At 28.6% G+C, this 72,089-nt stretch overlaps 7 protein-coding genes and 1 long non-coding RNA gene across 16 annotated transcripts; 5 read left to right on the top strand and 3 right to left on the bottom strand.

Moving 5' to 3' along the window:
* The first annotated feature begins 12,362 nt into the window (after positions 1-12,362).
* Positions 12,363-15,210, top strand: LOC108330154 (uncharacterized). Its single transcript, XM_017564665.2, has 4 exons — positions 12,363-13,955; positions 14,074-14,297; positions 14,387-14,644; positions 14,733-15,210. Exons 1-4 carry the CDS (start codon positions 12,363-12,365, stop codon positions 15,208-15,210), a joined length of 2,553 nt encoding a protein of 850 aa, XP_017420154.2.
* Positions 15,211-22,760: 7,550 nt separating this feature from the next.
* Positions 22,761-23,820, top strand: LOC108331083 (ethylene-responsive transcription factor ERF017). The gene has a single exon (XM_017565702.2). It carries the CDS (start codon positions 22,937-22,939, stop codon positions 23,561-23,563), a length of 627 nt encoding a protein of 208 aa, XP_017421191.1. The 5' UTR covers positions 22,761-22,936; the 3' UTR covers positions 23,564-23,820.
* A 6,073-nt stretch (positions 23,821-29,893) lies between these two features.
* On the bottom strand, positions 29,894-34,158 carry LOC108329902 (beta-galactosidase 15). The gene is made up of 17 exons (XM_017564281.2): positions 33,997-34,158; positions 33,690-33,898; positions 33,549-33,615; positions 33,363-33,455; positions 33,062-33,205; positions 32,866-32,954; positions 32,664-32,769; positions 32,281-32,368; positions 32,067-32,188; positions 31,821-31,982; positions 31,529-31,722; positions 31,339-31,442; positions 31,124-31,233; positions 30,806-31,039; positions 30,495-30,709; positions 30,123-30,399; positions 29,894-30,037 (listed from the first exon to the last, which is right to left on the bottom strand). The coding sequence occupies exons 1-17, from the start codon at positions 34,156-34,158 to the stop codon at positions 29,930-29,932; spliced, it is 2,484 nt and encodes an 827-aa protein (XP_017419770.2). The 3' UTR covers positions 29,894-29,929.
* LOC108329903 (methylthioribose-1-phosphate isomerase) lies at positions 32,658-42,556 on the bottom strand. 4 transcript variants are annotated; one of them, XM_052875718.1, is made up of 10 exons: positions 42,041-42,510; positions 41,778-41,833; positions 41,470-41,628; positions 41,191-41,290; positions 40,946-41,085; positions 40,704-40,809; positions 39,975-40,113; positions 39,618-39,886; positions 39,454-39,523; positions 32,658-32,769 (listed from the first exon to the last, which is right to left on the bottom strand). In XM_052875718.1, the coding sequence occupies exons 1-9, from the start codon at positions 42,119-42,121 to the stop codon at positions 39,455-39,457; spliced, it is 1,119 nt and encodes a 372-aa protein (XP_052731678.1). In that variant the 5' UTR covers positions 42,122-42,510; the 3' UTR covers positions 32,658-32,769; position 39,454. The 4 variants fall into 4 exon arrangements, with proteins under 4 accessions (XP_052731678.1, XP_052731677.1, XP_052731676.1 ...); XM_052875717.1 differs by lacking the exon at positions 32,658-32,769 and adding an exon at positions 32,866-32,954; XM_052875716.1 differs by lacking the exon at positions 32,658-32,769 and having other exon boundaries at positions 39,120-39,523; positions 42,041-42,556.
* Positions 42,557-43,431: 875 nt separating this feature from the next.
* Positions 43,432-45,892, top strand: LOC108331315 (protein trichome birefringence-like 14). 6 transcript variants are annotated; one of them, XR_001832360.2, is made up of 3 exons: positions 43,432-43,640; positions 44,617-44,697; positions 45,336-45,884. XR_001832360.2 is itself a non-coding variant. In XM_052875714.1 (3 exons), exons 1-3 carry the CDS (start codon positions 44,289-44,291, stop codon positions 45,518-45,520), a joined length of 342 nt encoding a protein of 113 aa, XP_052731674.1. In that variant the 5' UTR covers positions 44,225-44,288; the 3' UTR covers positions 45,521-45,892. The 6 variants fall into 6 exon arrangements, 2 of the variants coding, with proteins under 2 accessions (XP_052731674.1, XP_052731675.1); XR_001832361.2 differs by having other exon boundaries at positions 43,435-43,640; positions 45,426-45,880; XR_008248201.1 differs by lacking the exon at positions 43,432-43,640 and adding an exon at positions 44,225-44,418 and having other exon boundaries at positions 45,336-45,891.
* Positions 45,893-56,007: 10,115 nt separating this feature from the next.
* Positions 56,008-56,925, bottom strand: LOC108330976 (uncharacterized). The gene has a single exon (XM_017565579.2). It carries the CDS (start codon positions 56,863-56,865, stop codon positions 56,329-56,331), a length of 537 nt encoding a protein of 178 aa, XP_017421068.1. The 5' UTR covers positions 56,866-56,925; the 3' UTR covers positions 56,008-56,328.
* Positions 56,926-62,675: 5,750 nt separating this feature from the next.
* Positions 62,676-63,802, top strand: LOC128196090 (uncharacterized). The gene is made up of 3 exons (XR_008248200.1): positions 62,676-62,985; positions 63,321-63,443; positions 63,527-63,802. It is a non-coding gene; the product is annotated as an uncharacterized LOC128196090 (long non-coding RNA).
* A 2,960-nt stretch (positions 63,803-66,762) lies between these two features.
* On the top strand, positions 66,763-68,005 carry LOC108330735 (FCS-Like Zinc finger 14). Its single transcript, XM_017565256.2, has 2 exons — positions 66,763-67,506; positions 67,607-68,005. The coding sequence occupies exons 1-2, from the start codon at positions 66,917-66,919 to the stop codon at positions 67,764-67,766; spliced, it is 750 nt and encodes a 249-aa protein (XP_017420745.1). The 5' UTR covers positions 66,763-66,916; the 3' UTR covers positions 67,767-68,005.
* Positions 68,006-72,089: the final 4,084 nt, after the last annotated feature.

Here is a 72,089-nt window from a genome sequence, read left to right as displayed (position 1 = left end):
AAGCAGCAGAAAAATGAAGAATATTTTAAGAAGAAAAAAAAATAAAATTAAGAGTGTTTTATTTATGTGTGAAAATATAATGTATTTCTAGTGTGAACTATGTTACTCCTAAATGGAGGATTGTAATATTGTACGATGTTTTCTTTATTAATGAAATAAATTTGGGTGTGAGATGTTTTATATTTTGGGGTGTTACACATGAGAGTGAAGTGGATTAACTCTAGTCTTAACAAATTGTAAATACTCTATGATACAATTCCTTGCACAACAACTGTTTGATGAAAATACCAAAAATGAGTTTATTGTGTTTTTATGAACTTTGTGATCAAATTGAGTTAGAAAACAAGAGTTTTTAAGTGTTGCACAAGTCTCTTGGGAGACAATGATATTTATCACTTGTGACGTTGCGACCAGTGCACTTGTTATTGGTTTTGCAGCCAATAATATAGAGTATTATAGGCTTATTTGTGTCTAATGTTAAAGGATGAGTTGAATGATTAATATTTGATTGCAACTTGATCGATATGATACAAATTGTTTAAATTAAGTTGGTGATAATAAATTTATATGTATTATCCTTGCATTTTGTGGTTGTGGTTTTCACCTGTGACGATCATATATGAATGTTTATATATACGAGAGTAGACATTTCGCAGGTAGTAGTGAGGATTGATAACGATCTTGTGATGTTGTAAATAGGAATGGACACATGTATACATTTATGTGCTCGTGTATTCAACAATGCCTCCTTGTTAATAAAAAAATGTTTGTATTAAAAAAAATATTTGAAAATTTTGGAAGACGGTGAGTACTTAGTATATAGACTTACACTTTTATATTGAATATTATTATTTAATAATGATTTGATTTGGGTCATTACATCTTCCATAGATCATGACATGATAAATTCTATATTTGCAAGTTTGCTAAAACACCAAATTTTGAAATATAGAACCTCCTTCAACTCTGACAATTAAATATCTTCCTCTATATGAGTAGGAAACTAATAGAGTCAGAATAATCCTTTTATACGATCAATGTCTCAATAACACACAACTAATGTAGTATTTTCTCTTTGGAAATTTCTGCATTATCCCCCAAATCATACAACCAAACATATCAATATGCTCAATTCATTTACATTATATGCAATTCATACATTACATTTATATTTCCAACAACAATTAACTCAAATTAAGCATTTTTTTTCAACAAGAAAATAAATATTATACTTGAAATTTCTCTCTCTTATTGAGTGCTAACGTGAAATAACAAATGTATCGGTCACAATGTAACAAGTACTAAATAAATTATCATTCTCTCCTATGGCACTTGTGTAACACATGACAACTCTTGCAATTTATAACTAATTTAGACAAGCAAATTCACAAAAACAAAAAAAAACTCTTTTTGATATTTTAATCAAATAGTTGGTATGCAACAAAAAATTAACATAGATTATTTACAATTGTCAATATTAGACTTCAATCACTTGAGTCTTATGCATTCTTAATCATCTTAATTCTAATTTCAAGTTAAAATCAACTCACAAACTTACTAAAATCCTATCCCTAATGGCTTTGAGCCTATGATTAGACATTAAGTTTCAATTCCTTACACCCTTAACAAGTAAAACATGCCTTAAGGTTAAGAGTCTTAAGATTACTAATGAATCATGTTCTACCCCTAGACACAAGTTCCATTAGGTACTTAGTTTTAGTTTTAGGATAAAAAAACATTTTCCAACATCTCAAGAGCCAACATCAAGTCATGGGTTATCAAGCCACAACAAACATTGATCATAAAACCAAATACTAACATTAAAATGGAAAAACACATGTATTAAGATCATAAATGCACAAGAACTTAGTTTATTACATTTAATCTCAACATATAGGTTTAGCTTTCCATGGTCGAGGAAAAGCTTCCCAACACCATTAATCGCCTCTAAGGACCTCTCCCAATAACACAAGGTGGAGAGAAAATGTAAGAGTGAGATAATGAGCCAAAACCTCACAAAATCCATGAATAAATACCTTAAATTTGTGTTTTAACGTTGTTGTTTGATGACATCTTAGAGTCGTCAGGTGCAATTACTTAAAACGTGTGAATGAGGCTGCTTCCATCATATTATCGCCCAATGTTGTCATTGTGTAGCCCGATGTTGCTTACTGGAAATGTGGTGCCCAACATCCTTCTTGTACCATCCAACGTTAGGTTCCTTGCAACATTATTTGCTCTCTATGTTCGTAGTGTTGAAACGTGGGTATATGTCTTAAATTCATATTTTAGTTGTGTAATCATTCTTCCTTAAAGTTTAACTTGTTTTTCTCTATCAAAATTGTTTCCTATTAATTTATTCCACACACTAAAATAGAGATTAAAGCTAAAACAAAGATAAAATAACTAAAACATAGAAATATACAAAAACAAGATAAATTTGAGGATTAAACAAGATAAAAATATAGAAGATCTCATTTTATTAACAAAACTTACCATAAATACAAGGTAAAAATTAATGTTATCACTGAGCAACACTAAGTGAAACACTCGTTGAACAATAATTTGGACCAACATATATTAAATCACAAATTTGGTCTATCCAACCCTCTAGGTAGAAGTTTAAGCTTAAAACAACATCAATCAAAGTGCACAATGCTATTTAAGAAACCAAATTTGTGAATGATACCTCTACAAAATCTCTCAAGTCAACTACACATATACGGATTTGCTTTTGGTACCACTCCAAAAGGCCTCTTATTTTATCCGATGTGGGACTTTGTTTGTACCCAACATCCTCCCCTCAAACAAAGGACCACCTCCCCTACAGCGAAAGTCTTTTCTTATCCTCGCTAGCCACCTGCCAAGGCTTCACCTGATCATGGAGGGACGTACTCAACTGATCCCGGTCACCAGACCTAAATCATGGGCTCTGATACCATTTGTAGGGAGGTTCAACACACACACATACACATAGATATCTCCACAGTGATAAGTTATTGTCCGCTTTGGGCCAAGCCCTCACGGATTTGCTTTTGGTACCACTCCAAAAGGCCTCTCTTAACAATGGAGATATGTTATGTGTATATAAACTCATGTTCATCTCTTATTTTATCTGATGTGGGACTTTGTTTGTACCCAACATATACATCATCAAATTCACTTATTAGCATTAATCCATCACATACATATTGAACTCAAACGTATCAAAATCAAAATCACATATTACTAGTTGGAAGTTACTATAATACAAGAGTTTCTCTTACTTGGTGTAGAAAACACCCTTGACTTAAAGTCTCTTATATAACTTTAGTTCTCACAAGATGCTCTAAATACCTACACACTCTAAATACCTACATTAGATCACAAATTTATGCATATTATAACAATCGCAACTAAACAAATATTTAATTTGACCTATTTTGACTCATATGCATAGATGTTAGAACTATGTATGTTTCAAAATACTAAACTAAGTCAAATATAAAGCAAAAAGTAAATAATATTCTGATAAATAAAAAGTGTATAAATCTTTCTCATGAATCCATTGGTTGTTTCTATCATATAATAAATAAGAAATGAGCTAAGAAAATTAGAGAAAAGAAAGAAAAAAAATATAAAAATAAACGTATAATATTATTATCGATGAAATTAATACAATTTTTTGTAAATAATTTTTTTTAAATCATAGTTGTTTTTTTTTTCAGAAAATATTTCTTAAAAAAATCATAAATATGTTTATTGAAATTATTTTACAATAAAAATTACAAATATTTTTACAAATAATTTTTTTATTGAAAATTTTGTAAATAATAAATAATTTTCTAATAGTATCCGGTGTCTTATGCTTAGAAATAAATAACTTAGTTACTTAGTTGCATTTTCTTTGTCTTAGAATTATTTAAATACATTTTTTCATAATATGTATCTATAAATATTTGTAAAGATAAATAAAATAAAATATCTTATAAGTTAAAATTATTTTTTTCATGAAAAAAAAGCATTTATAAAAACTAAGATAATTTTACAAATTCGTTTATGTATAAAATTAATTTTATTTTACGAAAAAAAAAATCCATAAAAAACTAGAAGTTTTTTTAATAGAGAAACTCCAAAAGCTTCTCTAACATTGTATGCCAATAGGTTTTATAAATTTCAACTGAAAAACTCACGAAGCTTTTGTTTTTTTTGTCTATCCAAAATAGGTTTGTTATACTTGTGGTCTATTCAATAAAATTATGAGGGTGATCGCTTTCAAATTGTATATTTATACCAATTCATGAACAAAAGTACAAAACATCATTTTAGTTCTAGAATTATACATACCAAGTAGAAGAGAGACAAACTAATATTCAAAGAATGCATACTTTGATAATAACTGAACAAGCCTTTCCATTATATAGATTATAACATAATAATAAAATGTTCAGTTAACATTAGTTATACAACAATTTAAAATGTTCAAAGTATATTTAAATTCTACTAATAACAATTATGTTTTTAAAAGTAATGAAAAAAAATGAAATTAATGAAAATTTATTATGATAAATATAATCCACCATCATAAAAAAAGTTAACTGATAATATTGTTGTAATAAAAATAATGATTATTATAACTAATAAAAGAAATATGTCATAACAAATTGATTAATGACATTTTCATTATAAAAATTATAATTATTATGACCGGTAAGAAACAATATATTATAATAAATTAAAAGAAAAAATTTATTATAACAAATATAATATACCTATTTTATCTATCATAAAATATCATGTGTATAACAGTGTATCTAATTCTATTATATGATTGACACTAAAAAATATCTATAATAATGGGTTTAGATTGACCAACAAAACAAGTCTATATTATATTTTAATAAGAAGAAAAAACATTAGTTTTTATTCATAATTCAATTTAAGTCAGAGCAGATTTTCCAACGACAAATTTTCCACCCACTGAAATTTAGAATGGATTCCAGTCACAATAGAAACCAAACGTGTTTTATTCCCATAAATTATGCGGTTAATTTTGATAATGGATAATTACTGTCAATTTATTGATTACAAATTTGTTTTAAATATAATTTTATATTTTTACAACTAATCACCTTCAAACAAAGTAGGTAATTGATTAGATGTAATCTATAAAGAATAAATTAATTTTTACACTTAATTAAATTTATATTAAAAAATTTAAATCAAGAAGTGATTCATATTTCTTTTCAAGTCTAGATATTTACTTTCTAAAAATCTCATAATTATTGGAGTGCATATTGAAGTTTCATATTGCACCAGAATAAATAAAATGTTTAATGTATAATGAAAAGTATTATATGCAAAGACATAGTCACTACAAAAATAATTATATTTACTCTATTTTAAAAAGGAAGATTTATATGTGTATATATATAAATGTTGAATTTTATTCCATATTTTCTTTACGATATTTGTCTCACTTTCCTATTTTATGATTGTGGATGGAAAATAAAATTTTATAATTTTATCATAAACGACTCTCCTAACACCCATGATCCTTTCTTCGTTGACATCATTTAGTGTAAGAAATGTAATATGTATTAAATGACATAAATTATAAGATGCATACAATATTATAAAATATATAAATATATATTAGATAATTATTAGTTATGTTATGTATTATGTAGAAATATATGTCAAACTATAATAAATGCTTATATATAAAAAACATATTTCAACTATAATGTAAAATGAATAAAATAGTTTAGTTTCAAAGTCGTCACATATTAACAAAAAATAAATAAAAAATAAATTACCAAATTACATTGTATTTTTTAAAATAAGAATTTAATTGAGACAAATAAAAATCTAATAACTTAATCGAGATTTAAAACAAAAACAACTTAAGTATAAAGCTAAAATATATTGAGATGATTTATTTAAAAAAAATTCATTAAAAAAGAAATCTCCAATGTATAAATATAAATGTAACTAAAATTATCCAACTCAAAGGTCGTCATTTAAAAAATTAAATATAGAAAACCAATTAACAGTCACTACAATGATTATTGATAACCATCAATAAATTATAATTATAATTATGATTAATGGGGGTGAAGCCATCCAGAGTCGCTCTCACCACCTACTGCCTGAAAACGAAAAGCGCGTTTGAATATAAGCCAAGCCATCAGATTGCAACCATTTTACTAAAGTCAACTTATTAAACCAACAACAAATGTTATAATAAAACAATTGAATAGCAGCTCAAAATCTAAAACAATAAATTTATTAGTCTTTTTCATTTATATCATATAACTTATCATTTTTAATTTAAGCCCTAAGAACTATTGGAAGAATGTCTGTGTAATTAAATATTGTTGATTAATGAGAGTCAGAGCCACCTTCTTTGTTGCCATTTCTATGTATCAGAGTTCAGAATTTCAACAAAGCCTTGCCACCTTTTTCATTTTTCTTCCACACGTGCTCTTTTTTTCTCGTATATATCTTCTTCAACCTTTCTTCATCACTGTTTATCGTGTTGATTTTCGGCTAAACCATCGTAACCTTGTTTTTCACAAACCTTGTCCTCCTTATACTCTCGAAGCTTTTACAAACCTTATTCTGATTGAAAAATCAGTTGTCTATCGTGTTGATTTTCAGCTAAACTATTGTTTTTCAAAATCCTTATACTCTCTATGCTTTTACAAATCATAACCTTATTCTGATTGAAAAATTAGAAACGCATCAAGAATCTAAGAAGGACAACGTTTGTGAAAAATAAGATTATGATGGTTTAGCTGAAAATCAACAATGGACAATGATGAAGAAAGGTTGAAAAAGTTATACGAGAAAAAAAGAGCACGTGCGGAAGAAAAATGAAAAAGGAGCAAGGCTGGTTGAAACTCGGAACTCTGATACATAGAAATGGCAACAAAGAAGGTGGAGGTGTCTGACTAGACAGGGACAAAGAGAACATTCGCGGTGGCTCTGACTCTCATTAATAAAAAAAAATCATTTTAATATTTTCTTTTATCTCAACCTTTATATTTAAACTTCCTAACATCATTTTAATCCTTAAATATATGTTAATTTTTTTTTATTATTATGTTATTATTAAGGACAATTTTTTAAATTTTATTCTGGTGCAATTGAGGAGAGGTTTTAAATAGATTCGAAAACATAAGAAACTTCCGTTAGGGCATCCTAATTTAAAGGATGAGAAAAACAAAGTAATACAGGGGATATTTGTAATGAATCTTTAACCGAATATCTTCCATGTATATTTTTAGATAACGGGTGCATTTATTTTAATTATTTTTTTTACTAATACAAGGATAATGAATATCATGTTATTCAATGACTATTTGGTAGAAATTGATATTTAAAATCATACTATTATAGTAAAATTTTTTAATAAGAAAAATATTGCTGACCGAAGAATTATTTATAGATTAATTTTATAAACTTATGAATTTTTTAAAACTTATAAAGTTAAAATCATTTTTAGAGATTTATTTATTTAAATATATATTTTGCAGTGTAACTTATTTGAATTTTAATTTTTAGAAAAAATATTTTTTTATACAATTTAAATGAAAATAAATCTATTTGAATTATAATTTAAAATAATTATTTCATTTTATTTTGTTAAAAATATTATCTTTATTTTATATTTATCTTTTATCTTTTTAGTTAGTTTGTTATTATTTTTTATTTTTATTTTGGGCTTACCCCATATTTCTTCTATTATAAATAGAGAACCCTATATTTAACAAAAGGGAGATTAATCTCAAATATAATTTTTCACTATATTCAACATATTTTATAATTAAATAACCTTTTCTAAACTTTTTAAAAAATAAAAATAAATGTCCATGAGTAATCACATATACCTATCAATATACCAAACAAGAAACAAACAAATTTTTAGATGGATCATATAACAGATATTAGTAATATTTAAATAATTAAATTACTTAAAAGTTGAAGTAAAAAATATAAAAGAGTGAATTGTTGGTGTAAAACTAGTGAAAAAGGGGGATTGAGGAGAGGTCTTATTATTATAATGTAAATTATAAAAATATTATGTGAATTGCTTAAAGGTCACATAGTACTATAGTAAAATTTACTATAATCTCACATTGTAGCTGTGGAATATTTAAGAGATTATGCTAACAAAACAATTTAGGATATTTATTTAAAATTTTCTTAGTTTCAAAACGCCAATCTGATATCATCACACATGCTTTTTAATGAAAGCAATGGTATTTTACTTTGAAACAACTTTTGAACTGAGCATAATTTTAATCCATTATTTGTGTTGATATACCACTTTAAAATATCAAAAGCAAAATTTGTGAAGGAATAAGGTTAGATCAACATGGATAATTTATTTAAGGTTATATTAATTCGCATGTAAATTAATATTTGGAAATAGTATCCAAATTTTTTAAGTGGATGTTTAAATTAATATTGTTTTAATTAGATTTTTCTATTTAATTGTTTTTATAAAAAAAATATTTGACTCAATTTTACGAATTTGTGTAAGACCCATAAAAAATATTTATCTTAATAGTAACAATTTTATTACTAGATTTCTTTGTGAATGGAAAATATAATAAGTTTATGTAAAAAATAAAATGTGGAAAACTAAAATAAGAAATTTTGGTAGCTTAATTGGTAGAAAATTTTGGTGATTTCAAGAACATGAGTTCAAACTCTCTTCTACCTTTTTCTAAAAAAAAAATATTGATAGTGGATAAAACACGGATATTATTGAGAAATCCAATATGTCAAGTGGTGATTAAAATATTAATATAATAAAATAATATTAAAAAATTGATGAATAGTAAAATTTTTGGACTATAAATAGCCATGAGAGGGGAGGCTTTCTGCACAAAGAGAGGAAGAATCAAGTGAGAAAGCTTGAGAAATAGAGAAGAAAGAGTTAGGAAGAAATTTTTAGTTGCAAGAAGAGTAGAGGTTTTGGAGGGTTTTCAGGGAAACAAATTCTGAGCAAGAGATTAAGTTTGGAATAGAGGTAGGGGAACTAACATTTCTAAGCTTTTATATTATGATTTAGTATTGTTTTATTACTATTCATGTCTTGAAATTCTGTGTGAATACTGTTAAGGAAAAACATAGGTGCTTATTGTATATCTACCTATAGAGAATTTCTGTGCTAATATTATATGTTGTTGTTTTGAATATGTAAATAAGAAATTTGTTAAAACTAGTTGAGGAACATTTTGGCTAAGGAAAGACTTGGTACTTAAGTTGTTCATTGTGACGCACCTCTCTTTCCTGGAAGTCTACTCGACAAGTTTTTAACTTAAATCTTTTTGAACAGATTATGTACTGTTAAATTATTGTGCAATATATCTCGTTGGAATGAAAATTTCTGATGAATTCATGTTATTGTGGTAGATATGGAATTATGAATCATAATTGTGATGGTAGGATAGAGGAATCTTAAAAACCAGAGTTGGTATATCCCTGATCATAGAGCAGCCCTGGTTATATGTACTGGTCATATGTACTGGCGTTTATGGTGAGTTTGATTCGTCAAACATTTGATTCTTCTCCGGTGACCATTTATGGTGATATTTTAGTATTGTTAATTTATTTTGTGATCTATTCATTTTGTATGATTTCTGCGATGATTGGATTTTATTGGATTTGAATTTATGCATCTGAACATGATATGAGTATTATGGGGAGATTTTGTAAGGGTATAATGTGAGTTGAGGAATATGAGCATGGTATGAATCTCGTGGAGAGATTCAGTAATGATATGGTATTTGTGTATATGTTGATGTTGAGGGTCCTTTGGAGGTTTTCCTGATACTCTAATAATCATCCAGTCTCAAGTAGAGAAGGATGAATTATGTGGTGAGAGGGGCAGGAGGTCCTGGTCTATGTGCCGGTTTTGGACATAGTGTTGAGGACTAACCTTGTGGATGGTATGGAGTATTTTGGAAGTGTATTTGTAAGAGGAAATAGAAGTCATCACAAGTGCATAACCTCCCGTGACCGCTCATCAACATATCATCGGAATGAGCGTCTATTGGGTATTGTGGAATGAGTGTCCATTGGGTATTGTGGAATGAGTGTCTATTGAGTATTGTGGAACGAGTGTCTATTAAGTATTGTGGGATGAGTGTCTATTAGTAATTGTGGTATTGTGGGATGAGTATCTATGATGCGATTGTTGTATGATGGTATGAGGGTGTCTGACATAATTATTATATGAGGTTTGTTGAGTGTATCAAAGTAATGGATGAGTATCTATGATGCGATTGTTGTATGATGGTATGAGGGTGTCTGATATAATTATTATATGAGGTTTGTTGAGTGTATAAAAGTAATTATGTATGTTTTATAAATGATTGGTTCAATGTTATCTCACCCTACTTGTTTGTGTTTGTGTATGTGCGATGATCGTATAATTTGTTATACGGGAGCAGATGGAGGAATGTCGTCTGATTCAGTGCCAATGAAGAAAGAGATAGAAGAATAAATTAGAAGAATTCGAGTACACACATGTATATATATATATATATATATATATATATATATATATATATATATATATATATATATATATATATATATATATATATATATCAACTATGAATTATCAAGTGTAAGATTAAGGGATGTTATCTTAAATGTGTGAGATTACGAGATGTTACAATTTGAAACAAAATTATCAGTTGACGTAGAACTTTCAAAATATTCAGTTGACGTATATATCTACTTATATACTATAAATTAATTTTACTTTTAGTTAACTTTCAATTTTTTTTTTGGAATAATTAGATTTATTGAAAAATGATAATATTAATTATATAATTTGCTTTGAAAACCTAATGAATACCTAATGAATACTAGAAATAAAAATATTAACTTGAAGCAGTTAATAATACATTAAGAACCAATTAAAAATATTAACTTAAAAATATTAATGTTCAGATAATAATACATTAAGAACCAATTAAAAGCAGTTGAAAGTCTTTATGCTTGGCTCAAATTTTTTACTTAGAAAGGTTAAAAAACATAAGAACTTAAAAAAGATAAGTTAAAGTTGTTTTAATTTTTTTTTCTTTTAGCTTAAAAGTTTTTCTGAACTAAAAGTTGACTGAAAATTTTTTAAATTTCTTTTTTTATTAAAAAGTAGTTATCTCATCAAATAAAAAAAATGTATTTATAAAATAAAATATTTTTAAAAACTAATTTAATTTATAGGATTTTTTCACAATGAAAAAGAAACTGAAGTGCAAATACCCATTTTTCTAATCTCAAAATTTAATTTTAATGTTTATTCTTTAAAAAAAATATTTATAATATCAATTATAAAGAAATTTTAAATTTTAATTAAAAGTTATACGATACTTAAGTTATTATATATTCGTCAATAACTTTTTAAAATAACTAAAAACATTCATGGAAACTTAATAATATTAAATTACATTAAAACCATTCAATAGATAATTTACAACTAATATATAAATTATGAGTAAGCAACAAGTAGCAAATTTTACATAACATGTTGTATTATCTTCTTGTTTGATTACGTATGTCAAAATACTAAACAAATTAATAAAATTTGGCATTTATATATACATATACATTTATACATATATGTATATATATTATCTCCACTCGTTTTTCTTACTATAATTGCTTTCAGCAATAGGGCTAGAAAAATTTTGAAAAAAAAAATCATGCGAGGAAAATATATATACAAGGTGTTTAGGCAATAAAGAAATAGCATTAAATACACGTAAATAGGTAAAAACAGACAGAAGTTGAGAAGGTTAAAAAAAATAGGTTTAATGTCTCAATAGGGAAAATTTGGAAAAAGTGAATGTTTTTTTTGGTGAAACATCTCTGGAAGGGAGAAATCAAAATCAACTTGGGGATTTTTCTATTCTAGGGCTCGTGTGGTGTCAGAGTTGGGAAAGAGTGGATGCGCGAGTGGGATAGGAATCAGAAAGACGTTATTGTTCGAGTGGATGCGCGAGTGTTGGTGGGTGAATTACCGGTGCATGTGCGTGTGGAAAAGGTTGAAGCACGAGGTGAAGTGTGGGACCTTGTGTCCTTGGAAGCGCGACGCTGAAGCAGGTGTTGACTGGAGTGGAGGTTAATCCGAAGGAAGGTAAGTTTTTATGGTTTATTGTCTTGCTTTTTATAGTTGGGAAAGTATAATATTGGATTGTGGTCCCCTATGGTTTGGTCTGCGTTCTTCATTGCGTTTTGGTGGTCCCCCATGTATGTTTAAAGTTATATGAGTCTTTGTGAGTGCGTTTTAATATATTATTTTTTTTCGTCATACTGTGTTGTGCGTGTAGATATATTGATACTGTGTTGTGCGTATAATGGGCGACGTTTTTGACTGTGTTTTCCACCATGGGGGGAAGTTGATTACTGATGGTACGTTGAAGTATGAAGGAGAGACACCAACTTTGTCCTTTAACCCTGATGTCTGGAGTTATTTTGTGGTTGTTAGTGTAGTGAAAAGTTTTGGATATGATAACTTTAAAGAATTATGGTACTGTGTAGGAGGGGGTTCAGTTTTGGAAAATAGGTTGGAAGAATTGAGGGATGACACTGGTGCCATGCATATGGCTAACTTAGGTAGGCTTAATGACGAGGTTCATTTATACGTTATACATGTTGTTTCGGAGCCTGAAGTGATAAATATGGTTGAGTATGTTACTAATGATGAAGGACAAGTTCATGATGATGGTGAAGTACAAGAAGACGATGAAGTTGAGGGTGAAGAACACGGTGATGGTGAAGTTGATGGTGAAGTTGAGGGTGAAGTTGAGGATGAAGATGTTAATTGTGTTGAAGGAGTTGTGGAGGACCAAGGTCATGTTTCTAGTTGGAGTACATCTACTAATGAACGTGATGAACATGAAAATAATGAGTGCTTAGAGGGACTTGTGGATGTGAGTGTTCAATGTGATGTAGATGGTGATATAGATGGTAATGTGGAAGTGGAAGTAGAAGTAGAAAGTCTTCAAGACAATGATGATGTGAGTGTTGAAAGTGATGATCATGATGAGAGAGATTTGTCGGATGAGGAGTGGAAATCTGAGGAATTACTTACTGCAACAAATAGTGATGATGAGGTTAATGACATTGAAGGTTATGGGAGGTTTAGTACTTTTTGTATGCCAAAAAGTATGGTGGACTTTACATGGGAAGTAGGGACTTTTTTTACAAAAAAGCAAGATATTGTAGATGCTTTAAAAGGGTATGCGTTGGAAAATGGTAGGAATATAAAGTTTGTCAAAAATGACAAAAATAGATTGAGGATGAAGTGCTTTGGTGCAAAAGGAGAATGCCCCTGGACCATATATTGTGCTTATATGGAGGCTGAGAAATCATGGCAACTGAGAACTATAAATGACATTCACACATGTAGCAGGGAGTTCAATCTCAAGTTGCTTGATGCCAAGTGGTTGAGCTCAAAGTTGGAGAAAACAATAAGGGAAAATCCCAAAATGAAGGGTGGAGATATTCGGGAAAAAGTTCAAAGGAAGTGGAACATAGGTATATCTAGGGATATGGCTTATAGAGCCAAAGCTATTGCTTCTGAGCACATTGATGGGTCCTTTAAAGAACAATATAAGAGGATATATGATTATGCACATGAGTTGTTGGCAAGAAATCCCGGATCTACAATTAAAGTGGTTGTTGACAATAATGATGATAAGATAATTTTCAAAAGATTTTACTGTTGTCTGAAGGCATGCAAAGACAGTTTTCTTTCTTGTAGGCCAATAATTGGACTAGATGAGGCCTTTTTGAAAGGGAAGTATGGGGGTGAGTTGTTAACGGTTGTTGGGAGAGATGGAAATGATCAAATGTTGCCCATTGTATATGCGGTGGTAGAAGGGGAAAACAAAGATTCATGGTTGTGGTTTTTGAATCTTTTGATTGATGATCTTGGTGGTCAAGAAGTATGTTCAGCAATAACATTTGTTTCAGACCAACAAAAGGTAACAATGATACTTACTCTTGGTTCTTTGTAACATTAATACATTACTTATATTTAATCATATTTAATGTTGCCCACAGGGTCTACTACCAGCAATACAAGAGCTACTCCCTGGTGTTGATCAGAGGTTCTGCGTGAGACACTTATATTCAAACTTTAGGAAGAAATTTCCAGGTAAAAATCTAAAAAAACTGATGTGGAGGGTAGCTACTGCCACTCATCCACAAAATTGGGAGAGGGAAATGAGAAACATTAAAGATGTCAATGAAGACGCATTCAAGCATTTGATGGCCATCCCTCCAAGGTTTATTCTTGAACTATAACTTTTTTATTACAACTATAACTTACTGTTGCATATATAGCCACTGTAAAAGTCTATATTTTATGGTGTAGGTACTGGTCAAAGTCCAGATTCAATCCAAGACCAAAATGTGACACATTGGTGAACAATATGAGTGAGGCATTTAACAGTGTATTGCTTCATACCCGGACTAAACCAATCGTTACAATGCTGGAAGAAATCAGGGTGTACATCATGCAAAGATGGGCAACAAACAGGACTAAGATACAGTCCTTTAGAGGACCAATTTGTCCAAAAATCCTGAACAGATTTGAAAAGGAATCCCAATCAACCAAGAACTGGATTCCTAGGTAAACTATCTTCTCTATTTCTGAATTGTATTGTACTTTTTTCAGTTGTATGTAAACTTTGTTCATTATTGTTAAAATTTGTTCACAGCTGGTCAGGAAATAAATTGTTTGAAGTTAGACACGTCTCCCACATTGGAGACAAATATGTTGTGAACATAGACGACTTGTCATGCTCCTGCAGGAGATGGAGCATCACGGGAATCCCATGTTGCCACTCCTTAGCCGCAATGAAGTTTCTGAATATTGATGGACAACAATTCATTCCAACTTGCTTTATGAAGTCCACCTATGAAGAAACATATGCATCAATCGTATTTCCCATCAACGACAACAACATGTGGGAGATACAACCATATCCGGATGTTATGCCTCCTTACAAAAAAGTTATGCCTGGAAGACCTAAAAGGAAAAGAAGAATGGAACAGTGGGAGCTCAAAAAAGATGAATCTCGAATGACGAAGGCTGGTTTGCGTAAGAGATGTGGCCTATGTAGGGAGCTTGGGCATAACAGGAGTCGTTGCCCCAAAGTTACTCCTTCATCACAACCTGTAATGCCATCATCCTAATTATCTGACGTCTGTAATGACCAAGTAGCTGCACCGTAGAAGCTTTTGGATGTACTGTTTTAATGTACTCTTTTAATGTAATACTACACTTATGAAATACTACTCTTTTAATGTACTCTTTTAATGCTATTAAGCTTGCTGCTGTGACTTCTGCATATTCCAGATACTGATACACTTAAGTTTTATGCACTAGAAAAAAAGCGTATAAACCGAACGACCTCGGTTATAAAGAAACCGATACCTAAAGACCGAACGACCTCAGTTTTTTAAGTGACCGAAGCAGTAGCTTACCGAACGGTCTCGATGAACGCCTAACCGAGGCATTTAGTCCTGTTTAAGAGACCGAACGACCTCGACTTGAGTGCCTAACCGAAGCATTTAGTCTTGTACATACTGTACAAACTGAACGACATCGCTTGTTTATAGAACCGAGGCCTTTAGTCCTGTCATCCCTGCCACTAACGTACAAACTGAACAGACTGAACGACCTCTTTGCCACTAACGTACACACTGAACAGATCGAACGACCTCGTTTGTTTGCAGAACTGAGGCAGTAGTTGACCGAACGACCTACTAATCCCTCTGCTGCCACTGTGACTAAAGAGACTGAACGGCCTCTCTGACACTAACGTTCGGTTTCACTTCTGCTATTAACCGAGGCAGTAACCGAACGTTCGAAGTTATTTTGTCCACTAATATGCCTCGGTCGTCTGGGACAGAGGCAATAAGACCGTTCGGTTTCGCTTCTGCTATGAACCGAGGCAATAACCGAACGTTCCTCTTGTTCTCTCCATTCTAATTCGCGGCAAAGGAGGTTTGATTCTATTTCCAATATCTTCTCTCTGCCATTTATCTTCTTCCCCCTTTCTCACTGGTTCTAGGTTGGTATTGCAATAACAAGAAAAACGAAAATAGAACATGATTTCATTCATTTTTGCTAGTTCAATACATTGTTCATCCCGTTTTCATCACCTACTGCATCCTATGACAAAGAAAATGCAGAATACATTATGGATTTGTCATCCATATTGAAATTACAATAATATTAACCACACAAATACAACAAACAGCCCCTATCAACAACTTCATCCATTTTTCCACAACCTTAACAGAATTTTTCAAATCAATCACCATATTCGCTACCCCACCCATTTCTTCTGTCTTTGACAAACACTCATGATTTCCTTCCCACTTCAGATTCGTATAACATCTTTCATTACCATCATCACAGCACCATTTGAAGAAATTGCAACCACCGTTTTCATGCCCGTTCTGTAAAAAAAAATTAAAACCCAATGAATACGACTTTGAAGTAAAACAAACAACTCATCCACGTTTCGGTTACCTTATACTTAGGGCACCCCCAAAATTGTTTCCCTCTGTTCTTAGCCGTTCCAGCTGTTCTCGCCACTGTTTTCTCTCCACACAGACAAAGGGGTGACGCACCACGAAAAACGACCTTCGCCTCTCCATTCCGCCAGCCATTGGAAGTCGAAGAACATGTTGAACGTGAATTCTGCATTTGATTCTCCCTCGGGCATCCACTCTTTCCCAACTCTGACACCACACGAGCCCTAGAATAGAAAAATCCCCAAGTTGATTTTGATTTCTCCCTGCCAGAGATGTTTCACAAAAAAAACATTCACTTTTTCCAAATTTGCCCTCTGTTTAATTACTTTCAGCATGAATTATACTATATTTAATTCAATCAAAATTTCTGAGTATTAAAAAATTGATTTCACACACGCTACGTCACGCACTCCTTAACGCCGTTTTGTGAAATTGACGGAAAGAATTTATTTGCATCAAATTAACAAAAATAAGGATCTAATTAAGACTTCAAATATAACAGGACCTATTTCAAATTTGGGACAAAAATAGAGACCTATTGAGACATTAAACCAAAAAAATATCTTAAATTGTTTTAGATAAGTTACTATTTTGGTGAATGGCTGTTTTAGATAGGCAAATAAATATTTATGTTGTTTTAGATAATTTTTCCAATTGTTTTTTAATTATCTTTACGCAAATGTAAACTACTTATTTTTTAAGTATTTTTATATGGTTTATTAGTTAGAAACCGTTAAATAAATTAACCTATATTTGAGTTATGAATGTGTATACGGAGCATTATATATATATATATATATATATATATATATATATATATATATATATATATATATATATATATATATATATATATATATATATATTAAGTTTTGATATTCACGTGCGGTTAACTTGCGATGATGAAATAAGGTTTATTCAATTCAAAGCCAACGCGTTGAGATTTCTTCATAGTTGGGTCAATTAGGGTTACCTTTTTAATTCTTTCCAAAGTCAGCATACAACAGAGGAACCAAATTGAGACTCTTTGTTTTCAGGTACACTCTTCTATTTCAATGACATATAATTAAATTAATCAAATTTTATTTTTCTTTAAAATTTAGTTATTTTAATTAAGTTATTGTTAGATATTTATATTTTATTAACTGTTAAAATTTATAGTTTTTAATTAAATTTTCTTTCTTTCTGATATGACAACTTTTAATTTGTATTTGTTTCTATGTTTTCATATGATGAAAAACATTACTATAATTAAGTTTTAAATATCCAACAAATTTTGATATATTGGATTCAGTTTTACTCATTAATAAAAAAACATATTTTTTTGGATATTCAGTAAAATAAATTTTGTAACTAGAAATCTAATTAAAATACTTAATTTTGTTAATAACTTAAATTTTGAATTATGTTTTTATTTTTTTATTCTTTTTACGTGAAAAGAATGAAATAACAAAATAGAAAAGTACGATTTTTTTTAGCATTTAATAAAAAGAATTAATAATAATTTTGTAACATCCAAATTTAATAGATTTACATTATTAACCGATCTAGATATTAAGAAAAACAACTAAATATTATATCACCTAGGTTTTACCTAGGTTTTACCGTATTCCTCATAAACTACTTTCAAAAACAAACTTTTAAGACTACTCCTAGTTTAGCTATTTTATAATTTCTTATAGATTTAATTAAAAATATTTAAATATATAAGAAATTTAAAATTTAGTTTATATTGAGATACATATAAGTAATGATAAGATAAGATGATCACTATATCATCTTAGTCGATAAGCAAAATTAATTATTATAAATTTAATTAAAAATATATAAAAATTTTAAGCATTCATTAGGATAATTCTTTATAAAAAAATTAAAATTTAATTGAAACTATATAATTTTTTTTATGAAAGATATAAGAACAAGAGAAGAGATTTCCAATTATTTTTATGGCTGCCTAGGTTGACAATGGATCATAAGAGGATATGTTTGAAATACTAATAATATAAGTCACTCTATGTGACATTCCTTTTTCTTTCTTTTTTTTTTATTGGCTTGCAAAGCCAACACACATATTACAAAACTGTCGCGATCTTGTACATTAAGAAGAAACAATCAATGGTTATTAGATGTTTATCAATATTATGATTCTCATTTCGACATCACTTTCTATGTTAATTATTGTTCTAATTATCATTGTTTGTACAATTATTTTTAAAAATATTATTTATATTTTAAAGTTATATCTTAAACATGATTAGTAAGTTCTATAAAACAGTGTGCCCGAGAAAAAAAAGAAGGTTAAATGATACGTTGACCAATTTCTTTTCCCGTCATATTCTTGTATTTTGTCATCACATCTTAACATGTGTGAGGGAGATATTCTCCTTACTTTTTATTTCTATTTTTTATAACTGAATTTATTATATTTGTAATTACTAACTGGTGCTAAATACCAACCACCATACTCCAATAATTTCTCCATGTTGATTTCACACGAGAATGTGATTGAGAATCCTACCCCACCTCGATATTTAACATCTAATAAATTAAAAACATATTTTATTAACTTGTAATTCACATATTAAAATAAAACATTTCATCTTATTATTATTTTTATTTAATTATTTGAATTAGTGAGATGTACATTATATCTTAAGCTATATTAACACTCCAAAAACCATCAATCATTTCTCATCGCATTAAATTTTATTAAAAAATAAAAAAATAAAATAAAAAATACAAAAAAATAGGGGAATCACACCATGATAAAAATTACACTTTAAGAAACATGGACAACTATACATATTATGAAAAAAATATATAAATAAATACATGAAGACAAAAAATTAAATCACTTTTATTGTTTTTATGAATCAAAGTTAAATTAGTTAATTATGAGCAAAATGATTTCTTTCACGAAAAATATGAGAAACTTTGAACTGTATATGTTTAATGCAAGTAGTGACACCTCACTCTAAGACTCCAAAAAACCAATCGATAATGCAAAAAATTATAACACACTAAAGAAGAATCACTCTCCAACCAAAACCTGTAAAAATTCTCCCTCCAAGCAAGCTTCAATGCATAAATAACCCCACAAATTTGACTTAAATAGAAGTTTAAAAAAAGCTGAAAAACTACTCACATATTTATGCTCACTTTCTTTAAAAATTCTAGCACATGAAGCTAAATCAGGACAACTTCTAGTTTCACAATCAATATTTACCTTAAGCTAATGACAAATGGAAATTGCCACCCCTATCTTCCATAGTTTGTGTTAAACAATAAATTTGAAGTCTAACTCAACCCTACAAAACTGGCTTATAAGGTGAGATTTACATCCACTTATATACTCTAAAATTGTATCATTAGTTGAAATGAGACTTCCAACATACGCTGAAGTATATACATCCTTGCATAGAACTAAACATACAATATGGGCAACAAACAACAAATTTTGTTAGGATTGACTTAAACAATCACTAGTTAGAGATGACAAAAATACATGTGCTTGCGGGTATCTACATATAAAATCTACGACAAATAGTTAGTATTCACGGATATTTATTACTCACAAGTAACGGGCAACATATATATTAATACCCGTTTATAAACAGATCGGGTGCATATTTATATTATCCGTTACCTGCGAGTATTTTTTTACCCACAAAAAAAAATTAAAATTAAAATTAAAATTAAAATTATATTTTATTATGTAAATTTAATTAAAATTATTTTATATTTTATTAGATTAAATTTAATTAAAATTAAATGTTAATTTATATTATATATATATATATATATATATATATTGTAATATTATTTTAAAAATTTATTAAATATCTTGTTTTTTCAATATCCACGGGTATCCTTGAGCACCCACAAATTTTAAAATATTCACAGATATTTTTTAAATAGGTATCTGCACATGTAACAAACGGTAATGGGTGAATGTTTTTGTGGCGGGTCAAGTAAGCACTGTCCATGTCCAATCCGACCCGTTGTCATCCTTAGTTAAAGTATTATGTTTAAAAATGGACTTTAAATTTAATTTAATCTCACAAAATTGGCTTATAAAGTCAAGTTGCACCCAACATAATAACGAAAGAAAGATTTAATATTATTACCACAAAAAATACATAAAACACAAAACCACCATTTTTTAAAATATATTAACCAATAAGTGAACAATCATATAACAACTTTAAAAAAAAATCAAAGTTTTAACTATTTACATCTCATTTAACCAAAGTCAAAATTTTCCAATTCACACGTATTCAATATCATTTTAAAACCGTATCATTAGTTAAAAATTACTTCTTATCTATAAATAAATACGCATAACTTCTTAATCTTTTGTTTTGAAACCTCTTAATTTTGTTATAATTCTTTTTTATCTGTTATTGCAATTTATCCTTAAAGTCAATTCATTCTCTCTCTTCGTAGGTGTCATATCCTTATAATAATAAATAGCATGCACACTATACATGAAGACACAAAATAATGATATGGTTAAGTGTGCCTATAATGATAACGATACGTACATTTCGAAAAAAATAAAATAAGAATATGAAAAAGGAAAAAGAAAGGGTAGCCCTAGTTGACACGACAATGAAAAGTCATAATTTTGACCTGGGTTTAGAACAAGGATTATCATGGACATACAATGAACAAATTTTTCAGGAAAAAAAAATAGAAGATAAAAATTATAAAAAAGTAGTAACTTTTGGTTAATTTAAATAATTAATATATAAAATATTAAACAAAATTTGTAAATTAATTTTTGCAAGAGTTAATTTTATACTTAATTTTTTTTTGGAAAGGAACTCGTGTGGAGATCTTGCGTATTTAATGTGCACTTTATCTGCATTTAGTAACAGCGACCACTCCCAACGCGTTGGCAATGAAAGGAGTAATCGTTGTTTGATTGAAGTTTACTCCTGTACTGATGTAAGGGATGATGCTGTAATATAACAAAAATAATATATTGTTTTTATTGTCAAAACTATTTTCCTCAACATATTATTATATGTCGCATATCTTATGAAGGTGTAAATATATGACTTAACAAATCAAATGAATCTAAGCATAATTAATAAAATCAAGGATATATAACACTCATATAAATATATTAGCCACAGTTTAATGTTATAAAATATAACACTCATATAAATATTAGCACTCATGTAAACCAACACTCATATATGCATAAATATAAATATTTTAGTGTTATAAATATTAGCCTCTTAAACTTATATTACATCGTGAGACACTAAGTTTGACTTACATAATATATACAAAATTATTCTTTCGAAATATAAATAATAAAAATTACATTAAAAATAAGAAGGTGACGATTAATCTAATTATATTCTAGTATATAAACATAGACTCGAAGGTAGTTTAGAGATATTATGAAACTAACTCAAAAGGAAAAAAAAAATTAAGTTCTTCATATTATCTTAAAAAACAGGTAATTTTGATACAACATAATCCACTTGAAGTTTATTTGATCTCCACGGTTGACTTGTTGATTATCTATTAAGGAATAACAATATCTGTTTACCATATTATTAATATTTTACCATATTATATATATTAATTTCTTAATCCTTATTGTGAGATAAGAATAAATAAAATAATATTTAATAGGTTGGGTCCATGCATAATTATGTGTGTTTTTTCACGTTCCATTACAACCGCAGTCAAGTATTATTAATTTTTTCATGGTTTCACTGTTAATTTTGACTTGTTAAAAAGCAAAGTAATTGGAAGTTTCCCTCGTACAATGATTTGGAGGTGGGACTTGGGGGAGTGGTATTCACTAGTTTCTATTCACCACCACATTTTTCAGTTGAAAATTTAGAAGTTCAACATCCCAATCTAAACAGAGTATTATTAAATTCATGGTGCTGCTAATCTACCTGCAAATGTGTAGTTTATTAAGCTAATGAAGTGAGATTATGGTACGGTACCCACTATTATACAAGACACAGACACTATGGTTCTAGATTCACGTGGAACAAAAAACGAACGTGGTGGTGGTCCACGATGTTTCCTCCAGGGACTGTCTCGACGCGTAGATGCAAACCATCACTGCTCTCGTCACAAATGTCCATGTGTACAACAGCATGCACTTTCTAAGCCCCACACGCGCCTTTGAAGTCTTACATCACAGTGAGTCAAACAACTTCACTCGCTTCTGCACATATATAAAGAGCCGCAAACAAACTCCACCCTCAGAAAACGCATACGACACAGATTCTCAGCACAAGCCAAAGACAAAGCTTCCATTTCTAAAATCGCAAAAAAAAAAAAAAAAGAATCATCAGAGTAAAACATTTTTGGTTACTTATTTAAAGAGTGACTGTAAGGAATGGTGAAGCCTGGTAGCGTGGAAAAAACTACGGAGGAGCGAACCAATACGTCGTACAGGGGAGTACGGAAGAGGAAGTGGGGCAAGTACGTGTCGGAAATTAGGCTTCCCAACAGCCGCCAAAGGATTTGGTTGGGTTCCTACGACAGCGCCGAGAAGGCGGCGCGCGCTTTCGACGCGGCCATGTTCTGCTTACGTGGCAGCGGCGCCAAATTTAACTTCCCGAATGACCCGCCCAACATCGCCGGGGGGAGGACCATGACCCCCCCTCAGATTCAGATAGCCGCGGCTAGTTTCGCCAATTCGGAGCCCCAAAAAGAGTGTTCCGGTCAGCAACACGTGGAGTCTTTAGCTTCGGACGAGGAAACGGCGTCGTTCAGGTTGGAGTCGTCGTCTCCTCCTCTCTCCGACGTGTCGGTTCAGAACGACCCCATATTCCAAAACGGGTCATTTCGCGACCCGTTTTCGGATCTCGGTTCGGGCAGTTTCGCCCCCGAGTTCTCCGATTTTCCGAGTTTCGACGATTTCAGCCGCGATTTCTTCTTGCCGGGGCTTCCTAGTTTCGATGACGGAGAAGAGAACGTGGACGGGATGATAGTCCAGGACCCGTTCTTGTGGAACTTCTAAGAGGGTCAGGGTTTGGATAATTTTATTATATCCAATTCCGGGACCAGAATCGGGTTTGGGTTGGTCAATTTTTGTTAGGCCAAGCCCTATGTGTTGGTAGTTACCGATGAAATTTATTTACCAAGTAGTCAAGGTTTCGAATTTTTTAGATGGGAACATAATTCATTTAATTGTCACGAATTAATTGTAAAGTTGTCTGCTGATAATGTAACTTCTGGGGCATATATTGAATTTTTAAGGATAATATCTTTTGTCTAGATACAATCACTTGCGTGTATGATCAGGTGGTAGGGGACCCATTATATTAATTATGAGTAATTAGGAATGTTTTTATCGTAATGTGGAGGGTTGCTACTCCAATTATGAAAATGAAGATTTTCTTTTTTAGATTTGATTTATCAGAGGATAAATTCTAATGATAATAAGTTAATAGTAACATAAAACAATAAGTGAAAATAATTAAATAAAGCATTTATTCATAATGTTTTGAGTAACTGTTAAGTACTAGATGGAGGGAAATGGAGTTTTCTGTCATAAGCATTGGAAGAGAATAAGTAGAGCTAAGAGGGAACATGAGACGTTATGAAGAAAGATAAAGAAAACTCAAAAATTGTGTACTGGCAGAGTTTGGAAAATTATTAAACAAATAAAAAAATATATATAGATGTGACGCGCTATAAAAGAAAAGGGATAAAACGTTTTGTATTGAGGCACACTCCGCGGGGACTTTTAAAAAGCAGATTGTTCTTGAAAAAGTGAGAATTACGTGTAAGGAAAAGGCTTCTATAAAAGAAATTATTTCTTTTTAATAACTTAAAACAAAAATTCTTTAATTGGACTCACCACTTTTAGTTCACTTTTTTAGGAAAATCTACATGGCATTGTTTTCACTATTCGTTGATTGTGAGAAGAGAGGGAGTAACGTACATATCCACCCAAGTGTATATATATGAAAACATGATAAACATGGCATTGGGGACTATCGTGCCGTCACTCGTTTGTTGAAATAGAGATTTGAAACAAGATATAGAGGTACTTTTCTTTTTCTCGTTTCATGTCTCATAAATGTATTATTCATTGAAAACTTCAGTTACGAATGAAAACAGAAAAATATCCCTTCTTTAACTACATACATAAAAGCAACCAAACTTATCCATGACCACTCTGAATAAAATTGAAAAACTGACTCATAAAACATAACAATAAATCCCAAATAAATATAGGACTTGACTTATTCAAAATAGAGAATACATAAATAAACGGTAACATTTACAAAAAAAAACATTAATCTATTTTTTTTAAGAATTGATGTTAATTTTTTATATGGTTCAACTCAAGTTTTATTAATGTATTTTTTTAATGAATTTCTCTTTTTATAGACTCAACAGTAATATCATATCCGATAATTAATGTTGGAGATTGATTATAAGTGTGGATCATGTGTTGAAAAGACTTTCGGTCTCGTTAAAATATAACAACGATGCAAAATATATATTTGTAGTTGAGAATGATTCCACTGAATACAAGTGTGGATTTTGTATAAAAAAGACTCTTTGTCTCGTTAAAGATAATAGTGGTACAAAAGAGATACTCAGTTATTGAAAATGTTATTCTTGAAGAAGGAGTCTATCAAAGTAAAAGGGACTTACCCTTAAGGAAAAATATTAGAAATCAAAATGTGAGTCCAAGTATTGAGAAAGTAAAACACCACATAAAAAAGAAGATCTATAAATTATTGTCTCAAGGTTTTAGATTGAGAGATATATAAGTTAAAAGTGATGGACAGACTCAAGTCTCATTGATCTCTTTTATAAAGTCAACACACTTATTATTTTTATTCTCGAAAGATTCACTATTTGTATTTACTAATTCTTTCTTCACAAATAGTTGGAGGAAGCATATCCTTCTAGCGTGGATCCATTTTATTTTATCTAGCACAAGTGTTGGTTCATATGCAAATAAACTTACAAATATGAAAAAAAGAATTGAAGATTATTTAACATTTTCATCTAGAATTTAAGTTTTTTTTTAAAAAAAAATTGTTGAGATTAAAATGAATAACTAATTTATTTTTATTTAGTACGAATGAATAAAGAAAATAGCATAATATATATATATATATATATTTAAATAATATATAACAATAATAATTAGAAAAAATAATGAATAATCAGTTGAATGTTTAGTTTTATTTAATTTTATCATAATTCTATAATGTATGAATTGCTTAATTATTTTAAACTATATTTTATTGTGTGAATTTTAAGAACTTCTTGTCCATGTAGAAAAAATATATATTTATTTGTGATGAAATAGTTTAAAATAAATAAATATCACGAATAAATATTTTCTTATGACATATTTATTTTGTAAATTTTTGTGACGAAAACACCTCGTTTCTTAACACTTTATCATATAAGTTGTTATAAAATTATGTTAATAATAAAATGTTGTGATGTCAAATGTTCTTCACTAAAAATTATGTGACAAAATTCTTCATAAAATGTAATTTTTTACTTTGTCAAAGAGAGAGTTCTTCACTTAAGACAAATACATTGTCACTATAAACCAAAATTTATAAGAGTAAATTTGAAAATACTACAAGAGAAAACATCTTTGACAAAAAGTTGTTAAGTTATTCTCTCTTAAATGGGTGTAAACTTTTGCTTAAACAATGTTAAAGGAACCACTTAAGCCAATATTCATAGGTGCTTAAAAGATTATCCTTATTTAAGTGTTGTTTGATGAACATTGGCACTTAAGCACGTGATTATGGGTGTTTCAACAATGAAACACAATAAAGTTAAGATTCTCTTACTCTTTGAGTATTATTGCTTAAATGAGTATTCAAAGGCCTATAAGCTATTTTTGTGAAAGGTAAAAAAGAAATGACATTATGTCTATTGGAAACATAAAACATCAATTATGTCTATTGAAAATATAAAACATCAATAAGCAAACAAGATATATTATCATAATTATGATCACTCATTCAAATATTTATTAAACATTTTTGTATAAAAAATAAACCAAAAAACAAATCATGCTATTGTTAAGAATTTAAAATTAAAATAACTTCTTCCTTTTCTTCAATGAACGAAAAATTGTACTTGAATAACTTTCAAAATAAAACGTAAAGTAAAGTGTTTTAATAATTTAAGAAATGGAGAAGTATGAAAACCAAACAAATATGTACATATTTATATTTTTCAGTATACAATTTAAAAAATTAGATATTACTAACATTTATAACCGTAAAATATGGATATTTTCTATTAACATAGGAACAAATTCAAATACTATCCAAAGATACCAATTTATTTATCATCATTTGTTTGTTTATTTTAATTTACTAATCTGAGTTCACTAATCATAGAACTTAAGTTTTTCTCATTCAAATAATTATCTTCTCCACTTTGATTGTCACACCCATTAATTTCCTAGTTCAACCACTATAACTTTCTTATTTTCTTATTTTCTTATTTTGACATGTAGTTCTGGAAACATGTGTCTAATGATATAACCATTTTCAATCAATATGGGTCCTCCCAAAATGATATGTTTTTCCTTTTCCAACACGAGGATTGATTTTCTAAATGTCTCACATAATTGTTTTGCCACATCCACATTTTATTTATTTATTTTATCTTTATTACTATAAATTATTTTATGAATTTATTTTAAAAATTTATAATTATATTTTAAAACTGTAATTGATTTTTTATAATAAAATTATACTTATTTTATTAATATCGGTTAATTTATTATTTTATTCTTTAAATTGTATAATTATTTTTTAAAATTTAATTAAGTACCTAAAATAAAATTATAAAAATTATTTATTTTCTATATTATTTCTTTTAATGATTATGATGAAATCCACACATGTGAGTATTTCTAAAAACTAATTAGGGCATGCAGCTTGTTCTCCATAAGAGATAATATATACCTTTCTGCCAACTTCGACAACTTTATGGTTTACTCATGTGTTCTCCATCTACTTACCACGTTTTCTTGAAAGAACTTTGTACCACATTGCAAATTTAAAAATTTCAAAAATGAAATTAGGTGGAAGTTAACAAAAATACTTATTTAAGTAAAATAACTTTCTGTCTAATTTATTTACACTTTTATCCCACTTTTAATATAGGGAGAAATAAATGTTTGGAAATTAGCATTATTACTTATTGGTGTACAACTAATATTTTATTTTATGAATTGCTTTATTCTTTGGGTAGAATGTTGACCGAGCAGAAGACTTTATTACACGTGCTGAATCCAATATTTCTTACTATCCCTCATTCCTAAGATTAAGAATCACAGAATCCATTTTTGTTTTCTTTTATTTATTAAAGCTTCTAGTATTGTATTTTAAATAGTTTCTAAGTCAAATTTTTAAATAACAGTAAATAAAAATAATATTAAATAATGTATAAACTGAATTTTAAAATATTAATAACAGTAAATAAAATAACTTTTCTGTGGTGCGGAATTGGGAGAACAATAATTTAAGCGACAAATCTATAACTTTTCTGTTATAAATAATATTTATAATATAAATACTCCAAATACTCTGTTTATAGATATATAATATAAGTTTGCTAATAGAAAAAAACTTGAGACACTGCCAAACAAATACTTCTTTAAAGGATTATCTTTCTTTATCTTCTCTTTATATCTGGTGGTCAACACTCAAGTTCTTGATAGTATGTTTGAATAAGATAATTTTAAAGAATAATTAATTTATTTGGTAAATTTATTTTTTTCAAAAGAAAATAGTTGTTTGGATGAAATTTTTTTTTAAAAATTTTAAGAATTTTAATAGAATGTATTTCAAATAAAAAAAATATAATTAAAAATTTATTAAAGGAAATTAAAATTCTACAACTATGCACTTCCTCTTAATACAAATTATGCCTACTACACAAAACATATTTCAATAATTAAATTTAATTATTATTTTTCATAAATTTTAATTTTGAAATACATGGTTTTGAAATAAAATTTAATTTAAAAAAAATCAATTTCTTTGCCCAAAATTTTAAATAAACTATTTAAAGAATAAATAATTTAAATTTAAATATTACAAAGTTATTTAAATTTATTGAAATCTCTCATAAAAAAACATTGTAATTATGGGATAAAATAACAAAAGTAACCATAGTTTTTCTTAAAATTAAACAATTGAAGTTTAAACTTGTTTACAAAAATAGGTAGTGAATACTTAAGTTATTGCGAACTCTATTATACCAAATAACATTTTGTATTTTATTTATAATAGTGGAAATACATATATGATGTGTATGTGTACTTATTATTTTTTTATGATAAAAAAGTATTATTATTATTATAATTAAAAGATAATATAAATAATTTTTACAATTTTATTGTATAGTTTTCATTTATTTTATAGGTAAATTTTTATTATGATACTTTTTTACTTTAAAAAATCAAATATTAAAAGTAGTCAAATAAAATATTATTAAATTATTAAATTTAGAAAAAAAAAACCGTTATGTAAATAAAATTGATAAGTAATTATTTTAATTTTAAAATTGGTTAATTAAAAGATAAATTTAAAAGAAAATGTTTACAGAAAATTTTCTTCACGTAATAGTATAGATAAAAAAATGATTACTTAACAAATAAATTTGGAAAAAAACATGTACATAAAGAATCCTTTATATAATAATATGATATCTATTCATAGACCTATAACAAGTACAAGTCATTGGAGACGAAGTTTGTCCTTTGACTTAATGTGAAAATAAACAACTATTTCAACTAATTAATTCTCTGAATATTTCTAAAACAAAATTTGGATTTATGATATTATTAATTAAAATTATCTATTAATATTATATAGGAATTAAAAGGAAGTAACTCAATTATTTTATTGATATTAAGTACTCGGTTATTTTGTTGAAAAGAAAAAAAGCTTTTGGATTATTTAAAACTTAAAAAATCTAACCTAACATCTTTCATAAAATAAAAATAAAAATGTGAGAGTAAGATTGTGCATGGCTCAATTTCAAAACAGTAAAGTCAAAAAAACACTTTACAAAATGGAAAATTAATTAATTCAACTAATAAAATTAATCACCTTTTCTTAAACAATACTTTCTTAGAAAATGTGTAATATTCTTTAACCATCATCATTTTTTCATGATACGTAAACAATAATTTGGAATCAACAATTACCACACTAAAAAAAATTAAATTTAACAAAAGGTGGATGTCATTAATATTAAATGAATACTAGAAAGTTCAAATTTAAAATAAAAAATCAAACAAAAAAATAAACTAAACCATACCTAAACTAAGTCATCTCACTCTATTTACTCACTAATGTTTAAAACAAAGATTCTAACAAACTGCTTCGACCGCGAGCCTCTTCATTATATTTCCACAACTTGTTAGTCCGAAAGTTTTTTCTGAAACATCAATGATGCACGATTCCTTGCCCACACATGCCTACAAAATCCCATAACGAATAAGTTCATCATTTCATGCAAACCATAATAAAAAAGAAACAAATGAAAATGAATAAAAAACTTACATTGTGTACAATGGACAAAGCATCGTTTTTGCTTTCACAACTTCCTTGTTTAAATGTGCCACATTCACCTTCTGGATTGCCAAAACTTGCAAACTTTATAACCGAAATGGGACGTCCATCGCAAGACAATTCCAAACTCTTGTTCTCATGAGTGTTTCCACATGCAGATCCAACCACTACAGTTTGGAAATTCACCAGAGATGGATTGCCACCAATTTCCTCAAACAAAACCAATGTGTTTACATCATCTTCAATAAAAGAGCGAGGAACATGGTACCTAGATTAGTTCAAACAATGAATCAAATGTTATAACAAATAATTAACATTTGAGAAAAACATCATGTGTGTATAGGATATATGTATATAACTAACCATCTTTGTGTGGGTTGGCCACAATTGGTAACGCATTTTCTATCGCTATATTCACCACGGTAGTCACAAGGATCATCACTACAACCATCCTCACTTGCACCATAACTAGGCCATGTACGACCAATATTATGGCCATTCACCCAAGCAAACCCTTTTCCCATTCCTTGCATATCCACAACAAGGGGCTCTGACCCAAGAGGAGCTTTAAAAGTGGTCTAAAAAATTGTAAAAAAAAACACAAAATGTTATCACTTTAATTATTAGTTTAATTAAAGAGGGTGCCAATTTTATACCATTGAAAAACAACTTACCTTGTACCAAGTCAACATTCTCTTTGTTGGCAAGTAGTTAGATTCCCATTTGGAAGCAGAAGCATAGGGAGAGTCTTCACGGAAGAATTTGTTGTCCCAACCATGCAACCCAACCTTGTAAGACCATTTGTTTGAGGATAGATCTTTGACCACAGTTTCATCATCTTTTGTGCTTATTACGCTGATGGGCCCAATGAGACCAGCACTCCATTTATCATAGTTTGGTCCATAGTTCTGTTGCACACATTGTCATACATTAAGTCATTGACAACTATTAAAATTTTATGTATGACTGAATCATATGATATAACACTATACCTGTAGTCCAACTGTGACACTCAGGAGACTGATAATATTCTTTCCTTGCATCAACTTAATTTTAGTCTCAAATTCATAACTGCGGATACCATATGTAGCCCAATGGGAACCTAAAACCATCACCAAAATATAAACCATGTTATTCAATTAAATCAACTTTGGTTAACAAATAACAATATTGAAAGTGATGATTAACATATGAGAGATAATATTACCAATATGTTCTCCATTAACAAATGCATGAATTACGTGACCAGTGCCATTGATTCTAAGAGACATATTATTTGACAAAACTGGATCACTTTGATCGAGATCAAGTCTATATAACATGGAAAGAAAAACTTGTTAGAAACTTTTGAATAGAGAGAAACAAAAGATATGAAATTAAATTAAGAGTGTATTTACCTTGTCATGTACCAAACATAATCACTAGCATCAGAAGCAATTATTTTTTGATCAACAAGTCCATTTGTAGAGAAATTACCTTTGGCAAGGAGAGCATCATCAATATTCTCAGCTCTCCACACCCAATTCAAAGCTATTGGTTCATCTTCTGCTTTGTTTTTACCCTTTATCATGACAGAGGTTTGGACATTCACCTACTCATGAATGAAAAAATAACAATTTATCATAAATAACAAATAAAGCAACATTTGGTTAATTAATATTAAGAAAAGAAAATAGAAGGTTATGATACCTTGGCTGTGTTATATTCTTCGGTTTGACAATCAGGAAGAAGACTGACCGACCAAGCAGGAACATTATATTTGTTTCCTCTAAATGTTACTATGGCATCAGTGGTGGTGTTGGTGTTAGTCAAGAAGCAACTTGATGAATCATTTGCCATATACATAGTAGCCTATAAGGTGAAATTTTGTCCCATAATAAGTACTTAACAAAAATATGGTGGGGATATTTCTAAAGTGTTTTTGTATTAATTTACCTTAACCGAGTGACCCAAATCAACTTCAGATACATTTCCATAATTAGTAAGACTATTCTCCATTGATTTCAGAATCTTATGAAGTTCTTTGAGGTGACCCCATTTTGGTTGGGCTATGTTTCCTTCAAATTACAAAAAAAAAACATGAAACTTGATGTTTGGTGGAAAAAGAAAGACAAAAATGGTAATTGAAGATAAAAGTAAATGTATATACCGAATTCATCTAGAGGAGCATCGTAATCATATGTAGTAGTAATGTATGGACCTCCCGCGGTTCTACCAAAATTAGTTCCACCATGATACTGAAAATTAAAAAAAAAGTTATATACATATAAAAAATATTATTTTGTATATTGTTACGTATAACAATATTTGAACATAAAATAAATTATATGCAATATTTTTATTCTTTTTATTTTATTGTTTAAAATACGCGCCAAAATTTTTAATATATAGTTTATTCTAAGAATCTTTTTACTTTGTCATTTAAATTACCAAAAAAGTTATATTTCACGAGAACAACTACTTTATCATAAAAAAAAACTCTTATCAATTCTAAGAGATGAAAAATTACAAATTAGAGTTTGATATATTTACCATGTAGTAGTTTTGGAAGGTGCCACCTGTTTGAAAAAACCTAGCCACAGAATAGGCAACATCTTCTGCAGTTCTATGTGGATCTTTGCCACCCCAATTCTTGAACCTGAAAATTGAAAAACCAATTTAATAACAATTTACTAATATTTTTGAAGAGGAAAATGTTTACATAGTATATATATATATATATGTTTAAACCTACCAGCCAACCCAATTTTCAGTCCACATCTTAGGACTGTTAGGATTATTGGGCGTGAAGTCGTGACAATACCAACCATTGCAAGTATTTATCTAGTATTCAATTATAAGAAAAAAAAAAATATTAGCATCAACCTTTAAAAATAAAATAAAAAAATAAAAAAAAGAACCATATAAATAAATAAATAAATAAAAAATACCATTGGTTGAGGGGCATCAGATTGTTGGCACATGATCCATGGAACATCAATGTCGAAGGACTCAGCCATATTTGCACACCAATCTATATAAGCTTTTCCAGCATCTCCATAACTCGACATCACATTCCCATATTCATTCTCAATCTTTGTTTATATATATCATTCAAAACTAATTAGTAAATACGTAGTTTCAAGATAATAAACCTTGATATAATCACTTTTAACAAGATTTATATAATATAATATGACAAAAATAGAGAATATATGTATATTAAAAAACATAAACGAACGAATACGCTACCTGAGAAATAATTATAGGACCTCCTTGAGAGGCAAATAATTTCTCCTTTCTGACCATGTCCACAATGAGAGTAGTGAACTTTTGCATTTCATTCTATCAATTCAAAATTAATTAAAAAAATTATGATATACACATGATAAACTGTAAAAAAGAAAACCACAAATATTTACAAAAATAAAATGGTACCATGTATACTTGATTTGAGGTACGAATCTGGACACCAGGTAGATTGTAAACCCACACAGGAATTCCTCTAATTAAATGAAATTTCATAATTAGTTAAAAATGTTAATTATTATATAATAAAGTGATGATGAATTTAATTACCCATAATTCCATTCGGCACAGACATAGGGACCAATACGAAGAACAGCATAAAGACCTTCGTCCTGAATGGTCTTTAGAAACCTAATGAGATCGTTTCTGCCACTAAAATCATATTCACGACGAACAGGTTCATGTGCATTCCAAAACACGTATGTTTCAATAGCATCCAACCCTCCTTCTTTTGCTTTCTTTATCAGATCAGGCCACATCTAACATCCATGAAAAAGAAATTGTCAGTAAATAATTATCATATGAATAATACTTAGACATAATGAAAATAAAGAATGATGTTGAAGTGTTAAACAACCCCTGGTGTACTTCTAGGATAGTGAATTGATCCAGATATCAAAACCTTCCTTTTTCCATCAATTTTCATGGCTCTTCCATCATGACTCACTTCAACACCATTGATACTGTAAAACAACAAACTTAGAAAAAAAGTCAACACAAAAGCTTTCATCCAAGCCATGGCAAGGTATGTAGAATTTGAATTTTGTTCTGAATTTTGATGAGATGACCTCTCTTTATATAGAACAATTTTTGTGGTGAGATCTAAACGTTTACTTAACTCTTTAATTAATCTTATCTTTATCTTATTAGTGGTTACATACTCTTAACTATAATCTCTGTTACAAAGATATATGGCCGATGATATATTTTTAGTTGTTATCTTTACTTTCTTTTAAAGTTAGTTAATGAAATAATAATGATTTCAAATTAGTGAGCTTGGATGTTAATAAATTTCTCTTATTATTATTAAAATAATGAGAAAGGGTTGAGAGGAATGAGAGAGGTGAGTAAGGGTTTGGAGTTTTTTTTTTTTAGTTTTGAGAATGAAAATTATTAAAATATCCTTAACCTTAAAACATAGAATCTATGATATATAAGGATATTTTTGTCTACTAAAATCCGATACACATTGTTAAAATGTACCAACTGAAAAACAGACTTACGATTCTGTGATTTTAAATTAAAGAAGAATATTGATATATGAATGAATTGTTGTTGGCTCAAACAATTTTTTTTATAAATATGTCATGTTTTATCTTAAATATAATAACATCAAGCCAATATTTTCTATTTTGATATGACATATATTTTCATGTAGACTAAAACATACTTAAATTTTGCTTCTAGAAATTGTTGAAATTTGAACACCATGTATTACCGCATTAATTTGTACCTTGATTTCAGTATGAAGAATTGATTTCATTAAACAAAAACTTTATACCTTAAATCTTTCAAAAGATATCAAATTTTGGCTTCCTTTTGTTCTACACAAATGCATCTTTATCTTTAGAAACAGACATAAATTTTCTGCAGTGGATAATAACAAACATCAAGTTTATTACCTGCCTTGCATTCATGTTTATCTATTAAGAATAAAAATTATAATAAGATAATTACATAAATTTTATTTATTTATTTATTTTTATTTTTATTTATGATAAATATATTTGTAAATTAATTAAAAAAAATAGAAGATGGATAAAATTATAACATTATGAATATAAATAATAGTTTCGAATAATATAATTTTGAACATTATAAAAATAAATATAAAAATAATAAAAGATCAATTATATAATTTTGAACATTATAAATATAAATAAATAAATAAAAAGTAGTTTGTGTTATGTCTACTCTTTCTCAATGGTAGTACTAGCTACCGTGAGTCGCACCGAAATATCACCTCAAATTTATCTTGAACTATGACTCAATAATAGTACTACATTCCCTTGTACACATATTCTTACACATGTATTTTAAATTATATTTAATTTATTTGTAATTTAATTTTTAATTAAAAATAAAAATGTGAAAATCGACACAATGTCTAGATATGCATTGACATGGGAACTTGCAGATTATTTGATGGCTGGCTGAGAGAAAAAAAGGATAGAAGAAACCTATTTTCTTAAAGAGTTGCTTATTGCAACTCCAAGCTAATAATTCTTTTGCTATAGTAAGTTATAGTATGTCATAAAATTATTAAATAAAATATTATAAAATTGATAATGCGACAATAAAAAAATATACGTGATATTAATATAATTATTTATTATAATAACTACAGTAATATACATTAATTACATATTATTTGAGTTAGTTTTAAAAAGAAAGAATTTTGTATAAAAAACAGCAAGAAAACTATAGAATTATTTAGTAACATTTTCGCTTTCTGTTAAAAGAGTATAATTACATACTTCATGGTCTACTCACATGGTAAGATGATAACAGTAAAAGAATAACAAAACACAAAAAAATACAAGATATAAGTTAGTGAACAAAATATTTATCAAAAAATATTTAAACTAAATATAAGCAAGCATAGATAAGATACCATAAATTATATGTTTTCTCACAAGATTTGACACTAAATTAAATTATCAGGATACATGTCCTTGACATCGAAATTCACGAGAGATATGCATCTGTGATGATTTCTAGGCTTTGTAGCTGTAATCTAAAGGAGTTATCATCCAACCAAAAACAAGGTTAACTCCCTTCACGTCTTGAGCCAGACAAAATTCATAAACTAGAATTTTTTACTACTCTTCAGGACATAACACATTCAACTCTACTTGAGTATGAATGGCTATTAAAGTATCATAACACCCCTGTATTGAATAATGTATGTCAATACATACACTAAAATTATCACCATTAAGAATTTTTTTTGTTGAAATCCCTTCAACATAATTACCAAACATATTCACCATAATATCATCACATTCATAAAACACTATAACACTCATAAACATACATGCAGCATTATAAATCTACTTTAAATAGTCAAAGAAGAAGAAAATTTCTAACATACACGCTAGCGCTCAGGTGGTGTCTAGCACAAAAATTCTCAAAAAAGATGGTGTTCAACGCTGTCCATGGTGCTCAACGTCATTCTTCTCACAAAATTCCCCACTCAACGACATCCTTTTGTAGCCTAACATCTTGAAAATAAATTGTTTTAGATTTGCAGTGCAAGATGACACTCAAGGATGTCGCTTAACACTAAAGCATTCACAAAATTGAGCTCTACTAAAATGATCTCAAACAAAACTATCTCTCAATGTTTGTATAACATCACTCGGCTATATCAGCTCACAATAAAAACAATTTTTACACATTGAAACTTGTACTAATTTATTCAATTTTTATATCATGTCAAAAAAATTACAAAAAAATTAATTTATATCATTATTTAATATTCTAATCACGTGACACATGTTTTGCATCACAAACTTAAACCAATGTAATTTGTTAAGTATTCTTGTTTGAGAAAATTTTTATTATGGACAGTGACTGAATATGTTGGTCTTTTATGTATATCGTTCTACGTTTGTAGAAAAAAAAAAGATTATGAATTATTTTCAGCATCCTGTTAAATATAAACATTGTTTAATCGATTTAAAAAAAAAATAGTGAAATTTAAGTTTCTACAAAGTTTTCTTTTCGTTTACAAATTAATTTTGTTTTAAATAATTTGTAAGTTATGTCTAGCTTTTCATTAAGTATTCTGATAACAAAAATTTTCGTTAATAGTTGACATATCTTATTACTTAAGTTAAGAACATTGTGTAATTTCATGTTCCTCCTTTGATAACTTTTTGCCACTAATTTTGCTAAGGGATAAATAATAAAAACAATTTAATAATTACAAAGCACGATTATGTCTAGTAAACAATAATTCATTATACAATCTTAATAATAACATGTTATATGAACTCACTTACCGAAAAAGAAATTTTAAAAACCTAAATGTAACTATAACTAAGAAAGTATAACTTTACTTTATAATATTCTAAACTTAAATAATTTCGTTACAACATTCACATATTTCATACTGTGTTTGTTTGAATAGAATTAACTGATAAATAATATATTTGGAGACAAATTTAGGAGTTAAATTATGTTCGTTTTGAAATATTTAAAATGATAATTTAAAGAATTGATGAGATTTTCAATCTTCGATGGTTTACTCAGATTTAAAGTAATTTTTGGATGAAATATCAGTTTTATCTAAATACAATTAACATTTTACAATAGAAAGTGGACATCAAAACGAGGTTCGAGATGAAAAGGAACCAAACATAATACATAAACATGGAACCTATTCCACTTATAAATCATTTCACCACTTGATTCAGTTGTGAACAAGATTAAAAAAATGAAGAGATTGAAAATGTAGACGTTGAAAATCGAAATTGTAGGTGAAAAGAGCTTGAAGATAAAAGTGGAACCAATTCCACTACAAACACAACCGATTCCACTTGTAGAATGAATCAATTCTAACTAGATTGTATCCGATTTGAAGTCACCAATTTTTTCACATGTTTGTTACCCGTACATATTTTGCAATTTATAAACAAATATTCACCTTTCATTCCAACTTTTAATTAATTTTTCAGTTTTATATTTCAATGTAAAACAACAAAACTTTTGGAAGGTTTAATGCATCCCTTACATTTTTTATTTAATATTTAGGGAAAAAATTATTATTAAATAGTTTAAATGAATTGAATACTAATAACTCATAATTCATGAAGGTAGAGGAATTTTTCAATTTTACTATAAAAAATAAATTATACCACTTATAATTAAATTATATTCTTAAAAAAATAATATTCATACAAAAATGGAATTTTGTAAAAAAATATTTTAATCATTTTATTAATTTTTTTATTATATTATTCAAAATAATTTTTACAAAAAATATATTATTCATAAATATAATTATATTACTATTACTATTAAAAACAATTTAATAATTTTTATTTTCAATCTATTAAAATAATTTTTTTTATCTATTTCATTAGTCAAATTCAATATAAATTTTTAAAAACTTTATTTTCAAATTTATTCTCATTCGTCTTCCAATTATTTAAAAAAAAAACAACACATAATTTATTTTTAAATTCATTGACTCCGTCTTCCTAATTGAATCTTCCTAAATGGTTAGATTTTTTATAATTACATTTAAAAATGAATAATTTAAAAAAGCGAGTAAGTTCATTAAAGAATTAATAATTTTGATATGAACCAAGTCAATTAACTAATTTGTTTCAAGTTGAACAATGACTTTTGCTATTTTAATTTTTTATACATGTGAGAAAATAAAGGAAATATATCTACTAATGAGTTAGGTGGTTAACACTGCAAATTTCAAGACTACAAGTCTATAACCTTTTGTCATTTATGCTCAACTTATACTTGTTCATTTCTATATAACCATTTGAATTTAATTCATAGTTGAAGTCTGATAACTTTTTAACACAAACAGTGGTTTTCTTAAAATTGAATTATTTTAATATTTTATATACCAATTTAACTTGTAAAGAAATAGTTAATGCCCATTTAAAAAGGTATTTTAGTAGTGACAATTTTTATTATATCTGGTCTAATGTTACACAAAGAAACATTTGACTATTATCTCGTGCAATATTAAAATGCTAAAATGTTATACCAAACATTGCATAATGTTAAAATATAATCATGTTATACAATTAGGTTTTGCTATCAAGTCTTATCAAACTAACATACCAAAAGGGCTCTTAAAAACCCTACAACTCCATTTTAATCACACAAGGCACCGTTTCCATGAATTTTTTATTGACTTGTTTACTAACCATAACTATGTCCAGATCAGTTTTTTTAGGACACCGACATTGAACTAGTTGATCCTCCTGTCACAACACTCTCTCCAAACATGAATACTTTTCAAATCTACATATGTTGTAACGTGTGCGAAAATCCACTCTACCTTAACCAGTTTTCTGTACGAAAGCTTTGATGTCGAATGCATCATCAGCAGAAGTCTTCGTAATGACACCCTGCTCGGAGAACATGAAATGGTTTAGAGGAGAAAATGCAACTGAAACCCATACAAATTATGCAAGTAAAGAGAGATAAGGAGTAAAGAAAGACCTTCTCCGTGATGATCCCAGATATTAGACTAGCAGGAGTAACATCGAAAGCTGGGTTCCACACAGAAATTCCCGATGCAGCAACCTGCTCTCCAAGTCCTCCACGTGCGTTCAACAATTCCTTGGGAGACCTCTCCTCAATTACAATTTCTTGTCCAGAAGAAAGTGATAGATCAACGGAGGTGAGGGGGGCAGCCACATAAAAAGGTACATTATGAAACTTTGCGGACAAGGCAACACTGTAGGTTCCAATTTTGTTGGCTGTGTCACCTGAAATGTCATTTAGAGGAAGATGAATCTGATGATACCTTTCATGCTCACGCAAACTATAGCTTATTTTCATTGTAACTCAAAGTACCATTTGATGCAACACGATCAGCCCCAACAACAACAGCATCCACACTTCCTGCTTTCATTAGTGCAGCTGCAGCAGAATCAGCAATAAGAGTTGCTGGTATTTTTTCATGCACCAACTCATAGGCAGTAAGTCTAGATCCCTGCAATTAAACATTGCGATTGATTGGTACTCACAACCTCCAAATCGTTTTAAGTTTGATTTCATAGTATGGGTTCTCAAAGCTACTACAAACTTAAGCTAACTTGTTCTTATATGTCATCAATCTACAGTTCAAATAATATACACCCACACCCACATATGTTCTGGATCTCTTTAGTCGGCGTGATCATCGACTTTGAATGAAATTCTAGTATTTTAAGTTTAATGGGCCCCAGAATTTTTACTCTCTTCTTTTCCTTATTCAAATGAATGACTACGCAGAAAACTTAAGCTGAATATAACTAATTAGATAAACTACAATTATCACCAAGATACAGATTTGAGTGTTCTTGTTCAGAAATTGATGCTACATATTAAAACTTTATATTGGACATGGGTATAAACCAGAAACGAATATACATCATTGTGGTTAAAAACTGTTCTCAATTAATGCTATTAATCAAGTAGTTAAAAAAAAACATAAAATAACTTTACTGATCATCCAATTTAAATGTAACACGGGATGTATCTTCTCTCAAAACGGAAAGTGCACTCACTTCATTTTGAATATACTACGGAAAGTGCACTCACTTGATTAAACGGGCGTGTTTCCGTGCAATAAGCCCTTTCTAGAACTCCTGCACTGTGAAGTGCACGGATCACACCCAAAGCAGTACCATATCCAGCTGTGGCTAGACTGAGTATTAATGAAAGACCAAGTTATTAGTGCGTCCAAACACTGAATCATTAATGTATCAAACAAATGGAAAACAACAGATAACTATATTATATGAAGTACCACACTAAATAAGGAATGGTACTGTAAAAGGCACCTTCCAGTATTGCAATGCGTCAAAACAGAAAGCTTTTGTTTCCCAGTTTGTTGCTGAATACAGCTAGCTCCGTAAGAGCCAATAGCTCGATTTGAGGCAACATCATCCCCAAGCATAACTTCAGCAGCTTCTATAAATGCCTACGGATTAATCCAGTATATTCAGGTTCAAATGAGTAAAAGGGGTAAAAAAAATGTAAATTTCTTCACAAGCAAGAATTCCTTTAGTGTAAATTCTAGTAATACCTGGAAAACACTCCTGCCCTCTGAAGTGGTAGCAGCAGCATTTGATACGACTTCTTTGAGTTTTCCCGCAGCATCCGATAGATTCACTGCAGTTGGTCGACTGCATCATGAAGAAAGAAATAAGCTAAAACTCATGTTTGAAAGGAACTTAATGACAATCACATTAACTTCTTCACAAGGAACTTCAATATGCCGAATGCTAATCGCTGGCAAAAGCATGCTTAAATCAACCAAAATACCCAGATTGCTGCCTAAGAAATGCAGAAAATTTGTAAACACCTTGAGACAAGATATTCTAATTTATTCTGCAGGAAGGAAACAGCTTCACCAGCTGACCCATTGAAACCGTCTAAATTGAACACCTCCACAGCCAAAGAGAGTGCCGCTGCAATCGCAATAGCAGGTGCTCCTCGGACCACCATATCCTGAATGGCATTCCTGAGAAAGTTATGAACATTCAAATAGTTTGAACCCACCGACTGAAAATATTAAGATTATAATCCAAATTCTAGATGAAAATTGTCCACTTAAAAAGTTATCTACTGATGTAGCGAAACTCAAATTCAAATTCAACTAAAACATCTTACCAGCCATCTGTTGAATCCCGAATTTCCAAGTAAGTGGTCTCCAGAGGGAGCTTTCTCTGAAAAGCAGAATCAGTGGCGAAATGTAAAGATTAAAACAAAACCAAGATTAGTGGTTGCCACTACACATCCAAATTATTAAGCCGGACTTTCAAATTTAAAATATAATATTAGAACATTGTCGGAAACGTGAAACGTGTGTACGTGCGAAAATCTTTGCATACGAAATCGGCGAAGGGAAGAGGAATATAAAGAGAAGAGAGGACCTGGTCGAGAAGGTGGAGGGAACCGCGGTTGTAGCGTATGGATTGGAGCGTTGCTGCAACATCGTTGAACTCACGTGCCATGGCTTCACTTTCCCAAACAGATTCAGGGTTTTAGGGTTTTAGGGTTCGGTTCCCGAAGAAGGTTAGTGTGTGTTTGCTACTTTACCGGAGTTTCAGAAATTCGCAATCCTGCGTTTTTCTCTCTTCTACTGCATAAACAAAGGAATACGATGTTGTTTCTTTTCTCTATATCTTTCACTGCAAACAAAGATTCCGCAATCGTGCTTTTTCACTCTTTTACTTCAGCAACAAAGATTCCTTGGCATCCTCCACCACCACCCAAACAATCCTGATTCTTAAACCAACGTTTTAAAAATGCCCACTATGTTATGATTGAAGATAAGGAAATTTTAAAAATTGTTAAAAACAACTTTTAAGAAGAAAAAACATTCATTTTTATTGAGACAACTTACTTGCCTAACCTATATCTCAATCCTAAATTCCAATCATGTATTTTCTCCAAACTTTAAAAATTAAGAATTTCTTTACATGATAAATGAGGCTCTTATGAGATATCAACACATATTTAAACATACACCTGTCAATGTCATAAATCACGACAACAAATTCATAACATTGTTTGAAAACGAAAATTATATTCATTCACATTTTTAAAATTCAAGATGAATAACTTTTAAAATATTTTAAAACTTGAGTCAAAAAACAAAATTTAATTTTATATTTTTATTTAAGTATTAGAAAGATATGTAAGAATTTAAACAATTATAAAAGACAATAGAATTGATAAAAAATAAAATATTTTGAGACGTATAATTTTTATATTTATTTAATATTATATTTTTCTTAAAAAATATAAAAATTTAATTTTTTATAATATTTATTTATGTATTGTATGGAAATAAATGTAGAAACGTGTTGCATTGATAATTATCTTATAAGCCTCCTTAGTCACATGGATGCGAATTTATCAATTCTAACCCAATAACACGCACAAGTGGAGGACTTCTAAAGAATTTAATGGTTATCAATTTGAGGCGAACTTTGAAAAATCGTTGTCGGATATCACTTATATTGCTCAGTGGACATTTAGATGTTGGAGTCAACAACATATATGAGAACCCAACCAAATTATAAAAATAGTTTTAACAAATTTAGAAAATAAATTATGTTATTATTGAAGTTGAAACTCTAGTGGTAACATTTGATTCAAATAAAGTTCCACTTGATAAGAACTTTTTATTCTCAAATTAGTAAAAAAATTGAAAGTAATAATGGTAAGTGTTTAATACTTTATATTTTAAGTCTTTGAATCTTCGAGAAGAATGAAAATAAAAGAAAATATTATTATTCGTATTTTTTAACCATTCCCAATAGAAGCCGTGAACAAAGAGAAAGAAAAGAAGGTTAAAACAGGAAAAGAAAGAAGTAACTTCCCAGAACGGTTCTTCTACAAACTCACCACCTTCTGATCTATGAATCACTTCCGATCTACGCTACCCTTTTTCTGTTTCTAGTCACTTCATTTTCGATACACATTTTTACACTTTCTTAGGGTTCCAAGTCCCCTTTTCCTATTGAGGTGAGTTCTGGTGTGAAATCAATCATCCGTTGTTAATTTTCATACCATGATCGCAATCACTCGATTTCTCTCCGTTTGTCATACTAGCTTGCTAGCTCATGCCATCCACCTTCCATTTTTTTGGTTTCTTGTGCATTTGTCGCGGTTGCTTCCAAAACGGACTTGGTGGAAATGTTTTAGCAATGAAGGCATTTTAATTGAAATTGATAACTTTTATTGGAATTTTTTGTGGAAGAAGGTCTTGCTGTTTCAATGCTGCTTAGAGTTTGATTGATCACTTGCTTTTTTGAGAAAGCGACTTTTGGTTGTCCTCTATAGCTTGAAATCATTGTTGGCTTAAACTGAAACCTTTTATTTATTTTTGTTTGTTTCCTTTCTTGTTGGAAGATTATTGATTGGTTTCTACTATAGCTCAATTGGAGCTTAGTGATGAAGCTAGATGTAGATCCCTAGTTTCTTGATAAGGATAATTTCATCCTTTTGAGATGAGGATTGAGGATTCCATTTATTTAGTATCCATTGGCGGCAAATACCGTCTTATTATTTTGTAAAGAAGCTTTGAAACTTCATGCGGAACAGTCGACTTAAAACAACCAATAGGATAAAGAAACTAAATATTAATGTCGTGTCTCAGGCAGTTTCTGCTCAATGCTTTGCAAGGGATTAAAGGAATGCTGGAACTTCTCCATATACAAAACGGAATATATTTCTTTCAAATTATATGGTTGCATTTCTCAGTTATCTACGTGCTTATGTTGTTCTTCATCAAGTTGATTGGGTTAATTATACTGTTATGATGAATCGTGTCCGCTGTTTTATGTTCTATTCTCTCATAAAAAGAGATTAGATTATACTATTATCATCCTTTAACCATTACAACCCTTGTCATGTGTTCTTGCTGTTCCCTTCCCCTTTTATCTTTCTTAAGCTCGTGTTAACTTGGGACTTAAACTTGGTCTTTCCTTTGATGTTGTAGAAATGCTTTCCAGTGTGTTAGATGAGTATGATAGCAGCGGAGAAGTTGGCATCAGTTTGAATAATGCCACAGAAAACGAAGGTATTGGAAATTTTTGGCAAATGAATATGTAACATGTCGCTCTAATTCCCAATTTCATGGAATGTTCAAGCTGATCCAAGTATCCGTAGAATATTATTGTGAAGCTAACTCCTTCTGCTGATTTGAAGGGAAATTGATACATGTAACTTGTTTTGTTGACCTTGAGTTTTTTTTTAAAGTGTTTCTCTTTTTTTATGACAAACCAACTTTTCATTTAATTTTGCAAAAACCTTTAACCCTTATGGTTAGAGGAAAATTGATGCATGCTCTTCAGCTTATTATCTGATAACAAGCTTGTTTTAAAGGTTACCTCTAAATTTTTTTAAGAAACCAGTTTTATTGCTAAAGAAAACTCAAAATTTTATAGCTGTTATAATGTCGAAGTTGAGAAAATAATCTCATTGTTTGTTCCCTTCTCTTATCGAGAGGTGACATATCTAAGCAAGTTGCAATTTAGCACTATTTTGAGCAGTAGTAGTCAACAAACAAAAACATATTTCTGTGGACTGATTCAGGGATGAAGAAGCTCTCATGTTAGACAAACTGGATTAAACTTTTGAGTGTTCAATATCTTTTCTCTTGTTTGGTCTCTTCATGCATTCATGCTTTAGAGGATCAAAGTCCTTCTTCTGATGCAGGGAAAATTTCATGCAAATTTGTTAGATTGATGAACCATATATTGCTAGTACTGTTAAGTAAGGACTGCTTTCTTGTGGATCCTTTTCCAGTATGTAACCTTGCAAAAGGAAAATGGGATCCAGACAACCGTCAACCGTTATATTCAGGTTTTGAATGCAAGCAATGTCTGTCAGAGATGTGGTGATAAAAATGAAGTCCACATGAAGACTAAGTGGGCCTAAAATATAAGTCATTCTTTTGTTCAAGGCCCATCAAGCAAATTACAACTTCAAGAACATGAGAGGAAAAAAAAATAGAAATTAGAAATATCATCAGTGTTCTGATAATGACCTAGATGACATCCTCTACAAAATTATTTAAATGTTCACTATTTATATATAAGAGGTAAGTTTAAATTCTGCCCAAAGTAATGTATTAAAAAAATTATATAAAAAAGCTAAATGTAGTAATATATAACATCATAAAATTCCAAATTAAATACAAATGAAATACTATTGCTATTTAATAGTTAGGTTAATTTTATTTTATTACAGATATGTGCATAGCTGTACAAGAAGACTAGGATACTCATAGTACTCTACTTGATATAATATATATATACTTTACTGAAAAAAATAATATATTTTTTTTATATTTTGAAGAACTACAGTTTAGAATCTTTAACTATTCTTTTATGCACCTTGTGTGATTTTAAATTAAAGAAGAAGGGTAATATATGTTAAAAAAAAGCTTATATTGATATATGAATGAATTATTGTTGGCTCAAATAATTTTTCATAAATGTGTCATGTTTTACTTCAAATATAATATAATCAAGCCCATATTTGCTATTTTGATATGACATGTTTGCATGTAGACTGAAACAAACTTAAATTTTGTTTCTATAAATTGTTGAAATTTGAACACCATCATATATTACCTCATAAAATTGTTTGCACCTTAATTTTAGTGTGAAGAATTTATTCCATTAAACTAAGACTTTATACATCAAATTTTTGAAAAGATAACAAATTTTGGCCTTCCTTTTGCTCTACATAAAATGCATCTTTCGTAAAAAAAAATTAAAATAAAATTTCTGCAGTCGAGAATGAACAAACATCAAGTTTATTACTCTACCGCCTTACATTCATTTTTATCTATTAAAAATAAAAATTATAATAAGATAATTACAAAAATTTCTATTTATTTATTTTATTTTTATTTATGATAAATATATTTTTAAATTAATTAAAAAAGTAAAAGATGAATAAAATTATAACATTATAAATATAAATAATAGTTTCAAATAAAATAAATTTAAAGTTTATAAATATGGTGCTAACTTATATAACCTAAGTGTATTAAATTTTAGTTACAAAAAAAATTTTATTCATAAAAAGATATACTTTAAATATAAAGGTGTTTTAATAATTTTAATTTTTAATTTAAAATAAAAAATATAAAAATAAAAAATTAATCAAATATTCTTAATTTTAAAATTTAGAATGCATAATATATAAAATTATTTTTGTTAACTAAAATTTGTTATATTTTAAAAGATTATCTAAGTTAGCCAACTCCAATAAATATAAATATAAATGTAATTTTAAATATTATAAAAATAAATATAAAAGTAATAAAAAATCAATTCTTAACATTATAAGTATAAATAAATAGAAAAAAGTAGTTTGTGTTATATCTCTACTCTTTTTTCAATAGTACTAGCTGCCATGAATGGCACCGAAACATCACCTCAAATTTATCTTGACTCAACAGTAGTGTTACATTCCCTTGTACAAATATTCTTACACGCGTATTTTAAATTATATTTAATTTATTTATATTTTAATTTTAATTAAAAATAAAAATGTGAAAAATCGACACAGTATATACGCATTGACATGTGGGAACTTGCAGCTTATTTGATGGCTGGCAGAGAGGAAAAAGAAAAAGGCATAGAAGAAGCCTATTTTCTTAAAGAAGAGTTGTTTATTACATCTCCAAACTAATAATTCTTTTTCTATATTAAATAAAATATTATAGAATTGATAATACAGATAATAAAACATATATGATATTAATATAATTATCTATTATAATAACCATAATAATATACATTAACTACATATTCTTTGAGTTGTTTTAAAAAGAAAGAGTTTTTTTTATTTATAAAATAATTACAAGAAAACTATAGAATTATTTAATAACAACTACGCCTTCCATTAAAAGAATATAATCATATATTTTTTCATTTACTCACTGAAATGATAATTACAATAAAACAACATAAAACAACAAAATACAAAAAAAAAATATAACATAACAAGATTAACTCCCTTCACGTCTACCACCAAACAAAATCTTATGAAATTTTACTACTCTTTACGACATAACACATTTAACTCTACTTGAGTATGAATGGTTATTAAAGTCTCAGAACACCCATGCATTGAATATCATACATCAATGCATACACTAAAATTATCACCACCAAGAATTTTTTCTTGAAATCCCTTCAAGATCATTACCAAACATATTCACCATAATATCATCACATTCATAAAACACCATAATGTAACACCCAAATATTTTAAAGGGTATTACTGATAGTAGAGACTAAATTAATTCGATATCTCATATAAACAATCAAACTTTATTTCAATTACTCCAAAGTACAATACCAAACTTACAAACTTTAAACAATATAGTATTCACCGTTGACATTTCAACTTTTAAATTTTACACAACATAATCTTCCCAATACAAATTTATTCTTTTTACAAAAATCCATGAAAGGTTTTCCCCGCATCTCTCTCATCTCTAAGCTTTTTCAACCACATCTGCAACATTATCTAATCACATATAACATGAGTTATATGATCATAGCATAAACAAATAAGGGTAAGACAACCATATCAAATCAATCATTAAACTTGTAATAAGCATAGTTTAATCATTTATTTCTACAATTACTTAAATATTATTACCCCGATGTCATTAATTCATCATTATCAAAATCATCTTCCTCAATTTCATAAACCTTACAATTTATACTATGCTTACTCAAGAAGCCTTATGGTCAGACCGCTCTCTGCCTGCTTCCTTAAGCCTCACCTGTATACTATGTTTTATTCTCTGAAGCCTTATGGTCAGACCGCTCTCTGCCTGCTTCTATAAAACTTATGAACCACATATTTATGTCAAAGCCTTATGGTCAGACCACTTGCTGCCTGCTTTCATTAACCTCAGATGTTACTTTGTTCATACCAAGCTCTCATGGTATAACCGAACATACTACTTCCCGTAGGAAACATCATTTCATAAGCAATAATTTCTTATATCCACTCCAACATTTCATCACATCAACATTTCATACTCTCTTATCCACTCCAACATTTCATCAAATCAACAATTCATAACCTCTTCTCCACATAACTCAATCATGTTCATTCTCTAATCATAATTTGACAATAACCTATTTTGGTGTCAATAAATTAAACATATCGCCAGCTATCATACTTCATATTATAAACTCATTTTTGACCATAACGAGTATAACTCAACATATTTTCACCAATTAAAGATTCATAGATCAGCCAAAACATTTCATCATATCTTAGCCACTACGTATTAAAGTCTGAACTCAATGTAACGATAAATAAAATATATATGAAGTTTTTACCATGATAACTTTATGCATCTCCAATTAACTTATTTTATTTTAATTTCATCCTATTAGAGATCTTTCTTTACCCCAATTGGTCACCGGAGAGGACCCAGATGTCTGAACGCATCAGACTCACCTTCGACGCCAACACATATGACTAGTTACAACTGACTGGACCAGGCCAGGGCTGCTCTATGATCAGGGATGTGCCAACTCAGGTTTTTAAGGTTCCTCTATCCTACCAACAAAGGGAGGCTTTCAATAATTAAAAAATTTATTTATTTAAATTATCTACCTTGTTCGCTTATGCTCTAAATCTAAAATGCCTAATTTTAATATTTTTACTTCCTCTTACAACAACCTCAAATAGTATCACTACATCTATTTAATACTCATATACAAGTTATTACAGAATCCTTACTCCAGACCTTCCAACAAGATCAATTTCAGCCAAGAAACTCATTCATGATAGAATTCATACAAAATAATTATAAACAATTACCCATAATAAGATATTACTATACATGGTCATAGAAGAATACAATATTTGACAATCATAAGAATAATCTTAATATAAAAATTCATGGGAAACAAGAAGTTGAATCTGGCAGAGCCGGTTAGACAACTTCTAATCCATCCCAAAATACAATATAATTAAATAACAAGAACAATACATGTCTGGGGAAATAAGAAGTTGAATCTGGCAGAGCCGGTTAGACAACTTCTAATCCTTCCAAAAATGCAATAAAATAAATAAGTAAAGCAATAAATAGTTTGGGGAAACAAGAAGTTGAATCTGGCAGAGCCGGTTAGACAACTTCTAATCCTTCCAAAAGTGCAATAAAATAAATAACTGAAGCAATAGAAAGTTTGGGGAAACAAGAAATTGAATTTGGCAGAGCCGGTTAGACAATTTCTAATCCTTCCAAAATACAATAAAATTAAATAAGGAAAACAATAGAATGTTTGGAGAAACAAGAAATTGAATCTGGGAGAGCCGGTTAGACAATTTCTAATCCTTCCAAAATACAAAAAAATAAACAACTAATAACATACAAGTGGCATAACATAATCAACATTACATTTTACAACTATCACACTTGGATATCAACACAAAGCATACTCTCATTTAAAATTTAAGATCATACAGAAACAAAATACTCCATATTCAAGATATAAGATCAGAAAAAGAAAAATATAGCATATCCAAGACTCAAGATAATACAAAAGGAAATACTCAAAGTTAGCTCCCCTTACCTCTATTACAGACTTAATCCCCTCGTCCTCTGAAAACTTCCAGAATATCCCCTTTGCAAAAATTGAAATTCTTCCAACTCTCTTCTCTCAAAAATTTTCTAAGTTCTTTGGTGTAAATTTTCAGCCTCCCCCCCTTGGCTATTTATAGCAAAAAAAAAATTTACTATTCATTTTTACTATTCATTTTAACTATTCATTTTTTTATTCATTTTACTATTACAAAAATAATTTTTTATTTGCAATTTGATAAATTCTGATCTCAAAGCTACGTGGAACACTTATCCTTTCCAAAAATATTTTTATTTTATTTTTATTTATTTTTTTTTTTTACTATTCACTTTTTACTATTCACCTTTTACTATTCACAATTTACTATTCACTTCTTTTTTTTTATCTAGTATTTAACTTACAAATATTTTTCAAGGATCTTACACATAACACTCATAAACATACATGCAGTCCATTACAAATATACTATAAATAGCCATAGAAGAAGAAAATTTAAAACATACACACTAACACTCAGAGGTGGTCCAATGCCAAACTTCTCGCAAAAAGTAGCGTTTAGCGCCATCTATGATGTTCAATGTCATTTTTCTCATAAAAAACCACGCTCAACGACATCCTGTTTTAGTCCAATATCCTGAAAATAAATTGATCTAGATCTACAATGTCGCTTAACATCAAAGCATTCGCAAAACTGAGCTCTACTAAAAATCTTAGACAAAGTTGGCTCTCAACGCCTGTATAACACCACTGAGGCATATATCAGCTGATAATAAAAATAATTTTTACAAATTGAAACTTGTACCAATGTACTCAATTGTTTTGATTATAAGTTCTCTTAGTCTTACAAACCTAAGTAACAATTAAACACAAAACAATAATCCAAACCATACAAATCAATTCAGTTGTACACATGAATCAGATTCATCAACAAGTAAAGCATGATATTTATCAAACTCACACACACACCAAAGTAACTAACTTCCCTTACCTTTGATAACAGTTCAAATAGTTCAACAATCCCTATAAAGTCTTTAAACCCACAGAAATCTTATTTGTCTCTAAAAACGATATAAATACAAGATATGTCATTAAAACCACTAATCAATAAAAAATTTAATAGATAATTCTAAAGAAACATGAAAATAAGATTTTTTCGACATGAAAAAAAGAACCAACTTAAATCTCGAAAAAAAAACTAACTTACACAAATTGAGAAATTGATAAGTAAAGAATAAAAAATTTATCAAAAAATCACATGAATGGTTTCCAATGTACAAACAAATAGATGAAACCCATTTATAAAAACTTTATTTATATTTTAAAATTTTTAATATTAAAATAATCAATTCTCATAATTTTAAACAGAAATTTCTAAATACTTACACTTTTTTTTATATGTATTATTATTTGCAGTGTAAAAGAGAAAGGAAAATATAAATAGATAATAATAGTAATAGATAATAATATTATTATTATTAGAATGTTTGTTTCTTCAATTAAAATTTGAATGTTCTCTTTCATTATCCCTCCATTTAAACAAAAGGAGAAAGAAAGTTTGTAATATATATGTAGTGTGAATGCTAATATTTCCCTATAATTGTACTTTTTTTCTGATTCTATAATTAGCTCGGACTTATGTGTTTAGAAACTAATGTTGTATTATATAATTTGAATTAAACATGCCACATTAATTTAATATTTTCATATTAATCAAAGTCATTTTATTAATGTTGTTTTTATTATTAATATGGCTACTATGATATTAAATATATCAAATCTATTACTATGAAAATTATTTTTACCATCGTCATTATTATTATTTTTCTTATTTTTATTTTTATATGATAAAGAGATAGAGATAATAATAAGAGTATTAATAATAAAGATAATTATTGTGATATTAATTATTACGGACAATATCAATTATATAGTGGGATTTGATTTTGGAATTATTTTTAAAAAATAATAAAAGTTAACATTTTGTGTTTTATTGGGTATATAAATTATAATTTTAACTTTTTAAATAATGCTTTTATAAACTTTATCATTTTAGAGAATTCTTTTTTTTTTCCTTTTAACTTCTCTTCAACATTTTAGAGTTGATTAATATATTTTTCTTTAGCAAAGATAACCAATTAAAGTAACATGTTAGATCATAGAAAGGAGGATTTCTAATTTTTTTTAGCAAGTGATATAGTATTTAAGAGATAAACAAAATAACAAAATTGTTGTGGCTGAAACGGTTCTAATAATCAAAACTTCATTACAAAGTACACAAAATATGGTTATGATATAACACTTACACAAGGACATAGATAACACACTAGCTCTAACAGTTGTATTCAAGACTACGATATATAAAGCTCTCCCATGGAAAAGCGATTGAGCATTCTAAGTGAATATACATGAATTTATATCGTGCATACAACTTAATACAATGAAATATAAATAATATTAATATTTGTGATTGAGTACTGAAAATATATTTTATGACAACAAACTAATTTTATCAATTCAAGAAATAAAGATTTATAGTTTAATGTTGGATATACGTAGTTTTGGAATGTTACTTGTGTTTGGAAAAACCTAGTCAAAGAATGAACAACATTTTTACTTCTGTGTAAATATTTGTCATTCTAATTCTTGAATATGAAAAATCAAAAACCAAATTAACAACAAATTTACTAATTTTTTTTTAAGTGCAAAAATGTTAACCTAATATATGTTTAAATCTACCTGTCAATTCAATTTCTAGTCTATAGAACTGTTAAATTATTCGATTTGAAGTCCTCAAAATACTCTCCATTTCAAATATTGATATTACATTATTCAATTATAAAATAAATGTTAACTTCAACCTTTCAAGAAATTATGAACACATAGTAATATTAACATTTTAAACAGTTAAGTAATATCAAACAATTTGGCAACTTGTAATTCATTTACATAATCATAATTCATTAAACATAATTGTATTTGAAGCACCTAGCCTGCCAAAAAATTTTGTCATTTACAAAAAGACACAAACCAACTTAATTTCATATAAAATTACTTACCAATCAGCACCCATACTCTAGATAATTCAACCTCTTATAAACAACTTATATTATCTCAACTAGAATTTATGTACTATATTTCCATTGAACTAGCGCCTACTTTAGCTTTCCTCCCCTTAAACAAATTAAAATACAACTAACAATAGTGAACATATTTTTTTATATTTTTATATTAACAACAAATAAACGTCCCAAACCAACTTTTATGCCCTGGTTACAATTAAAACAGAATTCAACACCCATTGCCTAAATTGATACATCAATACAACTTAAAATATAATTTAATGTAACTTTAAGCACAATATCATCATTTAATCAAGAACACTTCTCAATATCTAACTATATCAAACATCACAAGTATCATGTCATTTCAATTATAAGCATTGAGAGACTCTAATTACGTATTTGAACATCTAATCATATTGAAAGTTACTTAGATACTAGTCACACGCTCAACTATCATAAAAAACCACCATTACACTAAAACATAATAGAAGACATTCTAATTTTACCTTAAACAGAAATTAAAATCACATCCACGCAAGTTTTGTACACATTAGCATGATTAGTAAGGAGAAAGACATGTTCCTCTCGGATCACGCACTATCATGGTCAAGGAGAAACTTATGAACTCAAAGATTCACATCTAAACACAACTAAGTTCCAAAAAAAATCACTCTATTCCAAACAGCCATATCAACACCACTCTAACCGTAATCTCAACAATATATAATCGAGAGACTTATAAATAGTCCAACAGCCACCATTAGAACAAAAATAATTATTTAATAACAATCAAAACTCTTAAATTAATTCAGACAGCAACTTGCAACATTAATAGTAGCCATACAGCATCAAGACATAAGCCCAAACGTAACCAACCCACCCAATAGAACATAAACAACCATGAATGCAGTATAACCCCGTACAATAGTATGTGCACAATAATTTCCAGCAACCAAAGACAATAATTTATGCAATATAATAGTCAAAGATTGACTCAATTCAAATCTATTCTTAATCCCGCCCCTGTTACCAATCCATGGATATAGATATACACATTATCAAAAACCCAGTTAAGCAATCTAAATACTCCAGACCAAAATTAAGACACTGATATATATATATATATAACATATAATATAACCTTTCAACAGGGTACATGTTCATTATTATTCCCAGTTCAAGATATATTGTTATGCTAGCTCACGGTCCAGCATCATTTAAGCAAAGTCAGTCTTCATACAAAAATATACTTCATCTAATTCTGAGTTATATATTAGGTATACATTCAAACCAGAGCACTAAACCCCATATATTCCGACTCCTAATCATCTAGTTCATTACACTTACCAATCAGCAACAATAAAATTGATCAAACCATGTACTTAAGTCCTATAATCTGACAATACTGAATTAAGCATCGAACCTCTTCTTTTTAAAATATAACACAGCGCCAATGAACAACCAAGTACCAAAATTCAGTGCAGAAAAAACCTCAGACATAAAGGTGACACAACGTGCTCAAGGAATGTCTTTAATATTAAGGTTGTTCCTATCAGACTAAAAACCCAATCTACCCATAGCACTAGTTAACATGCAAGTGAGTACCTAATTTTATTCCAAAAAAATGAGTATAACTAGCCCACTTATCATCATACAGCATCACAAAATTCATTCTACCTTTCTAAACATAGCATTCATACTCTATGAGTTTTCCATATCATTTTTATGTCCATATTAACTACCCAACAGAAGATACCAACCAGTGTACACTCACATTCATCAAAGTTGCAATTTCACACAATCATCCAATTAATATCAACATAAACTTACATTCCAGAACCAAAAGCGCAAGTACAAACACCAATTATCAACATTTAAACAACTCGAATAAGTTTAGATCAAAACATACACTATCATACACAAATTTAACAGCAACACAATTACAACATATTTCAGGCATTATATACATCCAAGTTCTACACATACCCACTGCACAACCCAAATCATGGCCCACAATGCATTAAAGGGTATATTTGATCTCACGCAACCGTAATGACCTTAATTAACCAAATCGCAGTCAATGACATCCACCAATTTGATACAACTGCAATAAAGCACATCCAAGAGTATTATAGCACATAACATCAACCAAAAGATTTATAATTATTATTATTATTTTTTTTTTTAATTTTCATCACATGAACCATTTGAAAACTTGTACACAGCATATATAATCTGCCCAATACTTTAATAGATTCAAACATCAAGATCAAAGCAATAACACCTATCTATACGCATATCAACAAACTAAAGCTAACCTATATTTTCATGTTACTTATGCTATTAACAAATATCTATACGCATTTCCTTTCAATTCACATTTCAAACAAAATAAATATCCAAGGCACCAATTATTCCTTCGCAGTGCCAATTCCCAGCGTCAAACATTATGGCAACAATACTCTCAGTTCTAACTTGCGTATAACATTCTAAGAAAGGTTAATCCATACTACTCTAGTTCCTTGTCAATTAACTTACTTAACAGCAACCCAAGGTACAAAGATACCTAAATGGACTCAACCGTGACCATAACAATATCAACACATAATATCATATAAGTGTCAGGATTTCAAATAGCCAGATTGCCAAGAAATTATGTTAACAAAATTAACAAGTAACTCTTCTATCACTCTACAATTTACAGAACCCAAAACAACTTCCACTAATATCAACATAACCAAACATTGAAGACCATCAACATTTCCAGTACAACTATATAAGTCAATCCTTGAACCCCTTTATAACCCAACATAGCATAACCCTCGAATCACAAGAGTCAGAAAAAAAAAAACCCAATTCGAACTCGAACCCGAAACGGAGAAGACAAAAACCTTAGATGCTCTCTCTCACGGCACTTAGCCTACTCTAGGGTTTTAAGGTTACGGCACAAAAGAAAAGAGAATAGAAGGAACAAGATAAAATAAAAGAAATGAGAGAATCTAAGGTAGTGTTCTACTATCAAGTAGAACTACTACCAGACCTCATGCTGGACCAGGGGAACTTGGCATCATCAGCACTCTCGCGGCTACCCAAACGCCCATGCTGTTGGGCCCGGAAGGGCCGTTGGGCCCGGAAGGGCTGCTGGGCCTCTTTCCTGTCATCGAGCCAGTGACTCCTGGCGTGGGTCTCTTCCTTGACGACACTGGACGTGGTTTGCTTGTTGACCCTCTTCTTATCCTCCTCGATGATTCGGATCGGGTAGAGATCGGGCGAAATGGAGAGCGGGTTCTTGAGAGTGACATAAGCCTTTTTGTAATCGGGTTTGGCGATCAACAATCCGCCCCGTTTCTTCTTCTTACCTTCCATGTTCAATGTCTGAACCTTCTCGACCTCGAAGCCGTAGAGGGATTCAAGAACACGCTTGATTTCGATCTTCGAAGCGGAAGGAATGGTCTTCAGTGCAATTTCTTGGATGTTGGTGAAGGTTTTGGGCATCAAAAGTTTTATGGGTAGGTTCGCAAACTGCACCACCCTTCTTCCCATTCTGCTTCCCATGCTCGCTCACCACGTCGCTCACCACACTACCTTCGCAAAACTTCAAAACTTTCCCGTTTGCTCTTTTGCCCTCAAAATAAATCCTACTTTTCGGGCCAAAACCCAATTTTCAAATTGGGCCTAGTTTCTTTTGTTCTTTCCAGACCCAAAAAAAGAAGGCCCAATCTTGAATTAAAAACATTTGGATAGGAAAAAGTAGAACAAAAAAGAGAATAATGTATATTTGTGCTGTATTTTTTATTGATCAATGTCTCAAATGTTCTGCTTCAAGTTCTGGGGGAGTCCTCAACTTTATCTTTATCTAAAAATTGTGATATGTTGTATTTAACTTTATCTAAAAAATTTACTTGGGAATTCAACTTTATCTTCTCTTTTTCTTCTAAGTACTACACCTCTTACATAAATTTTGATTGGGGTTTTTATATCAACTTACATAAACGTAGTCAAAATAGTGATTTTCAAATAAGGGCATGAAAAGTTGTAATGTGGACGACACAAATCAAACACTTTATATGCAGGTAATAAATAAATTTAAATAATAATTATATAAATTCTATTATATTTTAAATATATAAATTAAAATTTTAACAAATTAATAATGTATTTAAATATAACGATAAATTAACTTCTAACACTATTATTTTTTAATAAATGATAAGAATAAAAATTACGTAAAGAGTGATTGAATAGGTTAGCTCTTGCAGTGAGTTCCTTTGGAACAGAACATTCTTTCGACCACCACGAGACGAGATGTGCATTAGATGACAACTATAATTACAAAAATTCAAAGGTTGTCACAATGGACATACTAATTACACAAATTTTCTTTTCATAAGTGAACTATTGTTCTTAGGCTTATCTATTATCCTAAGAATATACATATATTATTCGTAATGTATTTTCAACTTTTCGCAATGTAACATGGAGAGGAGTTGTAAATTATCTTTTATTATATATATATATATATATATATATATATATATATATATATATTATTTTGTATATAGATTAAAAAAACTTAATTGTTTTATTTAATATATTTATTTTATTGATAAAAAAATAGATTTATTACCTATGTACTTTGGAAAATCCATACAAGTAAATAATAGATTAAAGTTGATAAAAAATCACACAAATAAAAAAAATCTAAAATTATGGAGGGTCTTACGTCTAATAAACAAGGGACAGGAAAAGTATGGAAGCCAAGTTGTCATTGATTTTTAAAAACGGATGTTATAGTAAGATTAACTTAACGCTAATTTATTATTAATTTTTATATTGAATTAATTTATTATTAAAATAAATCTTATGTAGCTATGTTGTGTATAATTATATACCTGATTTATATTATATTATTATGTATATACATATATTTCCATTTACATATATATATATATATATATATATATATATATATATAGTCATAATCTCAAGCTCATATTTACTATTTTGATTTGTCATGTTTATATGTAAACTAAAACATACTTAAATATTGTCTTTGCTTCTATAAATTGTTGAAATTTGAACACCATCATATATTACCTCATCTTAGTTAATTTGTTTGCACCTTAATTTTAGTGTAAAGAATTAATTCCATTAAACAAAGACTTTATACCTTAAATTTCTCAAAAGATATGAAATTTTGGCCTTCCTTTTGTTCTACACAAATGCATCTTTCGAAACAGACATAAATTTTCTGCAGTCAAGAATGAACAAACATCAAATTTATTACTCTACCGCCTTACATTCATATTTATCTATTGAGAATAAAAATTATAATAAGATAATTACAAAAACTTTCTATTTATTATTTTTGTAAATATATTTGTAAATTAATTAAGAATAGAAGATAAATAAAATTATTACCAGTAAAAGATCAACTAATATAACTTTGAACATTATAAATATAAACAAATAGTTTGTGTTATATCTCTATTATTTCTTAAAAGTACTAGCTACCATGAGTACAACCGACATCACCTTAAATTTATGTTGAAGGATGACTCAACAGTAGTGCTGTTACATGCACATATTCCTTGTATAAATATTCTTACACGTGTTCATAAATGTATTTTAAATTAAAATTATTTATTTACTTATTTATATTTCAATTTTTAATTAAAAATAAAAATATGAAAAGGTCGGTACTAAATTTATATGTGCATTGACACGTTGGTACTTGTGATACGGAAGAGGTAAAAGAAAGACAAAGAACAAGCCTATTTCCTTAATAGAGGAATTGCTTATTGCATATCCAAGTTAATAATTCCTTCTCTAACTAGTAGGTTACCATACCCTGTAACAGTCTCTAGGTATCTACACTTTATCTGTATGGATTATTATTTGCCGGAGAGAAAGAAAAACATAAACAATAATAACAATAATAATAGAATTTTTTTTTTCTTCAATTTAAATTTTTATTCTTCTCTTTCATTATTCTTCGGAAGGAAAAATAAAGTTTGCAATATATATATATATATATATATATATATATATATATATATATGAAGTGAGGATCTCCTTATAATTGTATTTTCTTAAGTTCATAGTTGGGTTGAACTTATATGTTTAAACACCAATGTCTTGCTTTATAATTTGGAGTAAACATATCATATTACTTTAATACTTTTTATATTAGTCAAAGTCATTGTTTTTTATTAGTGATGTTCTTTTCTATTGTTCTTGTGATTACTATAATATTATCTTTATAAAATCTATTAATTACACTAATGGACCTAACAAGACCAATGTGTTGTTTACTATGTCCATAGTTTTATTTCACATTACCATACATTAAATCATTGATAACTAAAATTTTATGCATGACTGAATCATATGATATATTAATATTATTAGCAACATTGTACCTCTAACTCAACAGTGACACTAAGCAGTGATAATATTTTTTCCTTGCTTCAACCTAATCTTAGATTCAAATTCATCATTATGGATACCATATGTAGACTAATGGGAGCCTAAAACCATAAACCACATAGAAACTATGTTATTCAAATTGTGTTAAAATTATGGTTAACAAAGATCAATTGATTAACATATTTGATTGTGTTCTCCATTAATTTGATCAATGCCATTAATTCTAAGAGACATTATGTGACAAAATAGTATCCCTTTTATCAAGATTAAGTATAGCATTGAAAGAAAAAGTTGTTATATCAAATTTTGAACGGAGAAGCAAAGAAAAGATAAAATTGAAAGTGTATATAGCATAATTAGCTTGCCATGTACCAAAGATAATGATAATAGAGACAACAATTTTTTTTTATCAATAAGCCTATTTGTGAGAAATTTCCTTTGTCAAAAAGGAGAGTATCATTCTTCTTTGTAGCCGTCCAAGATCATTCTGAGGTTAAAATATTGCATGCAAAACTATATAACGTTGAAAAGTTAGAATTTAATGAGAGTTTCAACATAAAAAAAATATTAGAGTTTCTATGTCGAAAAATATGAGAAGTTATTTTTTTATTTTTAATAATCATTTTTAATATTAATTTTTTTATTTATGTTATTGTTGAACATACTTGAAAACTTATTTCACACTACTGTGAGTTCTCCACATCCACTTCAAAGTCATTGGATTCATCTGCTTTGTTTGTAACCTTGCTATGAGAAGGATTGAACATTCATCCACTCATGACAAAATACATGCAAAAATTTAGAAAATTATTTATTATATAAGAAACAAAACAAGTTAACATTCACCTAACATTATAAAAAAATCATAAAAAAAATAGAAAGTTTGATACATTGGTGTGTTATACTCTTCAATTTGACACTCAGGAAGAAGACTAACACACCAAGCAAAAACATTATATTTGTTTTTGGTGTTGAAAGCACCTTGATGAACCATTTGCGACATACACAATGATTTATAAGATAAAATTTTGTATCATAATAGATGCTTAACAAAACATTATAGTTAGGGAATTTGTGCAGTATTTTTGTATTTGTTGGAAGTCCCACATCGACTAGAGATAAGGCCAAATTATAATATATAAATAAGGTGCAAACCTCACCTTACAAGCCGGTTTTGTGGGGATGAGTTAGGCATAAACTCACTTTCTAATATGGTATCAGAACCAGGTCAGAGCCTATCCTAGCGAGTTCTAAGTGGGCATTCTATTCTTCTATTCCACCCGCTATCGGGCCGTTATCGGACCACCCAATTTCTACTATCACGCACGAGATGTCTATACCTCGGCATGAAGGGGGTGTGTTGGAAGTCCCACATCGACTAGAGATAAGGCCAAATTATAATATATAAATGAGGTGAACCATTATGGTTGGACCATGGTTTTATTTTTTGCAAATTATAGAAAAAAAAATAAACATTTACTTATGGAACTTTGATTTCTGATGAAAAAAAGAAAACAATAGTGATAACTCTAGATAAAAATAAATGCAATTACCAGGAGTATCAAAATCATATGTCAAAGTAATGAATATAGACCTTCAACTATTTTACCAAAATTAGTCCCTATAGAAGAAAGAAATTATATGCAAATGAAAAATGTTATTATAATGTTATATTGATACTTATAACCATTGCAATTTTATTTTTCAACTTATTACTGTATATATACGCGACATCATATGCAATGTTTTTATTCTTTTCATTTTAGTGTTTAAATTATGTGTTGAAGTTCTCCTTTTATTTTGTCGTTTAAATTACCAATCAAATTATATTTCAAGGGTTATATTTTGAGAGTAGTTACTTTTTCAATCTAGATAAAATTATTTTCGCAATAATTCACACGATAGTGATATGTATACAATATATTAGTAAATAAATTAATGTACTTGAATTAAGAAAAACAAAACACAATTTCAATATTATAATTTATTTAGATGAAAATATAAAAGTGACTTAACTAAATTTTAAGTTTTTTTTTTTATATAAATTTAGATGTTTTTAAATAATTTCTTATATAAAAGAATCATTTTATTGAGTGTGCAAACATGAACAGTAAAAAAGAGGTTTTGAAACTTTAATAATTTTTATGAAATGTCATTATTTTGTAATTAAGTGATCACATTACTTTAATTGGTGATAAATAATTAATAAAAAAATATAAAAAAATTGGTTGAAAATAATAATAATATTATCTCAATTAACTATAAAATTAAATAATAAAAATTCAATTAAAACTATAAAAATTTTAATACTCTATAGAATAATTTAAATAAAAGTTCAATTAATACTCAAATTTCTTAAAACTTACAACTTAATAAACTATTAAAATATATAATATTTTTATTCTATACACAAAATAGCATAATTAAAATTGAAACTTTAAACCCATGCTGATATTTTATTATTTAAGAGTGTCATATGATAAGAAAAGTAACTACATCTTAGAAAAGGTTGTTTCTATTCTGTTATTAGAATGTAAGTTAAATATATTTAATGAATAAAAAGGATAAGAGAACAAAAATGCAACTTGGCTACAGCTGTTTTTCATGTGTCTTTTTCTTTAAATAAAAGAGAGAGAAATTCATTATTCGCGATATAATTGCAGTTTGGTTTAGTAGTGACAAATAATTGTGGAGTGGGACTCGACTACGTCACTTTTACACTAAACCAAAGGCTATACTATCTTCAATTGAGTGGGCTCTGTGATGCAATTTAATAAATATTACTATCTCTTCAAATTATTTAAATTATTATATCATACCTTTAAAATAATCTTAATATTCAAATTTAGGACTATTTTTATTTGGGTTAAATATGTTTTTACTTCCTAAACTATTGGCCGTTTTTGGTTTTTGTCCCTCTTTCAAAATAAGGTACAATTTGATCTTTATTCTTTTCGAAACTTTGGTTTTAGTCCTCTAAAACTAACACCTTTAAAAATTACCTGACGTGGCTAACGGTAGACTGACACACGATTTTTTTTTTCAGTGTTTCTCACCTTTTCTCCCCTTTTCTCTCTTCCTTCCATCTTTCACCCAACTTCATCTTTCACAACCAGCTTTCTTTCCTTCATAACTCTTCCCTCTCGCAACCTCCACGCATATCCCAGCTGAATGTATCCTTGTTCTTGCTGCGACCAATAGGCCGTTTGACCTGGATGAAGCAATAATTAGGAGATTTGAAAGGAGGTATGTCTACTTTGAAATTCAGTAGACATATATATATATATATATATATATATATATATATATATATATATATATATATATATATATATATATATATATATATATATATATATATATATATATATATATATATATATATATATATGTTTGTGACAATTTGAATACTTTGAAATTCAGTAATACTTTATCATTTGTAATTACTGTAACACCCATCTTTTTGTTTGGCTATAGTAAATCAAAGCGATATTGATTTAAGGGTTTGATTTCTCGGTAGCTTGTTTTCCTTTTGTGCAACGTGAACTGCGGCTTACACTGTAGTGTTTGAAAATTTTCAGCCCAGAACGACAGCAACAGCACGCAGAGCAGAACAACGCTGCTATGGATCTGATAAATAGTGTTGTAGGTGTTGATGATGAAGGTCGGTCCCGACAGAGGATTCTAACATTTGCTGCCAGGAGGTAACATGGCCGCTTCTATTTGCTACTGGGAATTACCCACGCTGCCTAACACATTTTTCACTCCCACTAATTGTTAAATGTAGAACTTGTGTACAACTGCTGCTTACAGACCTCTTAGAGAGTTAATTCAACAAGAGAGGGAAGATGGAAGGAAGAGAGAGAAGGGGAGAAAAGGTGAGAAACACTTGAAAAAAAAACCGTGTGTCAGTCTATCGTTAGCCACGTCAGGTAATTTTTAACGGTGTTAGTTTTAGAGGACTAAAACCAAAGTTTCAAAAAGAATGAGGACCAAATTGTACCTTATTTTGAAAAAGGGACGAAAACCAGAAACGGCCAATAATTTAGGGACTAAAAACATATTTAACCCTTTTTATTTTGAATGTTTAATATTTTTATTTAAATTAAGCATGAAATAAATTATAAGACTTTGATTAAAAGTCTATGACAAAGAAAATTATCTATTTATGAATTGTTTCTATTTCTGCAATATTTTATTTATTTAAATTTTAACCTTTTTTTCATTATATCAATCAATATGATTCTGAGTCATACATACTAACTCTTTAATTTAAAAAATAACAAAAGGAAACACAATTGGATCCTGAAATATACTACTCATTTGCCAAATCATCAAGTAACTACAATAATGACAACCACTTTAATTACTTTTAACAAAGGATTACAAGGATACTTTATAAATTGACAACCAAATCCAAAGAAAAAACTAAAAATACCGAAAAACTTCTTTCAACCATTCCCATAATCGTATAACAATAGAATAATGAAAGAACAAATGAGAGAAAGATTCAACATTATTACCATACAAAGAACACATAGAGCATAAAATCATTTTTTTAAACCTCCAAGTCAATAGATTACCAACCATACAACAACTTCCAAAGAACCAAAGTTTTAGTTGGTGGCACCTCATCCAACCAAATCAAGTTCCCCCACTCTACACATTCCATACCAAAAGAGAAAAACTATTTTGCAATATTTTTTAGAAAGCACACCGATATCATTCATAATCCAATTAGGCACATCCTTATCTTCATTAACCATTAAAGAAAAAAAATCACAAAAATTAGCAAAAAAAGAAGGAAAGATCTAGTGAGTACCTATCCAAGTTGAACGAACAACAAAGTATAATCTTATTCTCTCAAAATAAGGAATTTTAACCAATTTAGATATGTAGATGTCAGAATACCAAGAATCATTCCAAAGATTAATATTAATACAATTACCCTTACTTAATGTTCAAAAAGTATTTTCAAAAACAACATCATATGTATCCTTAATATCATGTCAAATTGATGACGATTTAAAAAACATGTATTTCTAATACTTATACTTAAGAAATCAAATAACATGAATTTAGTCGAAGTCATTTTGCCATAAGCAAATTCTCAAATTAAATGTTGCAGATATGCTTTATTCTCCAAGGCCATTTATAAACCTAAAAGTTATAAGACTAATAAGCTAATAATTACCAAATTTATTGGTTGAATTTTTCATACTAAGCAATTTTCCTTTTCAAGAAACATGTTTGTTACAATCTTATCAACCAAAGGTTGAAAAAATCGTGTCTTGGGAGCCCTCACATAAATCGGCACACCCAAATACGTAAAATGAATAAAACCTTAAAAGAGAGAACCCTCCTAATATATCTAACAAAAAAAAGCATAAACATGAGTAGCATAAAAGTGATTTTTAGTGGAACTTATCCGTTAACTAGAGAAAGTGACATATTCACGCAAGAAAAATTTTAAATTTTGCAAATATCCATGCAAGAAAGATTTCAAATTTTGCAACAGAGAGTATGAAAAGAAAATTGTATATCTTATAACGAACATAAGAAGCAACTAATGAAACTATCAATAGCCCAAAAATTAAAAAATAAACAAATTGTAAGATATGAAAAATCCATATGAGATAAATATAGCAAAACATTTACTAAATATCTTAATTTCTCTCCATTTAAATCTAATCTTAATTAAACTATATATTATCGAAGTTACTAGAATCTGAGACAGTTGTATGAATCTAAGTAATTAATTCTATGAAAGTTTAAGACTACATCAACTACAGACAAGTAGAACCCATTCCAATTCTGGATTTAATCTATGCTCTGCATATGTACTTAAAAACCGTGGACACGTCCCACTGAATCCAACGGTTAAGATTCCTCTTCGGGAGAACAAAACAAAGCCTAAATAAAAACTCAAAACAAAGCGTGTTTTTTTTTTAAATCAAATAATGTATCTTTTTTAATCAACTACATAGTTCAATTTATGTCCTTAATTATTATTATTAGTATTCAACTGGTTTTCTTAGTATAATAGACTCTTAATGCAAATATATAGATGGATTTGTAGTCAATGATATTGGTAACCTTACATGATTGAAATATAATTTTCTTTTATTTATAAAAGATACACATGTTTTTCTTCTAGGGCCTTTTTTTGTGTAATTTTTTATTTAGGGGAAATTTTAAATAAAATTTATCCATAATTCCTCTTAATTTAGTGCAAAATTATTAGAGTGAATTATCTATCGTTTTTTTTTATTAATTATCTATCTACATAAATTATTTGGATTAAACTAATCACACTAAATAACTTACATGAAAAATAAAAATAAAAATAAAAATAGTTATAATTTAATTATTCTTAACTTTCTTTATTATAGACTACTTTAATTACTATCTTGTTAAAATTAAATAATGTATTTAAAATAGGTCAAAACAACATTCTCTCAAGGTGTTAATGTTTCCAATGTAAAAAAAAAACACTATTAAAATGCTTTGCTATATTTATCTGACTTAGAAACTATCCCATTCCAAAATCACATACATGCATCCAATTTTTTTTTTGTTTTTTGTTTTTTTGTTTTTACCAAAGTACTTACTAAAGGAATTGGTGAAATCGTAAACCAAAGATCAACCTTGGTGTGCAAAATTAACAATTAAACTACTCCATTGCCCTGCCGTATTATTTGTGTAATCAAACCACCTAATTACGCACTCACCAAGCTAAATTAAACTAATACTACTATAATTCTTTATGTTACGTCTTAATCATTGAAAATGACATTTTTGGGAAGCTGACCCACATACAAGTGACCCTTAAATAATATTGATGTTTAAAAAATCACAACACAAGCATCTCTTTAAAGGTTCAATGGTATTAGTAAAAAAAAACCCTAATTTAATAACTCCATAAATTAATTAAAAATCACTTGTTGGACATATCTCTAGCAATCATCACCCACATACTTCCAAACAAAACCACGGGCTTAATCCAACCACTCCATCAATTATGTTACAACATCTATGATGTTTTCCATGTTGCCCTTATAAAAGACATCCTCATCCCACACTTCACAATACTAATATTTGCAACAGCACAAAACACCCACCTCCTCCATCCTCATTATTCTCCACAATTATTATCTAGCCACCACAAATTACAGTCATGTTGGGCAAAAGGCCACAACCATTGATCGGAAAAATCTCCGAACTTTTGGTGTCCGGTGGCCGCACTGCCGCTCTTTTCGACGCCATCGGAAGCCCGAGAAGCCCATTTGAACATATGAACTTAAAGATGCAACAATCACCGAAGGGTCTAAAAAGTTACGACCTTGGTGGTGTTGGTCTGGGAATTGTGGTGGCTCTAGATAAATCCGAGGAACCAGGGCACGAAATTCTGCCCAAACACGCCGTTTGCACATCAAGTTTGAACAAATCGGTTAAACAAAGCGCGTTTCAAAAGGGTGTGACCGAAATTCCCGTCGGAAGCTCCGAGGACTACACATATGTCACATACCATATTTCCAACAAGACGATCACTAAGGTTTATTACGATGGCGGTGAAGGTGGAATCCTAACACACGGCTACTATAACATTAACAACAACACCAACAACGTTGGTGGTGTTAGAAGATTCCCACAAACGCATAATTTAATTCAAGATGATGACGAACCGTCATATGCAACATCAGATTTTCTCAGCACATGTCACTTGTGCAGAAAGAATCTCCATGGCCAAGACATATACATGTACAGGTACTGGGAAATTCAAGGTTCTTGCTCAAAATTTGGTCATGTTATTTATATTCAATCATTACATTAGGACTAACGTTTTGGTTTGGTTTGGTGTGTGCAGAGGTGAGAAGGCATTTTGCAGCACCGAGTGCCGTTCAAGGCAAATATCCATGGATGAACGCAAGGAGAGGTGCAGATCAGAAGCTTCAAGATCTGTGGAATTGTCAAGTTCATCACACACAAGAGAACAAATGTTTTCAACTGGGATTGTGGCCCTTTAATCTTGAGTATCTGTCTCTGGTGTTAGAAGGTGGTAGTCAGAAAGCTAGAGACTGATGATTTGAATTCACATGATATAAGACTATATATACTACTGCTATATGTGAATGAAACCATAGGAAAAGTTTTGATCTGGAAAATGGTAGGATTTTGATGTAGTGAATACGAATAAGAGCTTTCTTTTCTTGTTTTTTGTTGTATCTTACTGAGAATCATAAATTTGGGATCTCAATTGCACAGATATAACTTGTTCTGTTCTTGAACCTGAAGTAGTTGATTCAGGTTTTATTACTGGTGTGGAGTTTCGTGTCACTGCATATTTTTGGTGTTCCTTTCTGCTATGCTCTCTGTCTTGTTTTGTGCAAAGTCTTTTAAGAGACATAATAATTTTTTGATCACTTTGTTCAATCAGCTTTAGGGAGTGGCTGTTCATAATTAAGTCGGTGGACTCCACTTGTTTAATTCGGTTTTGAAAGTGCTGCTTTCAACACAGTGCAGAAATGATTGAGTCATTGTAGTGTTAATCTGATGAGAGTTTCTTTTTCTTTTTTCTCCTACCCCTCTTTTCCTCTTCAGAATTTAATATAACTAAAATAGTTAATACAAGTTTTTTACTTGTGTGAAATTTTTTCTATCTATCTATTATGAGCATAAATAATTAATGGCTTTTGTAAAATAATAAAGTTTAAATTTAATATTTTATTTAAAAAATTTAAAGTTAACAATATTATTGTAACTCTTTTTTACAACACTAATAGTAAATATATAAATTAAAAATTAAAACTAAGTATTTTTTATTAATAATTCAGATTTCATTTGACAAATAATTTATATATTTCTTTTACCAGAATTATAAATCTTCTTATGAGGGTAAGAACTTCTTCTGTTGTTTATTTTCTATTGTCCATTTTTTTAGTAAAATTTGTCTATTTTACCGTTATTTTCTAAATTCTTGTATAGTGTAATGTTTTTCAATTGTATTCTTAGTTTTATTGATATAAAGAATAAAATTAGTTATAATAACAAAAATAATCTATATTATATTAAATATATTTTAAAATAAAAATTAAAAAAAGGAATAACTTAAAATCCTATTAAAAACAGTTAAATGATTTTTTTAATAAAAATGTTTAACTATTGTAAATTTAAAAGTATGGTATATTGATTATGTTTTGTTTTTCATTGAGAAATATTATCTGTATTAGGCATCTATAACTTCATTACAAGAAAGTATTGAATGCAAATCCAACTAATTGAGTATTAAATTGTAATTATATGTTGAATTTAACAGCATAATATATTAATCATTTTATTTTCAGCACATAAATCCATGAGATCGTGCTTTTCTTAACGGTAAGGAATCTAAATTCTTTTCATTAATACTTTTTTTTCATTTTACGAGGGTGTGATATTACTATATTTTAAATATCGTATTTGATTCTCCTCGATCAATCACATCATTTCAAAATTCAGAATTTTCATGTGCAATATTTTTGTTTTCTTCGTAACATATTGGAGTCTTTTATCATAAACTGTAAAGGACAATTTAGGGGATAAAACATACTTTTCAAAAAGCTATTCAGAAAATTTAGTAAAATTTATTAAAATATTTAATCAGCACGACTGAATTTTCTACTTCTCATATTTTAGTATGAAACAAGTAATTATTTTTAATAATGCAGGAATTTTGAAATTTTTTTTGAGATTAATAAGAAGGATATGAAATAGGATGGGATGGAATCATATAGTAATGTGCAAGAAAAAACTATTTGTTAGAATTAATAAAAATATACAAAATAAAATTGACTTAATTAAATTTGAATATTTTTTAAATTTATGTATTTTTAATTGAGTTTTTCTTCAATTTTTCTTCTCTATGGAATTTTCAAAATAATTTTATATTTTTCAATTAAAATTTTACTATTTAATTAGCTGATGAGTCTATCATTTTTTGTTTTATTTATCTTTCTTTCTTGTTTTTATATGTTGAAAGTTGCTATTTATTGTATTTAATGTAAAACAATATTGTAATTAATGTATAATGTATTGTTTTATAATGTATAACATTCATATCATTTTATTAATGAAAAAAATAAATGATATATATTTAATTAAAAATATAATTATCCAATAGACAACTTTTTTTATAGAAATTCAATTGAAAATACTTATGAAAAAAATTAAAACTTAATTAAGCTAATAAAATTTAAAATAAAATAATATAATATAATACTTATCTAAGCATGTATATCAATGTTGATTTTAACTTCATTCAACTAAACATAATAAAAGCTCATAAATTATCTACTTATAAGCTCAGAAGTAATATATTTATTTATTATATTAGAATATTCGATAAAATTATTCGTTATAAATATGTAAAGGAATATAATTATTTAATTTTTATTGCACAAATTTAATTATACTTTATAGAAAAAATATATTATCATACAGTTATGTTTTTATATTTTATAAAAATAACTAAACTTTTTATATTTTTATTTATTTTCTTTAACGAGGTATATGTTTTATTAATTAAATACATTCTTCCTTTAAACGAACTAATATTGATATAATGAATATTAATCAAATTTAGTTTTTACTTAATTTTACAATTTAATCTTCTATTTCTCAGTTTAAATTATTATTATTATTTTACAAAATTTATTATGTCAAATTTTCACCTAACATTTGGAATCTCATTTACTCACCATGGAGACACATGTATGGAGTTCAAACACTGTCCAAACTTGCCTACAATAAGAGAATATGTTCTCACAGAAACACCATCTATCAATATTTGTGACCTAATAATAATAATCATAATATGAACTTTTGCTATTTATACATACATGATTATATGATTAAAAATATATATTTTCCTCGTATCAAACACATACCTGTATAAGGTTAAAAGCAACGGTTCCAACACGCTCCTATGATGAGAATTTTACTTTTATTATATCGCGTTTCAAAATGGAGGAAAAAAAGACCATTCCATTCAGTGGGCTGAACTATACCAGTAAAGTAAGAGAAAACACATTAGTCAAATTTTTTAATATTTTAACTCTTTAATCAATATCTTAACAATTATTACTTATTCCATTAAAATTAATGTATTTAGGAATCTCTTTCATGAGTTTAAAAAATGTTTTTTTTTTGTTTTATAATTAAGAATGGAGTATTGGTTATGATTTGTAAGAGAGTAATAGAGGAGGATGTAAAGAGAAGAGTTAACAGGTGATAAAAATGATAATAGGTATTTAGAAACTTATGGATGAAGAGAAGATGAAGAAGGTGTGTCATAAATGTGTAATTTGGTGGTTTTAAGTGGGTGGTGTAGGAGTAGGGACCATAGGGTGGACCACTTTGAATTTCAGCACCAGGTGGAGTGAATGTCATCACTAGGGAATCAACCTTTCCATGTAGCCCTACCCTACTTTATCTCCACTTCAAAAAAATAATCTAAATACAGTATTTTATGTTGTGTTATCACAGTGTTATTTACTCATCTAAGTTTTATTCTTGTAATTATTTCATATTGATGTTACCAAATAAATTTTAAGTTTATAAAATTTATTTGAGATTTTATATATATATTAAATTGATTTTTCTGAGATTAAATAAAATAATATGTTAATAAACATATAATTTTATTAGAATAAATTTTAAATTATGTTTTGATTTAAAAAATAAACTTTAAATTAAATTTAATTTAAAAAACTAATTTATAAAATAAAATTTATATTTATATATATCTTTTAAATTGATGTAAAATTTTGAACAAGATGTAAAATTGCATATAAACCTGAATTTAAATTAAAAATAAGATGTAAAATTGCATATAATAATAAAAAGAAATTGGATGGGTTTCTGATAAAGGGAGGAAGGAATATTAGGGGTCCCAGTGGTGCTACTTTATGGTAGGAACCCCTTTTATGATTGATAGGCATATGCCCACTATCACATTGCATGTCTGCTGCCATCTCTTTCCTAAAATTAAAATCATTGTGCTCCCTTCTCATAGGGGAAAACAGGGAACAATACCTCTTCACCTCTTTTCTTTTATTTTTCATAGCCTATTTATGCGCCAAATTTCAAAATTTATCCATTTCATAATTCTTTCTCAATCACTTTTAATATTTACGTGTTCTTATACTAACTACTATTCTAACATTTTTATATATATATATTACCTTAATTAAACAACTTATCATATATGTCGTTATTTTATACAATATTTCGTACTATTATATTAATATGGAATTTATATTCACGTTGATTAAGAAATGACATAGATAAATAAACATTTTTTATATTTTTAT

This window comes from Vigna angularis, chromosome 4 (genome assembly GCF_016808095.1).
Source record: "Vigna angularis cultivar LongXiaoDou No.4 chromosome 4, ASM1680809v1, whole genome shotgun sequence".
NCBI lineage: Eukaryota > Viridiplantae > Streptophyta > Magnoliopsida > Fabales > Fabaceae > Vigna > Vigna angularis.
Note: the sequence above shows the minus strand (reverse complement) of the source record. Positions and strands in the feature narration are given on the sequence as shown.

Bases quoted from the DNA above. Each gene is read 5' to 3' on its own strand.
- LOC108330154 (XM_017564665.2), top strand. From the start codon at position 12,363: ATGGGCGACGTTTTTGACTGTGTTTTCCACCATGGGGGGAAGTTGATT. The intron at 14,298-14,386 runs GTTTATTCTTGA...TTTATGGTGTAG, and splicing joins TTGATGGCCATCCCTCCAAG to GTACTGGTCAAAGTCCAGAT. The intron at 14,645-14,732 runs GTAAACTATCTT...ATTTGTTCACAG, and splicing joins ACCAAGAACTGGATTCCTAG to CTGGTCAGGAAATAAATTGT.
- LOC108331083 (XM_017565702.2), top strand. From the start codon at position 22,937: ATGGTGAAGCCTGGTAGCGTGGAAAAAACTACGGAGGAGCGAACCAAT.
- LOC108329902 (XM_017564281.2), bottom strand. From the start codon at position 34,158: ATGGCTTGGATGAAAGCTTTTGTGTTGACTTTTTTTCTAAGTTTGTTG. The intron at 33,899-33,996 runs GTTGTTTAACAC...CATGGATGTTAG, and splicing joins ATCCTAGAAGTACACCAGGG to ATGTGGCCTGATCTGATAAA. The intron at 32,189-32,280 runs GTATATACATTT...TGTAATTTGAAG, and splicing joins TGCTCCTCTAGATGAATTCG to GAAACATAGCCCAACCAAAA.
- LOC108329903 (XM_052875716.1), bottom strand. From the start codon at position 42,121: ATGGCACGTGAGTTCAACGATGTTGCAGCAACGCTCCAATCCATACGC. The intron at 41,086-41,190 runs GTATTACTAGAA...ATTAATCCGTAG, and splicing joins AGGGCAGGAGTGTTTTCCAG to GCATTTATAGAAGCTGCTGA. The intron at 39,524-39,617 runs GTCTTTCTTTAC...TTCTCCGAGCAG, and splicing joins CTGGGATCATCACGGAGAAG to GGTGTCATTACGAAGACTTC.
- LOC108331315 (XM_052875714.1), top strand. From the start codon at position 44,289: ATGCTTTGCAAGGGATTAAAGGAATGCTGGAACTTCTCCATATACAAA. The intron at 44,365-44,616 runs GTTGCATTTCTC...TTGATGTTGTAG, and splicing joins TATTTCTTTCAAATTATATG to AAATGCTTTCCAGTGTGTTA. The intron at 44,698-45,335 runs GTATTGGAAATT...CTTCTGATGCAG, and splicing joins TAATGCCACAGAAAACGAAG to GGAAAATTTCATGCAAATTT.
- LOC108330976 (XM_017565579.2), bottom strand. From the start codon at position 56,865: ATGGGAAGCAGAATGGGAAGAAGGGTGGTGCAGTTTGCGAACCTACCC.
- LOC108330735 (XM_017565256.2), top strand. From the start codon at position 66,917: ATGTTGGGCAAAAGGCCACAACCATTGATCGGAAAAATCTCCGAACTT. The intron at 67,507-67,606 runs GTACTGGGAAAT...TGGTGTGTGCAG, and splicing joins CAAGACATATACATGTACAG to AGGTGAGAAGGCATTTTGCA.